This window comes from Ursus maritimus, unplaced genomic scaffold (assembly GCF_017311325.1).
Source record: "Ursus maritimus isolate PB19 unplaced genomic scaffold, ASM1731132v1 scaffold_14, whole genome shotgun sequence".
In the NCBI taxonomy this organism is placed as follows: Eukaryota; Metazoa; Chordata; class Mammalia; order Carnivora; family Ursidae; genus Ursus; species Ursus maritimus.
This window is the reverse complement of record NW_024423786.1, coordinates 32,555,908-32,627,996: the sequence shown is the minus strand read 5'-3', so window position 1 is coordinate 32,627,996 and position 72,089 is coordinate 32,555,908. Positions and strand designations below refer to the sequence as shown.

The 72,089-nt window shown below is 38.7% G+C and overlaps 3 protein-coding genes and 2 pseudogenes across 3 annotated transcripts in view; 2 read left to right on the top strand and 3 right to left on the bottom strand.

The window, feature by feature from the left end:
• The window catches only part of DNAH12 (dynein axonemal heavy chain 12), a 201,658-nt gene extending 191,091 nt beyond the window's left edge, over positions 1-10,567 (bottom strand). The window contains exons 1-2 of the mRNA XM_040628655.1: positions 10,326-10,567; positions 1,683-1,885 (exon numbers count right to left, since the gene is read on the bottom strand). Of these exons, the coding sequence (XP_040484589.1) occupies positions 1,683-1,852 (170 nt within the window). The 5' untranslated portion in view covers positions 1,853-1,885; positions 10,326-10,567. The remainder of the gene's footprint in view (positions 1-1,682; positions 1,886-10,325) is intronic.
• A 215-nt stretch (positions 10,568-10,782) lies between these two features.
• Positions 10,783-16,724, top strand: PDE12 (phosphodiesterase 12). The gene is made up of 3 exons (XM_040628654.1): positions 10,783-12,198; positions 13,547-13,625; positions 14,104-16,724. The coding sequence occupies exons 1-3, from the start codon at positions 10,891-10,893 to the stop codon at positions 14,544-14,546; spliced, it is 1,830 nt and encodes a 609-aa protein (XP_040484588.1). The 5' UTR covers positions 10,783-10,890; the 3' UTR covers positions 14,547-16,724.
• Positions 16,725-30,820: 14,096 nt separating this feature from the next.
• Positions 30,821-51,280, bottom strand: ARF4 (ADP ribosylation factor 4). Its single transcript, XM_008703067.2, has 6 exons — positions 50,992-51,280; positions 42,392-42,472; positions 41,822-41,931; positions 37,161-37,232; positions 33,749-33,874; positions 30,821-31,770 (listed from the first exon to the last, which is right to left on the bottom strand). Exons 1-6 carry the CDS (start codon positions 51,056-51,058, stop codon positions 31,684-31,686), a joined length of 543 nt encoding a protein of 180 aa, XP_008701289.1. The 5' UTR covers positions 51,059-51,280; the 3' UTR covers positions 30,821-31,683.
• A 14,227-nt stretch (positions 51,281-65,507) lies between these two features.
• Positions 65,508-68,153, bottom strand: LOC103674194 (annotated as a pseudogene).
• Positions 68,154-69,856: 1,703 nt separating this feature from the next.
• LOC121102490 lies at positions 69,857-71,225 on the top strand (annotated as a pseudogene).
• The last annotated feature ends 864 nt before the right edge of the window (positions 71,226-72,089 follow it).

The window sequence follows — 72,089 nt, the reverse complement described above, 5'->3', positions numbered from 1 at the left end:
AATAGCCAGACTGATTTTTTTTAATGTAAGTTGAATTTCATGTCACGTCCCAGTTTAAAACATTTCAATGGCTCCCATTGTACTTAAAGTGGAATCTGAATTCATTATCATGGCTTACAAAGCCTTTCACACTCTGCCCCCACCTTTCTCTCTACCTTCACCTGATACCACCACTCTCCCCCAAGTTCCTGATACTCTAGTGACACTGGCCTTTGTCAGCTCCCAAAACACATGAGATCATTCATATTCCAGGGCTTTCAACACTTGCTATCCCCTTTGCTAGAGTGCTATTCCCACGTTTATTTAAATGAAAAGCTGCTTTTTTTTTTTAATGAAAAGCTTCTTACTCTTTTTTTAAAGATTTTTTTTATTACCAGATAATGTATTTTTTGTTTCAGGGGTACAGGTCTGTGACTCATCAGTCTTAAACAATACACAGCGCTCACCAATACACATACCCTCCCCAGTGTCCATCACCCAGCCGCCCCATCCCTCCCACTCCCCTCCACTCCAGCAACCCTCAGTTTGTAAGATTTTATTTATTTGAGAGAGAGAGCACAAGCAGGGGGAGCGGCAGAGGGAGAGGGAGAAGCAGGCTCCCCGCTGAGCAGGGAGCCCAATCCCAGGGCTCAATCCCAGGGCTTCATCCCAGGGCTCTGAGATCACGACCTGAACCAAAGGCAAACACTTAATCGACTGAGCCACCCAGGCGCCCCAGCTCCTTACTCTTTAGATCTCTACTTAAATATCATCTCTACAGGACTTTCCTGTGATGTTCCTAGGGACACCTTCCCTATCACTCTCTATCCCACAATCTTATGTCTTCATAGTATCCATCACTACTTAAAAGGTTAACATACTCTTTTTGTTTGTTTTTACTTGTTTACTGTCTGTCTCCTCCCACTAGAATATAAAGACACTATCCCTTCTGTTGTAATCTCTTTGGTTTCCCTAGCGACCAACACAATGTCTGTGTAACAGTTGGTAGGTGATATCGCTAAATAAACCGATGTAAGAGAAATATGTAGAAAAAGTTAAAGCTGTGCAAAGAGGATTAGGAGAAGGCTTTTCAGAGGAGGTGATCCATAAACTCAGCCTTGAAGAACTAGTATAAATATTCAGGCAGACAAATAAATACTTCCCAGTGAAGGAAACTGCAGGGAGCAATGGTGAAATTTATTTTTCACTAAACTGTGAAAAATATAATATACTCATGGAACTGCAAAGAGTTCAACATAACAATGTGAGATGATGAAAGGTTTTGGAGTAAGAGCAATGTTTAAATCCTAAGGCGCCCTCTTCTTTAGTCTCTAGGTGTACTAAACATTGAGTAGGCCTACATTTATAAAACAGAGAAAAGAATACTACCCGTCATATGGGGTAGTTGTGGAAGTACACTGAAGTGCTAAAAACAACGCTTGGAGTAAGCAGTGATTAGCGTAAGCCCCATACTAACTATAGATATAGTGACATAGATATCTATACATTAAGTGACATATAACATGTATATAGTGATATATAACACTTAGCTATTGTGATTACTTTTTTGTTTCCCTAATTGAACTTGAAGATGACATTTTGCCCATGAACAGCTACACAGTTAAAGCTGTTTTATGAGAATATGAACACTAATCATTTCCCTTGAGCTCCAAAAAAGAATTATTTACCAATAGGCTACTTACACTAACTGATTAATTGTCTTCTGCTGCTCCTTAGATCTTCTGTAATTCAGCAATTTACTTTGTGCTGGTGTGTCAACGCCTATGTCTTCAGGAGGGCGCACAATGGGAGGTAACTTCAAGTTCAGAGCTTCCTTTTCTGCTGTGATTGTAGCTTTGTTCGGATCTGACATCTTGGTCTCCTGAAGATTAAAATACTTTATACTCTGAGGAGAAAAAAGCCCATAAAGCCATTATTATAAATGTTAGCCTCAATATACTCATACCATATCTTAGCTATCAATTCCAAAACTTCCAGAACTTTTGAGCTCTTCCTCCCAAGTATGGTATTAGTCTAAAGAGTGACAGTTGAGGTAAATGGGCCGGGATTCCTGTTACAGCTCCACATCCCACTTGCTATGAAGAAATGAAACCAGCCACTTCCCAGGTAGGGTTTCAGTTTTCCCATGGATGAAATTAAGGAACTGGATTGGATGCTCTCTAAATAACTCTACGGTTCTAAAATTCTGGCTTCAAATTTTTCCCTACAATGCAAACTACCGCCGCCACCACCACCACCACCACCACCACAAAATCCAGTGGTTGAGGTGTAATCGCTCTCCCAAAAAAGCTGATGTTTGACATCATTAATATCTTTAAACACCAATATTGTATCTTAGTCTTGCTACCTTTCCTAGGAAGTGATACAATGATCAAGCAAAACTAGGCATACTTTTTGCATAGAAAATCTAAAATGTCGGGTAAATGTTGAGCAACGAACTGTGATACCAACTGCATTTGCCACGCATGCTCACAGAATTTGGAGATTCCTGCCTTGAAAAAGAGAGTACTTCTGCCGGCACCCAGTTAGAGATCTCCGGCCATGGGAGAGGAGTGATGAGAAAAACTGAAGGCAAGGAAGTACCTATCTGATCGCTTCTCACTACTTCCCGGCTGCGCAGACGAGAGGGAAATGTTCAGTTAGCTTCTCCTCTGGCCAAAGGAAGAGGGGAAACGGAGGGGTGAAACCTCGGGAACCCCACCGCTCCCTACGAGCTGGGCGGTCCGCCTGCCGTGTACAAACAAAGTTGTCGCCATGGAAACTGTCGCGGTCGCGGCTGGAGAGACCGGGTAGAAGTTGCCCGGAGAGGCAGTTGCTGAGCTGCGACAGATTACGATGACCTGTCACAGTAATTCATTACTCAGTCCATTATTAATTCTTGACGAATGGAGGTTTGGAGAATTGAGTTTTTTGGGTTTTTTTTAACCTAACTGCCTTCCCTTGGAAGGGGTCCAGGAAATCAGGATCTGCAAGTCGTGGAAACCTGCAAGACTGGAAATTTGGATGTGTTGAAAAGTAGATTTATGTAAACACTCTCAGAGGAGGATGAAGTCTTCGAATGTTCGCATAGAGACTTCCCTGTAAATAATCGGGATTATAATTTATCTTGTTTCTACGTTGGGTATTTGCTTATACAGCACTTTTCCTTCAGGAAATCCTTGGCATAAAAGGTTAAGGTGTGTAAATTTTTCGAGTATGCTTTGGAGATAGAAATGTGAAACTTTGCTACCTGAGGCTGCGCCACGGGTACTCCATCTAAAGGATGCTAGCCTACACAGACATCATGTGTAAATAAATAAAATTGGGGGAGGAGTAAGTCCTGGTGCTGTACTGATGGCATGTTCATTCACCAAATATTTGACATAAAGTGCCAGTCACCATGTATTTTTTTTTTAGAGTACACCCTACGTGCCTATGTCTGGCACACAGTAGGTCCTCTAAATACATCATTTGGGTGAGTGCATGAACAAGTTAAACATCCTCGTTATTCATAAAAATAAACCATCTTTCTGTAGAAAACAAAATGCCGGTATAAGTATGTGATGGTTTTTTGGCATTTGCTAAGGCTAAACTGTAAGCTATGGACTTAGAGGAAGACGGCAGTCTTTAGTATGATACCCACAACCTCTCCCAGTTATTCAATCAGACACTAATCTGGTGCTGCAATGAAGAGATTTTGCAAATGCAATTCAAATCCCTAGTAAGAGGGTGTTAAACTAGGGAAAGTATCTGGGTGGGGCTGGCTCAATCAGTGGAAATCCTTTTAAAGAGAAGGTTTAGGCCTGCATGGAGTCAGACTCTGAACAAACAGCTAGGTTTGTAATTGCTCTCTCCTCCCTGGATCTTCCCTTTCTGACAGCCTGCCCTATAGATCTCAGACTTGCTTAAACAGTTCCCACAATTGCCTAAGCTAATTCCTTGTAATAAATCCACATATCCATACATATGTATGGATAAATATACGGGACATATGTAATCTGCCGGTTCTGCTTCCCCTATTAAACCCTAATACAAAGTTTTAACAGCTTTATGTAGGTATAATTTACATACTATAAAATTTACCATTTTAAAGTATATAATTCAATGATTTTTTTAGCAAGTGTAGAGAATTACACAACCATTACCAAGATCCAGATCTAAAACATTTCAATCACTGTAAAGAGTTCCCTTGGGCTCATGTGCAGTAAATCCCCACTCCCACCTCCAGCCCAAGCAACCACTGATTTGCTTTTGTCCTCTATTTCTGAATGAAATTTCAGAAAATTTCATATAAATGGAATTTAAAAAGTATGTAGTCTTTTGTGTTTGGCTTCTTCCACTTAATGAAAACATGTTTGAGGTCCACCCATGTGCAATATGTAACAGAAGTTCATTTTTATTGCTGAATAGTCTTCCATTTTACGGACATATCACATTTGGTTTATCCATCCACCAGTTGATGGATGCTTGGATTGCTTCCAGAATGGGCTATTATGAATAATCCTGACATGAACATTCATGTACAGATGTTAGGATGAACATACATTTTCATTTTTCATCAATAGAGACCTAGAGTAAATTACTGGGTTGAATGGGTAAGTCTAAGTTTTAAGAAACTGTCAACCTGTTTACCAAAGTGGCTGAAAGATTTTCTATTCCTACATGCAATGTGTAAGGGTTCCAATTTCTCCATGTCCTTGCCAACACTTGGTATTGTCCATCTTTTTTATTACAGCCATTATAGTGGGCATATAGTGGTATCTCATTGTGTTTTTAACTTGCATTTCCCTAAATACTAATGATGTTGAACACCTTTTTGTTACAGGATATTTTTCTCTGTTGGTGCCCGCAGTTCTTGGTCACACCACTTTGAAGAATGAAGAGGTAGACCAGATAGAGTGGTGGGCAACAAAGCAAGGTTTATTGAGTGATAGTGAAGCAAAGGTTATTGAGTGATAGCACAAAGCTTCCAAAGAGAGAAGGAACCCAAGAGTGTTGCCACGGGAGTTTCTAAGTTTAGGGGTTTTTTATGGGCTTGTTAGCCAGCTATTTTAATCTGATTAACCCTCCCTGGGCCTGTCATTGAATCAGGTTTTTGTTTTTCCTACCTATCACATAGGGCCTGTCATTGAATCAGGTTTTTGTTTTTCCTACCTATCACATAGGAAAGGGTGGAGGGTTCCTTTTAGGGTGCTGTAAAATCTTTTTAAGGGTGGTTTCCTCTTAGGGCCAGGAGGGGGGGGTGTTGTCCCTGCCTGCTTTCCACCTATCCTTCAGCATTTTCATGTGCTCATTATCCACTAACATACCTTGTTCTGATGAAATGTTTATTCAATCTTTCATCCATTTTTAAGTTGGATTACTTAACTTTTTGTCAGGTGTTAAGAGTTCTTTATATTCTGGATACAAGTCCTTTCAGATAATTTGCACACACATTCTCTTGGTATACAACTTATCTTTTCATTTTCTTAATGGTGCCTTTTGAAGAGCAAAAGTCTTCAATTTTTTTAAGATTTATTTATTTATTTGAGGGGGGGAGTGAAAGGAGTGGCAGAGAGAGAGGGAGAGAGAAAATCTCCAGCAGACTCCCTGCTGAGTGAAGAGCCCAATGTGGGGCTCAATCCCAGGACCCTAGGATCACGACCTGAGCTGAAATCAAGAGTCAGTCAGTTGCTTAAACGACTGAGCCACCCAAGTGCCACCAAAAGTCTTCAATTTTTATAAAATCAAACTTAAGATATTTTTTATGGGTCATGCTTTTGAGGCTATTATCTATGAAAAGTCAGGAAGATTTTCTCCTATGTTTTCTTCTAGTTTTCTGTTTTATATTTAGATCTACGGTCTATTTACAGTAAATTTCTATATTTGGTGAGAGTTACAGATCCAAGTTCATTTTTTTTTGTATATACATATATATTTGTTCCAGTATCATGTCTTGAAAAAGTTGTCCTTTCCCCCACTGAATTGCCTTGGGATCTTTGTTGAAAATCAATTGACCATAGTGTAAGGGTTCATTTCTGGACACTCAATTCTGTTCCATTGTTCTATATGTTTATCGTTATACCAATACTACACAGTCTTGATTACTGCAACTTTAGTAAGAAAGTTACAGTTTTAAAATTGGGTAGTGTCAGTCCTCCAACTTTGTTCTTTTTTTTTTCAAGCCATAAGAGACTTTTTTTTTAAGATTTTATTTATTTATTTATTTATTTATTTATTTATTTATTTATTTATTTGAGAGAGAGAGAAGTCGAGTGTGGTGAGAAGTCGACTCCCTGATGAGCAGGGACCCTGATGTGGGGCTCGATTCTGGGACTCCAGAATCATGACCTCAGCTGAAGTCAGACACTTTACCGACTGAGCCACCCAGGTGCCCAACTTTGTTCTTTTATAGAAAGTAGTGATTTTGACTCTTTTAGGTCCTTTGCATTTCCATAGAAATTTTAGGATCAGTTTGTCAATTTCTACAAAAGTGCCAGCTGGTATTTTAATAAATCTTTTGCTTTGAAAGAAAAAGTTAGCTATCTAAACATATAATTTACAGCTTAAAATCTACCCTTAAAAGCTCTTATTTCTTAGTCTAAGGGTTAGAAATATTATCTATGAGAGCAGAATTTGTTTTGATTATTTAAAAGCACTTATGGATATGACACTAAAATGTGATTCTCTAATACTATACAAAAATTTCTTCTACTTATTAAATGTGGAAGATGCTCAGAGAACTTATGAGACTTACTACACTTTATACTATGTATTGTTCATTTCAAAATTAAATATGGGAGGGCAGGGAAAAGAAATGAGTCCATATGCATAAGAGTTCTTTATGGAGTTAAATTGTGGTAGGTTTTATATAGGTTCTTTGATTTGAATTTCTTATCTTCTAACTAGTTTTTTATTGCTATTAAATTAACATTAATTATACCTTATATTAAATGATATAGCTATATCATATATTATTTATACTATGCTATATAGTATAAGTATATATAATAATATAACCATTATAAATCACAATAAATTTTAAAATAAAAGAAACAGCACTTCTGGTGGGAATATAAACTGGTACAGCCACTACAGAAAACAGTACTGAGATTCCTCAAAAAATTAGAAATAGAACTACCATATGATCCAGCAATTCCACTTCTGGGTATGTATCTAAAAGAAACAGAATCACTATCTGCATCCCTATGTTCACTGCAGCATTATTTACAAGAGCCAACACATGGAAACAACCTAAGTGTATGTGTCTATTGAAGGATAAATGGATAAGCAAAATGTGATATAGAGAGAAAGACAGATAAAGATATTGGTATATTATTCAGCCATAAGAAAGGAAATCATGCTACCTGTGACAACGACATTGAGGTCATTATGCTAAGTGAAATAAGTCATACAAAGACAAATACTGTATGATCTCACTTATATGTAGAATCTAAAGAAAAAATACTGAGCAGATTGGTGGTTGTCAGAGACGGGGAGGATGGAGGGCAGGGGAATGAAGGGAATGGGTGAAGATGGTCAAAAAGGTAAAAACTTCCAATTATAAGATGAAATTCTGGGGATATAAGGTACATCATGGTGACTATAGTGACCATACAAATTATATATTTGATAGTTGCTGAAAAAGTAGATCTTAAAAGTTCTCATCACAGGGGTGCCTGGGTGGCACAGCGGTTGGGCATCTGCCTTCGGCTCAGGGCGTGATCCCGGCGCTGCGGGATCGAGCCCCACATCAGGCTCCTCTGCTATGAGCCTGCTTCTTCCTCTCCCACTCCCCCTGCTTGTGTTCCTCTCTCGCTGGCTGTCTCTATCTCTGTCGAATAAATGGGTAAAATCTTTAAAAAAAAAAAAAAGTTCTCATCACAGAAAAAATATAACTATGTGAAGTGATGGATGTTAACTAAACTTTTGTGGTAATTTTATACATATATATATGTCATCATCATCGTTGTACACGTTGGACTACTACAATATGTAAATATCTCAATAAAACTGGAAAAAAATTTACAAATTTTAAAGAAACAAAGAGATTGGTCCCTAAATGAAAAGCAAATGAAGGGGCACCTGGGTGGCTCAGCCATTAACCGTCTGCCTTTGGCTCAGGGCTTGATCCCAGGGTCCTGGGATTGAGCCCCGCATCAGGCTCCCTGCTCCGCTGGGAGCCTGCTTCTTCCTCTCCTACTCCCCCTGCTTGTGTTCCCTCTCTCGCTGGCTGTCTCTCTCTCTCTCTCTCTCTCTCTCTCTCTCTCTGTGTCAAATAAATAAATAAAATCGTTAAAAAAAAAAGCAAATGAAAATTATCAAATTTATATATATAAGGAAGTAGCAGATTACCCTGAATATTACCAGGTACTACTTAAAATTTTGCTATCAATCAAAACTACAGTATCATGTTGACCTTAAGTAAAAAAAGATAACGGTATATTAGTAATCTCTTGTTAGCTACCAATGTTATTAACCAAGGTGAAGGTAATCACAAGAAACTAGTCTTCACAAGCTAATCTTATATCTGCAAGACTACTTTGATTAGTGAAAGTTAGGTTGTGTTTCTTGGTATGGACTGAGAATGGAGGAATAAAATGATTTTTATTAGCTGCTTCCCCTTTTGGTATCAAAGAAAGTGTAGTATTTGTTCAGTCTTCCCACCTCAAATTTTAATTATATAATGTATATAATTTATGTATATAATTATGCTATAATTTAGCTTCATAAAAATAGATCTTCAAACATACCATTTATTATGTATTATTTTCAAATCTGGAGTTCAAATCAAATTTTCTATGGGAAGTTGTGACACTTTCATTCACTTTTCTCTTGAAAGAATTAACAAAAGACAGTGAAAATGTAGGTGGGGCACAGGAGTGCAAGAGTAAGTGGCTCTGGGAGTCCCAAACAGACCAAGTTTGACCACTTACCCCAGACAAATGCCAAAGGCAGAGAGATGAGTGGTGGTGAGACAAGAAAGGGATTGATTTCACTGAAGACAACACCAGTGACCTCAAAGACGGTAGGTTTACATAAGACAAATGTAGGACAAAGGTCAGTGGGTACATGCAGGTGGACAGTAAAGGCCAGATGGATCATTGTCTAGGGGTGGGGTCTTGCTGCCTCAGGGCAATAGTTAGTGCTTGAGGGGGTAGTTTTGGTTCCCATCACAAGAGCACTACCTGCAGGGTCTTTTGCCTGTGTAAAGAGATAAGCTGGAAGGAAGAACTTAATCAATTAGAAAGTTTGAGGTCAAAATGGAGGTAGCTGAAGTCATATTTCAGAAAGAGGAAGGTACTGAACCATGGGTATACCATAATCCTAATTGTGTAAAGAAGTAAGAGGAAGGTATGTATTCATAATACATACTGTTTGTGTATGCACAGGTGTCAGTGGTGGAAAGATTACCTTTCTTCACTATGGGTGTTTTACTCTTTCAAAAATATTAAAATATACATATAAAAAAACTAAGAGAAGTATGACACTTAAAGGCATCTGTCTCAAAACTAGGATTAAGACTGCTAATTGTTAAATTACATAGTTTGCTTGAAGGAAACTCACATTTTCTAGTAGGGCTTCTATCTCTCTTTATATAGGCTGATTTAAAATTGAGTTCTGCAAAGTCGCATGTACGAAAATGCTGTGGATAAGAAAAATGCCATTTCAAAACTCATATTTGTTAAAAGGGGTACTATCAACTAGACTACCAAGATTTATTTTCTTTCTTCTTTATATTAGTTGATACGAAGTAATGACTTTTATACCCATACCATAGCCTCGAAGTGCATATATACTATCAGTACCCAGTCAGCTTATCAAATATTTGGTGGGTGGGAGGAGGGCAGGATAGGAATAGAATTTTCAAATAATTGCAAAATCTATCCTGCTTTTAGAACACAGTTCAAAAGCCTGTTTTCTTCATGGTAAGCCAGAGGGGAAGGTATGGCTTATTTGATGCCCAGTCAGTAAGAATTCTAGTTGTAGGATAAAGAAAAGTGGATACAATTAGATCATTTGTGAACAGAAGTGACTTCTCAATTTGCTCTTTCAAATCTGCAAGGTTTTTTTTTTCAGTTAATCACCGAATATGAATTATATTCAACACAAAATCACTTGAAATACTTTATGTGGTTTTCAGTGAAGGCTACACTTCTCATTTTCTCTTACTGGCTATTCTGTCTCCAGCCATTCATTCAGTAATGTCTGTGTGACCCTGAGCAGGAAACTCAAATCACTCTGGACCTCGTAACCATAAATGACGTTTTTAGCATAGTCATCTCTCCCTAAATGGTAATTCTTGTGTAACTTTCGTTGTTATTAACTACCACAAAGACAGCTCCCTGCGTCTACGCTGGCCCCACCTGATGCGAATACACCCACACCTCAGAAAAGGCGAGCGGCAATGAGAATGCTGTAGAGAGGAACTGGGCAACGCTTTCCACCGCCGGAGCCAGGCGGGCAATCCCGGCAGAGTTCTCCACGCCCTCGCGCAGCTAAGCCCCACGGAACTGGAGGACAAGGCAGGAGACTGGAATCCAGAAAAAGCACCTGCTTCCCTGAGGGAAGCGGAACCCATGACAACGCCCCAACGACTTCCGGCTTGGCGCACGTTTCCTTCAGCCCTAAAACTGCACTTTCGACAAAAACATGGAGTCCAATATTTCCCTCAGGCACCTCTATAGTTTCTTTATTTCCCCTCTTTATGCCTCGATTTGAAGATAAAGATTAAGTTGGGAGGGACTATAGATAGGCGTGGCTACGGAAAAAAGGGAGCATATAAACCGACTTGGCGAAAGTGCGGAGCGGAAATACCTGGTGCCCTCGCCTCTCCAGCCGGAAGTTGCGGGACTGAATGGATCCCGGAGCCGGCTGCTGTAGCTTCTCAATCTTCATCTGAGGCTTGGCGGCCGCTGGGCCACCAGGTTCATGTGGAGGCTCCCAGGTTGCCGCGCCGCGCTTCGTGGGGTCCGCACGGCGGTGGGGCGGCACACTCGGGCCGAGGCGGCGACTGAGACAGCGGCGGGCGCTATGGAGCGCGCTGTAGTGCGTTGTGTGCCCTCGGAACCTAAGCTAAGCCTGTCGTTCGCGCTGGCCGACGGCAGCCACAAGAACATGCAGCGCGACCAAAGCGAGCCGCTGGGTCGGGCCCTGAGCCGGATAGCAACCAATGCCCTCAAAGGCCACGCTAAGGCGGCCGCCGCCAAGAAGAGCAGGAAGAACCGGCCAAATGCAAGTGGCAGCGGGGCCTGTGCGGGGCCTGGGCCCGAGCCGGCTGCGGCCTGCGAGCCCGTGGTGAAGCTGTACTACCGGGAGGAGGCAGTGGCTGAAGACGTGCTCAACGTGGACGCCTGGCAGGACGGTGCGGTGCTGCAGATCGGCGACGTCAAGTACAAGGTGGAGCGCAACCCGCCCGCCTTCACCGAGCTGCAGTTGCCACGCTACATCATGGCCGGTTTCCCGGTGTGCCCCAAGCTCAGCCTCGAATTTGGGGATCCCGCCAGCTCCGTGTTCCGCTGGTACAAGGAAGCCAAACCCGGAGCGGCAGAGCCTGAGGGCGGGGGCCCCTCGTCATTGTCTCCCTCTTCACCCTCTCCTAGTTGGACGGAGACGGGTGTGAACGAGCGCGTCTACACGCCATCCAATGCCGACATCGGTCTCCGACTCAAGCTTCATTGCACCCCAGGCAATGGGCAGCGCTTCGGGCCAAGCCGGGAATTGGAAAGTGTGTGTCCCGTGGAGGCTGGGCCTGGCACCTGCACCTTTGACCACCGGCATCTCTACACCAAGAAGGTGACGGACGACTCTCTGATCCGCACGGTCTCTTACAACCTCCTGGCCGACACGTACGCCCAGACTGAGTTTTCGAGGAGTGTCCTGTACCCATACTGTGCGCCTTATGCTCTGGAACTCGACTACCGCCAGAACCTTATCCAGAAGGAGCTCACGGGCTACAACGCTGACCTCATCTGTTTGCAAGAGGTTGATCGCAGCGTGTTTACAGACAGCTTAGTGCCGGCCCTCGAGGCCTTTGGTTTGGAGGGCGTGTTTAGAATCAAGCAGCACGAAGGCTTGGCTACTTTCTACCGAAAGGCCAAATTCACTCTCCTTAGCCAGCATGACATTTCTTTCCATGAAGCCCTGGAGTCAGACCCACTTCATAAAGAACTGCTGGAGAAACTAGTTGTGTACCCGTCTGCGCAGGAGAGGGTGCTCCAGAGATCTTCCGTCCTCCAGGTAAAGTACCTCTGCCATTCTCTTTACATACTCGTCGATTTTTAGGGCCCTGGAAGATTTTTTTCATATTTTACTGAAGGGCGTTTGCTCTTGTATCTTCAGCACAAAGGTTAGCTTTCATTCATGCATTGAGCAAATACTTACTATTGAGCACCTTCAGTGTGCCAGGCACGTTTGAACAAGACAAACGGACTTTCGTAGTGCTTGCAATCTAGTGGGAAAGATACATGCTGAATACAAGGATATAGTAATTAATATTTTCTTGCTACTTGCCAAGCACTGTTCTAACATATTTTAAAGCACTTAAAATTTAATCACTAAATTCTATTCCTATGTTAACTGGCATTTAAATAAAAACTTGAAATAAAGTCCTTAAGTGTCTAGCATGTTTAATGAAGTATTCCACAAATATTAATATTTTAATTTTGGTCGTAGTAATCCTGCTATTTTTACAGATGTTATTCTTCCCATTTTATAAATGGGGAAATAGTCACGTTTACTTATCCAGGTTCACACAAGTGTGGAGCCAGGATTCTTACCCAGCTACTTATATATTACATCATCATGGGGCAGGGTGTTAAGCTGCTTCAGGTTTTAAAAACATGTTATTTGTGTATTTGTCCAGAGTTTTTAGGTAACTGGTTTTGTCCATAGTAAGATTTTGGAGTAGCTACCTTCTTTTTTTTTTTTTTTTTGTAAAGCACCCAGTGTGTTTCATGCACTTCTGTGTAAGCTCATTCCCTTGAATCCATACAATAGTCCCCCTTGAGGTGGACGATAGTGTGGTTTTTTTTTAAGATTTTATTTATTTATAGACAGCGAGAGAGGGAACACAAGCAGGGGGAGTGGGAGAGGAAGAAGCAGGCTCCCAGCAGAGCAGGGGGTCCGATGCGGGGCTCGGAATCGTATCCCGAGCCGAAGGCAGATGCTTAACGACTGAGCCACCCAGGCGCCCCGATAGTGTCTTTAACCAGTGACCAGGCTGACTTAGGAAACAAGTGTCTCTCTCCAGGTCACACTGCTATAAATGGTGAGAGTGGGTATTCTATCTAGGTGGGCCTGACTCCGAAGCCTGCCTTTACTCACTTAAAAACAACAACCTTAACGTTGTTCTCGAAAATATATTCTTTTCTTGCTCCCTGTATATGTTGGACTGTTAAGACATGTTATACCGAATCCTTTTCATGTGTATCCTGAAACTTGTAGCAAAAGTTAAATTTCATAATTGCAATCATACTTTTCAGTCAGGGAAGGTTATGAAATGTCAGTTCATCATATAGTCTTGGATTAAAAAAAAACATTCAGGAGATTGACAGCAACTGAACTCTTGGCCCTTTGTTTATTTTAGGTTTCTGTTCTTCAGTCTACAAAGGACTCTTCTAAAAGAATCTGTGTTGCTAATACCCATCTCTACTGGCACCCAAAAGGTAGGTTTTAGTGGTTTTCACAAGTGATGTGAACATGGTAACTAAGGCCAGTAATGCTGGTCTTCACACATCTTTATTTCTTTCAGTTTTATTGAGCTATAATTGTCATAACAGCCTCATGTAGGTTTAAAGTGTACAGCACAGTGACTTACGTATATTGCAAAATGATTGCCATAATAAGTTTAGTTAACATCCATCACCTCATAGATCAGGAAACATTTTTTTTGTTGTGATGAGAACTTTTAGGACCTACTCTTCAAGCAGCTTTTAAATATACCACATATCATTGTTAAGTGTGGTCATTATGTTGTACCTTACATCCATAGTACTTATGTATCTCATAACTGGATGTTTCTTTTTTACCTCTAGGTCACCTTCATCCAGTTCCCCTCCTCCAAATGTATATTTTGAATGTCACCCTTTTTTTCTTCTTAAAGGCAACTTTTAAAAGTACTTACATTGTTTTTTATATTCACAGGTGGGTACATTCGTCTCATTCAAATGGCAGTAGCGTTGGCTCACATTAGACATGTGTCATGTGACCTGTATCCTGGCATACCGGTTGTATTTTGTGGAGACTTTAATAGTACCCCATCAACGGGAATGTATCATTTTGTGGTCAACGGCAGCATCCCAGAGGATCATGAAGACTGGGCTTCCAATGGGGAAGAAGAACGGTGCAACATGTCGCTTACCCACTTCTTCAAACTGAAAAGTGCTTGTGGTGAACCCGCTTACACAAATTACGTTGGTGGCTTTCACGGATGTCTGGATTACATTTTCATTGACTTAAATGCTCTAGAGGTTGAACAGGTGATTCCATTACCTAGTCATGAAGAAGTTACCACCCACCAGGCCTTACCTAGTGTTTCCCATCCCTCTGACCACATAGCACTTGTATGTGATTTAAAATGGAAATAGACTTGTGTTTAATGGAATTTAAGTCTGCTTTGGTAGGAAATTTCATATGAATCAAAGCTTATGTGTAACCTTCAAAGAGGAAAACTAGACAGATACAAAGGCAAAATGTTGTTACTCTACTAGTTACGTTCCAGTGTCTTCATTACACAACTGTTCATAATATTTGCAGTTTCTCCACTTTTCTTTTTTTCCTATGGTTGAAGGAAAAACAAATATATTTATGACTCCCAGGAAGAACATTGAATTATTATGTACATTTTTATAAGTACCTTTTTTTTTAGCTAGGAATTAAGAATTTTGTAAAAAAAAAAAAAAAAATTTTTTTTAAATGATCCTTTAATTTTTCTATCATAACACATTTCAGATTGAATCATGTTTATATAAGTAGGGAAAAACGCATACAGGTTAAAGTGAGCGGCCAAGTCGGACACATGAAAGGAGTAACATTAGAGTCTACCTCGACCTCAGTTTGGCTAGCAATTTAGTACAACTTCAGAGCTTTAACAGAAGATTAAAATATGCCATCACCAATTGTTATTGCTTCTCATCTTTAATTTTTCAATTAACATAAGGTATTACCATTCTATTTTTAGGATTTTACTTTTTAGTATATGGTACAAATGGACATTTATATTCTTATTACTGCAGCTCATTTGAACTTTTAGGATGCAAGCACAACATAATATTCAAAGTGAATAACAACATATTCAACTTGATCCCGTTTTCTTTAATTATTTCTTGCCCGTGAAAAATGTTTGTAAATCAATAGAGTCTTTGACCGTATGATATTACAGAATGCAGCGTAATAGATTATGAGAAACTGCCTGCTGATATGGGCTTGACGTTTTGGGTGAACCACTGAGCATTTCTGTGCTGAAAGTTTGTTTGAAATTGTTGGTTTTTATAAATATAAAGGGGAGTAGAGGGGCTTTTGAGCAGTTCTGAAATAAACTGTTCTTTTTATAGACTTGAGCATTATAGTTTGAGTTATAGGAAAACACTGTATATATAATTTATATACTGTAAAAATTTTAAATATGAAACCAAACTTTTTAAAATTAGAAATTACAGTTTTAGTGATTAGTTTCTAGCCTAGAGTGGTAACTGAGTTCTTCTCAGTAATTACTATACCTTATTTGTAATGCTTTAGCTGTTAACTTTTTAATGTTGAGGATAGCCATAATGTTATCTCATATTTCTGCACTTAGTTTCTTTAGCTTAGTTATTAAAAGCCCACTCGCTTCAAGAATTCTAATTTTCCACAGTCATGAGAGCTTTTGTCCCAAATTCGTTACTAATCTCTAAACCCAATACCATAAGAACTTTTCTCTTGATAAAAGTAGGCTGTATGTTCATAGTCTGCTCACTAATGTATTATTAACTCTTAGTAAGTTTCAGAATGAATTTTACTTACAGTTCAGTTTGAACCTTGAAGCACTTAAAATACTGGAAGGGGAAAATTGAAGTGGCAGTTTCTTGAGATCTTGTTTAGAAAAAGCTATAAAAAGTTGATGCTACCAAATTGTGCCTTCCTAAATAACGTTTTTGAGAGCATGTTAACATCAGTTTACAAATACCTGAATATATTAAAGCCAGAATCTGATTCTTTTGCAAAATACATATTTTTTCTTCCTAAAATGTGTTTCTGGTCTGCTTTCAGACACGTTGACAGGACCCTCAACTTGAGAGAAAACAAAGTTTCTAAACTAAAAGTTGAGAATCATTTTGAAAGAAGAAATTGTAACATGACATGCTCACTAATGCCCATGAGGAAAACATTCAGATTCTGTATTAACACCATGGCTAGCTAGATTGAACTCTGGTTGGAAGAACTAATCACTTGTCAGACATTCCACATCCTGATCTTTAAATTTGATATTTACTCAGTGTGTGATCAGGTTATACCGGCATTTCAGAATAGTGGACCGTAGAATATTATGGTGAAGTGCCGTATACTCTGGTCAGATCTGCAGTATACAGACATATTTGTATGACTGGAGTCCAAGGATAGGGAACACTGAGAAACTTGTATAAATAGGATACCAAAATTACCTTGTATTCATGAGTTAGAATAAAGTGTTATTCAGAAATGTTTATTTGCTTAAAGCCATCTTTGTGATTGAATTTTTCTATTACATTTAGATTTTTTAGTACATTTAATAAAGTATGAAAAGTATAGCACCTCTTTCTATGGTGAACCCATTTTATGATGTCACAAGTTCTTGCTGTAGACATTAACATTCCAAAATTTTATGTTGTTTATTATAAAAGACTAAGAAAATTATAGAACACTGTCCCGTTAATGAACTCTTGCAGAGTTGCCATTGCAGACTTACACACTAGTAGTTCATAATAGCAAAAAAATCATTTCTGGCTATAATGTGATCTTTAAAATTCTGAATACCAAAATCAGTTTCAGATTTCCAAGTATTTCACTGGGTGGTGACTCTTCTGAGAGAACTAAAGCCCGATACCAGAATGTGGCATGGTGGTGCAGTCTGGACGTGTGCCTGAGCACAGCACAAGGGAGGGGGTCCACAGAACACCGTTGTAGGAAGCTCTTCCTCGAGGAAGTTGGCACCATTATATCTCCTGTTCTCCAACTGTGGAATAAAGGCAGAGGTCCCCTACAACCTGGTTTGAGGGAAAACTAAAATCCATATTAATGAAAATTAAAGGTCTGCATTACTAGTGTATCATAAAATCCAAATGACAACATGATAGGGAAAATCCAAAGTATAACCAATAACTAATTCTCTAATCAAAATTCAAAAACATTGAAATGTTTTGAAGGTTTTAATATTTTAATCTAGTACTAGAAGGAAACACCTAGATTTTATTTAAGGAGAGGAAAGAAACGATTTAAGATTTTTAACTGATTTGGGCAATCAAATTCTGTGGTCCCACTTAATGAGGAAGTACATGCTTTAGCGTGGAAGGTACTAGAGCTGTGTTGGGTGATTTTTTTTTTTTTTTTTTTTTAGTACTAACTTGAGAACAATAAGACTATATTTTGTGATGATAATACCAAAGCATTTTTTTAACCGAAGTGAAATTCACGTAAGATTAACCATTTTAAAATGTACGATTCCACTGCATTTAGTACATTCACAGTGTTGTGCAACCATTATCCCCAACTAGTTCCAAAACATTTTCATCACTCCAGTAGGAAACACTGACCCATTAAGTAGTGTCACACCATTTCCTCCTCCTCCTCCAGACACTGGCAACTACTAATCTGCTTTCTGTCTCACTGGATTTCTCTATTTTGGATATTTCATATAAATGGAATCATACAATAGATGACCTTTTGTGTCTGGCTTTCCTTTACTTACCTTAATGTTTTTAAAGTTCCTCCATGTTTTATGTTTCAGTACTTCATTCCTTTGTATGGCAGTTATACATTCCATTCTATTGCATGGTTATACCACGTTTTGTTGATGCAAATGGATGTTTGGGTTGTTTCCATATTCTGGCTAATGCTCCTATGAACATTCATGTGTAAGTTTTTGTTTGAGCACCTGTTTCCAATTCCTTTGGATATATACCTTTTGAGAAACAGCCAAAATGTTTTCCACACTGGCTACACCATTTGACATTCCCACCGGTGCTGTATGAGAGTTCGTTGCTCCACATCCTCCCTAACTTATGTATTTTTGATTACAGTCCCCCAAGTGGGTGTGAAGTGCTACCTCTACCAATGCATTTTTATCTTGTTTAGTCTAATTATGTTGTTGCGGTCATGAACAAGGTCATTCCTAGTGGATTACCCAGCCTCCTTTCAGAGAGCTCATCTTCAGCAGTTCCTACTTAATCTTACAAGCTTGTGTCAAGTTGCAAAGGTCAGTCTCATGCTTCTTTGGTAGAGATTTGGGGAGAAAAACATTATAAAAAATACGAAAGTCCTGGAGTGTAAATTAGAAAGATTAAGCGGACTGAGAAAACAAACCAAAACAAAGACCACTTTAAAACTGGGGGTCTACTTCAGTGATTTGTTTCAGAGAAGGCACTTGCTTACTAACATTGGTTCTTAAATGGTTTAGCCATGCTCCACTATTACCTAACACTTTTTAAATCCCATTTTAGGTACAGAGCAGCAGATAGCAAGAATGCCTAAATAGGAATTCCTGAGAAGCTGAGATGGCGGAGATGAATGTAGCTCACCAAGTTATGATGCCTAATCATCAAGAAGACAAAACTCTGCTTATTAAAAAGCTTAGGTTTTGAAAAGAAAACCTTAAATTCAAGATAAGCTTTAATAATACGTTTTTTAAACCATCAAGCTAATACATTAAAAATTATAATATGGAACAAAATTATTTTGCAAGTTGGCCATCTTTACAGTCTGAAGCCACATGCTAAAGTTAACACTTTACATATAAATTATAAAGTAATCTTAAACTGTAGACCTTAAAAATACTAAATCTTTTAGTTCGACTGGCTGATGCCACCTTCAAAAGAAGTAGAACCTACCAGCTGGATTCATGCTTCTCTAACAAACTCTCAGCTGTTAAAACCCATGTTCGTATTGTCAGTGTTAGGTTTTTACTCATAATCTTAATTTCCTTGAGAAACTTCACTAAAAACAAACTAACATTCATCTCCATCTTCTGTCCATTTTGTGTTGATTGTATGTCAAAGGGTTTATGTAAGACAATCCATTTTGCCCAGTAACTCACTTTAATGGTCTTATCCTAGATTGTTGCTGATGTTCTTACTGTATTTGAATACTCCTAGTTTACATTTTTAGTTTCATCTCATTTATGTTCTTGAGATTTAAAATGGTTCAGTAGGGAATTGGATAGGCTTCATTTGGCATTCTTATATTGGACGAGCAATATACACACTTTTAAAAGAGTATTACATATAATCTTTATTTACCCTATGGAATAGTTCGGAGAGATGGTACATCCAGGGATAAAAGCATTTAGAAATAAAGCTGGTCTTTCTGAGAAAAGCTAGGTTAAGTATAGCGTTTTGAATATCTTAAACCAAAGAAAAATATTTCTGCTGAAGCTGTAGAATTTTTAAGTATCCTAAATAATTGAATTATATTATCTCTTTCATGTCCTTTTATTACATACCTTAAAAAAATCTGCCTTTCTTCAGCCTGGCTTGTGTCATTGTTCTTCATCCTAAAGGAAAGAATCCCACAGTGCTTTGGTTCTTCAATCCAAAATTGATGTTTATTTTTTCTCTTTGAGGGTTTCTGTTACTGCATGTGAAATCAATTGTCAAAGACTGGCATCAGAAATAAACTCCATATGGCAAAAATTGACAAGGCAAGAAACAACAATTGTTGGAGAGGATGTGGAGAAAGGGGATCCCTCCTACATTGTTAGTGGGAATGCAAGTTGGTACAGCCACTCTGGAAAACAGTGTGGAGGTCCCTTAAAAAGTTAAAAATAGAGCTACCCTATGATCCAGCTGTTGCACTACTGGGTATCTACTCCAAAGATACAGACGTAGTGAAGAGAAGGGCCATATGCACCCCAATGTTCATAGCAGAATTGTCCACAATAGCTAAATCGTGGAAGGAGCCGAGATGCCCTTCAACAGATGACTGGATTAAGAAGTTGTGGTCCATATATACAATGGAATATTACTCAGCTATCAAAAAGAGCGATTTCTCAACATTTGCTGCAACATGGATGGCACTGGAGGAGATAATGCTAAGTGAAATAAGTCAAGCAGAGAAAGACAATTATATGGTTTCTCTCATCTATGGAACATAAGAACTAGGAAGATCAGTAGAAGAAAGGGATAAAGAAAGGGGGGTAATCAGAAGGGGGAATGAAGCATGAGAGACTATGGACTCTGAGAAACAAACAGGGCTTCAGAGGGGACGGGGGTGGGGGAATGAGATAGACCGGTGATGGGTAGTAAGGAGGGCACGTATTGCATGGTGCACTGGGTGTTATAAGCAACTAATGAATCATGGAACTTTACATCAAAAGCAGGGATGTACTGTATGGTGACTAACATAATAAAAAATATTATTATAAAAAAATTTTTTTTAATTCTTTTTATAAAAAAAAAAAAAAGAAACTCCATGCTCATTACCAGTCACTCCATTCCCCCTTCCTCTCAGCTCTTCGAAACCACTTACCTACTTTTTGCCTCTGGATTTGCCTATTCTGGACATTTCATACAAATGCAATCATATAATTATGTAGCCTTTCTGACCAGCTTATTTCACTTAGTATATTTCTAAGGTTCTTCCATGTTGTAGTATGTATCAGTACTTCATTCAGTTTAATGATAATATTCCACTGTATGGACATATTCATCCATTTATCGGTTGATAGACACTTGGATTACTTCCACTTTTGGTGTCTCTGGATAATGCTGTACATTTGTGTACACGTTTTTGATGTTTTCATTTCTCTCGATGATGTATCTAGGAACGGAATTGCTGGATCATATGGAAAATATTTAACCTGTTGAGGACCTGCCAGCCTGTTACCCAAAGTAGTTGCACAATTTTGCACTCCCACCAGCAATGTATAGGGGTTTCTCCAATCTCTCCATCCTAACACCTGTTATTATCTTTTTTAATACAACCATCCTAGTGTGAAGTGGCATCTCATTGTGGTTTTGATTCGCATTTACCTGATGGCTACCCATCTTTTTTTTTTTTAAACAGATTTTATTTATTTATTTGAGACAGACAGAGATAGCGAGAGAGACCACGAGTGGGGAGGAGAGGGAGAAGCAGGCTCCCTACTGAGCAGGGAGCCTGACGCGGGGCTGGATCCTAGGACTCTGGGATCACGACCCGAGCCAAAGGCAAACACTTAACAGACTGAGCCACCCGGGCACTATGTTGAGCATCTTTTTATGTGGTTATTGCCATTTGTTATCTTTGGAGCCCATTTTAAAAACTGCATTGCCTTTTTGTTGGGCAGCCTTTCCCCCTGCCCCCTTTTAAAAATCATCATTCCTTACCTCTTCAAGATTAGGCAGGAGACAAACCTTGCCCAGTCTGTGCTATATACATCTCTATTACTTGAATGGCACTCAACCCAGCCTAGAAAAAAGAGCCACTGCCACCAACAAATTGGTCAGTTCCTGAAAGCCAACTCCCTGCCTGCAGATGGCAGTGCTAAGCCCCCAAACTGAATATTTATTTAAATGCCCAATATAATTGAAAGTATACCATAAGAACAATGCGGAAATCCTGACAAGGTCAGGAAGACACCTGATGCCACTGTCCTTTAAAACACAAAGGACCTCCAAGCTTCTACTCACTAATTAGTACAGCTGCCTTATTCTTTTTTTTTTTTTTTAAGAGAGGGAGAGGTGGAGGAGGGATAGAGGGAGAGGGGGAGAGAGAGAATCTTAAGCAGGGTCCGGGCCCAGCATGGAGCCCAGCACGGGACTCAGTCTCACAACCCTCAGATCATGACCTGAGACAAAATCAAGTCGGACATTTAACTGACTGAGCCACCCAGGCTACCCTGCCTTAATTATTCTTTATCTGAGTCCAGATTATTACTTTTGCTATTGATTTCTCAGAATTTTTGTTGCTAGAATATAGCCACTTAAATTTTTTACGTGGTTTGTGGAAACAGGGATAAAGGGATATTTGTAAGATAGTAAGAAACAAAAGCAGCCAAGTAACCTGCCGGTAGTGGTCACTTCCTTTAAGTTTGGCACAATGAATACAATGTCATGACGTTTTTGCTAGAAGAAGAAATTTACCAAGAATATGCTGGGCTTAAGCAATTCTCAGGAGTAAATTTTAGAACCAAGTCCTGATCAAACCCATGTTTAATTAATGTTGCCTTTAACATAAAATACCTAGATTGCCTTAATGAGATTACAGATTAAGACTATTATTTCATTCCTACCATTTTCCTAAAAATAAAGCTGGTAATATAAATAAATGTCATTTGGAAAGAGTTTTTGGTGTGTCAATACTATCCCAACAGTTAACTCTACTGATCCTTGGGAAAAGGCTGGTAGTAGATTATTTCTAGTCACTTTCTCAGAATTCAACCATCTGAATAGGTAATCAGACTCCAGAACTTTCATTTCATTAATTTTCCCCTACACCAGATCTTCAGATAATGTACTTGGAAGATATACCAACTACTTGCTCTTCATAACTCAACCTAAGTTCTCATATAAATTCCACCAAAGTTGGTAAATATTAGTTAATATTTACACTATTGAAACACTTTACACTTTCACCTCCATACCAAGAATGAGAACTTCTGTACTTAAGGAAGTTTGATCCAGGACATCTGGTTTCTGGTCCAGCATGCTTGTAAGAAGCTTGGAAGTTGCCACTCTGTCCTAAGGAGAAGTCAATAACTGAACACACTGAAAAATCAACGATTCTTAGGTCCCTAAGAGACATGTCACAGGGCAAACTGGTGCCCCCCAAATCGGAGCTCAACAGGTGAATACAGAGAATCACAACCTGCAGGAATAGAAATCTCTGTGGGAACCAGTGCCAGGGTAGGGACACTTGAACTGTAATTGAGGAATTGCTAGAGGCTCAGTATGGACAACCCAGGTAAAAACTCCAACGGCCCCCACACTTTTGTGAGTTTCACCTCCTTCTACCAGCGTCTCACAGTGAATATTGGAGAAAAATCTTACACTTCCGGTGGAGGAAGGGGGAAAGAAACCACTTTGAAATATGCCAGAGCACCCTGTTTTTAGCAAGGTCTGCTCTCAAAAAAGTAACCAGAACCTAACTTACAGAACGGTTTTATCAGAGCCTAACTGACCAGCAGGCAGACCACTTTGGCCATTCTTTCCCACCTAAGGGGGAGAAAAATTTGAGAAGCACATGTGAAGTTTACAGTCCAGAGGCCTAAGTCTCACTAAAAGACCGAGACTTAATCATAAGACTATAAAATGCTTCCCCTACTCCCACAGCTTACCGTGACATTACTGAAGGCCTATTTGTAGCAGTGATGTACAGGTCCAGCAATCCAAAAAAAAAAAAAGAAAAAGAAAAAAAGACAAGACATACTAGAAGGCAAAAAACAGGGGCGTCTGGCTGGCTCGGTCAGTAGAGCATGCAACTCTTGATCCCAGGGTCATGAGTTTAAGCCCCATTTTGCGCTTAGAGCCAACTTAATAAAGATAAATATTTAGGTAAACAGATAAATTGACAAATAAATAAAAAATACATACATACCTACATGGCAAAAACCAGTTTGTTGACAGAGCAAGCAACCAGACTCAGATATGGCAGGGACGATAGAATTACTGGACTGGGAATGTAAAACAACTGTAGTATGTTAAGGGCTCTAATGGATAGAGAAGACAATAAAAGGGCAGACAGGCAATGTTAGCAGAGATGAATTCTAAGAAAATCAAAAGGAAATGCTAGAGATTAAAAAAAATTGCAACAAATGAAGAATGCCTCTGGCAGGCTAATTAATAGACTGGACATGACTAAGGAAAGACTCTCTTGAGTGTGAGGCTATCGCAACACCAACCTCCAAAACTTAAGAAGCAAACGAGGAAAAAAAAAAAAAAAAGACTGGGGGAGGGAGAGACAAAAACCAAAACAGAAAAACAACATCCAAGGGGCGCCTGGGTGGCTCAGTTGTTAAGCGTCTGCCTTTGGCTCAGGGCGTGATCCCTGCATTCTGGGATCAAGCCCCACATCAGGCTTCTCCACTGGGAGCCTGCTTCTTCCTCTCCCACTCCCTCTGCTTGTGTTCCCTCTCTCGCTGGCTGTCTCTCTCTCTGTCAAGTGAATAAAATCTTGAAAAAGAAAGAAGAAAGAAAGAAAGAAAGAAAGAAAGAAAGAAAGAAAGAAAGAAAGAAAGAAAGAAAGAAAGAAAGAAAGGCAATATCCAAGAACTGTGGGACAACAAAGAAAGATGTAACATAGGCATAATGGGAATAACAAAGAAGAGAAACAGAAATATTTAAAACGGTTAGGACTGAGAACTTCCTCAACTTAATGGCAGATACCAAATCACATACCCAGGAAATGCAGGTAACACCAAGCAGGATAAATGCCCTCAACCCTGTATCTATACCTATCATTTTCAAACTACAGAAAATCAAAGATGAAAAAATCCTGAAAGAAGCCAGAGGAAAAAGAAACACCTTACCTACAGAGGACCAAAGATAAGAGTTACATCCGACCTCTCAGAAACCATGTAAGCAAAGAGTGGAGTAAAATACTTAAAATGTTGAGGGAGAAAAAACCCGCCAACCTAAAATTCTGCACTCTACAAAATTATCTTTCAAAAGTGAGGGAGAAATAGACTCTTAAACAAAAATTGAGGGCATTTGTTGCCAGTAAAACTGTCCTTGCAAAAAATGTTAAGTTCTTTAGGTAAGAGAAGGAAAATGATACAAGTCAGAAACTTAATTTACATAGAGAAACAGTATCAAAGGAGTAAGTGAAGGTATTTAAAAAACTCATTAACTGATCTAACAGACAAGTTTGTTCAAAAGAACAAAAGCAACACTGTGTTTGCCTATGTATGTTTATTCATATGCTTATGTATAAGTGAAATGAATGAATGCAATGATATGAGGATCTGGAGGGAAGAATGAAGATTATTTTGTTATTATAAGGTACTCAACACTACCCACTGAAGGACATAGCGTTATTTGAAAGTGCACTTGGAATAGTAGTAAATATGCATCACAAACACTAGGGCAACCACTAAAAAAAGTTTTGGTTTTTTAAAGTGTAACTGATATGCTAAGAAAGGAGAAAATATAATCATATACAATGCTCAATTAAAAACCAATGAAAGGCAGAAAAAAAGTGGAAGACAAAATTGTGAACAAAGAACAAGGGCAACAATTAGAAAAATTACAAATATGGTAGATATTAATGCAGCTATGTCAATAATCACTGTAAATGCCAATTGTCTAAATGTACCAATTATCACACAGACTGTCAGATGGATCAAAAACCAAGACCCAACTATATGATGTCTACAAGAAGCCCACTTTAAGTGTAAATATAAAGACATACAGAGACTAAAAGTAAAGTTATCAAGAGAATGAGAACACAGGGGTGCCTGGGTGGCACAGCGGTTAAGCGTCTGCCTTCGGCTCAGGGTGTGATCCCGGCGTTCTGGGATCGAGCCCCACATCGGGCTCCTCTGCTATGAGCCTGCTTCTTCCTCTCCCACTCCCCCTGCTTGTGTTCCCTCTCTCGCTGGCTGTCTCTATCTCTGTCAAATAAATAAATAAAATCTTAAAAAAAAAAAAAAAAGAATGAGAACACAAACCAGAGTGGAATACTTGCAAAAGACACATCTGATAAAGGACTATATTCAAAATATATCAAGAACTCTTAATATCCAATGAGCAAACCCAACCAAAGAAATGGCCCATAGACCTAAACCTCACCAAAGATATACAGATGGCAAATAAGCAAATGAAAAGATGTGCCATATCGTTATGTCATCAAGGAAACCCAAATTAAAATGAGATACTACTACACATCTGTGAGAATGGCCCATTCTGGAACACTGACACCAAATGCTGGTCAGGATGGAACTGGAGCAACAGGAACTCTCACACATTACTAGTGGGTAGAGCCACTTGGGAAGACAGTCTGATGGCTTCTTGAAAGACTAAACATACTTGTACATACAATCCACCAATGATCCACAATGTTTACCCCAAGGAGTTAAATACTTATGCCTGTGCAAAAATCTGCACACAGTGTTTGTAGCAGCTTTACTCATAATTGCCAAATTTGGGGCTCAACCTACTGAGTCCTACAGTAGATAAATGGATAGACCATGGTATAGGAACTATCAAGCCATGAAAAGACCTGGAAGAAACTTAAATGCATATTAAATGAAAGAAGCCAATCTGAAAAGGCTACATCTTGTATTCCAACCATATAATATTCTGAAAAAGGAAAAACTATAGAGGCTGTGCGAAGATCAGTGGTTGCCAGGGTTGGGGGTGAGGGAGGGATGAACAGGTGGCACACAGAGGATTTCTAAGTGAAAATACTCTATATACTGTAACAAGGGATACATACCATATTTGTCCAACCCCCAAAAAAGTGCACTGCCAAGAGTGAACCCTGATGTAAACTTGGATTTGGGGTGATTATGTGTCAATAGAGGATCATCAGATGAAATGAATGTACCACTCTGGTGGGGAATGTTAATAATGCGAGATGCATGCGTGGAGGCGGAGGCTATACTCCTTCAACTTTTCTATAAATCTAAAACTGCTCTAAAACAAAGTCTCAAAAAAAAAAAGTAAACGGAGAAAGATACACCATGCTAATACTCATCAAAAGAATGCAGGAGTAGCTATATTAATTTCAGAGAGAGTAGACTTCAAAACCAGGAAAATTATCAGGGATAAAGATAAATGATAAAGGGGTCAGTTTTACAAGACAACTGTTCACACGTATACACGTAACAGACAGTCAAACTACATGAGGTGAAACACAAAGAGAAATATATGAGTCCAACACCTCTCTGTGACTGACCCAGCAGGCAGAAAACCAGTAAGAAAAGAGCTGAAACCAAGACCAACAATCAACTGGATTTAAATGACGTCTACCCAATCAGAGCAGAACACACATACTTTTCAAGCTCACATGGAACATTCACCAAGACATTCTTGGCTATAAAATACACCTGAACAAATTTGAAAGAACAGAAATCCTACAGTATCTACATTCAGACCACAATGGAATTATACGAGAAATTAAAACAAAAACCAAAAAAACAAAAAACCCCACAGATGGAGAATCTCCACTTAACACACTTCTAAATAATACATGAGTCAAAGAAGAAATCTTAGAGGATTTAAAATATATTTTGAATTACATGAAAATAAAAACTTAGCAAAATTTGTGGGTTGTAAAGAAGTGCTTAGAAGAAAATTTACAGCATTTAATTCATACATTGGAAAAAACCTAAAAAATCAATCATCTAAGCTTCCACCTTAGGAAACTAGAAACAAAGGAGCAAATTAAATCAACAGTAAGCAGAAGAAATAAAAATCAGCAGATATCAATGAAAACAAGAAATCAATGGAAAAAACCGATTAAACCAAAAACTGATTCTCTAAAAAGGTAAAACGGATAAGCCTCTAGCCAGACTAAGAAAAAAAGGACGCAAATTACTAATATCAGAAAGAGGGGACATCACTATAGATCTCATGGACTTTAACATAAAGTCTGACCCCAGTGGTGCCTGACTGGCTCAGCAGGTAGAGCATGTGACTCTTGATCTCAGGGCTATGAGTTCAAGCCCCACGTTGGGTGTAGAGATTACTTAAAAATAAAATATTTTTATTTTTTAAAAGGTTTTATTTATTTGAGAGAGAGAGAACGCAGGAGAGGAGGGGAAGGGGCAGAGGAAGAGAGAAACCCAAGCACACTCCATGCTGAGCGCAGAGTCCCACTTAGGGTTCAATCTCACGACCCTGAGATCATGAACTGAGCTGAAACCAAGAGTCAGACGCTCAACTGACTGCAACACTCAGACACCCCTAAAACTAAGATCTTTAAAAAGAAATGTCTGACCTCAATGAATGATCTGAAAGTGATTGTTACTACATGAGATGATTTTGTACATATGCTAAAGAAAACTGGAAGTTTCAGTGAATGGGACATGAATACTCTGAAAAATTAAAATAACATTTCACTTGTATTTTCAATAGAGAATACATAAGGCGAAGAGGGAAATTCTTGTAAACAGAAACGTGTAACAAAATACCAAGATAGTCCATCACAGGAAAGCAACTCAATCAGTTAGACAAAGGACAATGGGTAATATTATGCCCGCCCCCCCCCAAAAAAAGCTTATTGGTCAGAGGGATAGAAAACAGATAATGGTTCCATCCTCCACTCCAACGCTGCTGCTCATCAGCCTTTAAGAGAACCACAATTCCTCTTCAGTTTCTCTATTAACATAACAATTATTTGACAGAATACTTTTAAACATAGTCAACTGTTCTGTATAATAGGGGAGGTCACAGACACCTCTTATTGATTGACGAACACTAAGGTTAATATTTATGTGAACAGTAAGCATTGAATCTTGATGGTGTCAAGTATTTCCTAAGAGTACTGAGCATGTCAGTAAGTCAGAACAGTGATAGTAACTTTCTAAGTTCACATCATTTGCAAAGGATGTTAAAACACAGGGAAAGGCATTATGTGGGTTATCTCTTAATTTATACTTCTCCCCAAAGAATTTACTCACTTCTATTTGGGGAGGGAAAAAAAGGACTTCTCAATTGACTTAAAAAACTACCACCACTAGGACTGAAGAAAAATTAAGTTTTAAAAAATAATTTACTTGAAAGTGTGTGCCAATGAGAGAGAGAGAGAGAGAGAGCGCATGCACAAAGAGAGGGGTGAGGCAGAGGGAGAAGCAGAGTCCCTGCCGGAGCAGGGAGCTTGCCATGGGGCCTGATCCCAGGACCCTGGTATCATGACCTGAGCTGAAGGCAGATGCTTAACCGACTGAGCCACGTGGGCACCCCGAAAAAATAATTTCTTGGGATAAAAAACATGCCAAGTTTTGCCAAGTTACCAAGTTAATGTTTTCTTTAAAAAAAAAAATAATCGGGGGCGCCTGGGTGGCACAGCGGTTAAGCGTCTGCCTTCGGCTCAGGGCGTGATCCCGGCGTTATGGGATCGAGCCCCACATCAGGCTCTTCCGCTATGAGCCTGCTTCTTCCTCTCCCACTCCCCCTGCTTGTGTTCCCTCTCTCGCTGGCTGTCTCTATCTCTATCGAATAAATAAATAAATAAAATCTTTAAAAAAAAAATAATCTTGCAAATCTAACCCATTTGGTGAAAATTAGGCAATTTTATAGTTTCTTCATGTAGTCATTTCCAACAAGGACAGTAAGAGCTGCTTTACATCACAAATAAGATTATATGGATTCTTTACTCCTTTTTCAGAGTCTGTGAAAGCATTCTGAATTTACTTCAGTTTTTAAAATTAATACAGTGGTAATTTAATTATGATCATTAACAGTCAACCCACTGAAGTTTAATACCAGCTAGCTGAACCCTGTAAAACTACACATACTACATCATACCTTAGTTTTATCCAACAAGGATACCTTTCTTATTCAGACAGAAGGGAGAATTCATCTGGTGGGCTAGGAAGCTGCACTTACATCAAGAGACCCACGGTAAACACACACTTTACCCCAGTAACCTGCATGACTGTCATCAACTACTTAATTCCAATTTCTTTTTACTTGAACCAGCATTTTTTTTATGATTCAAAAATATATATTATTTTACTAGCATATATTTGGTTTGGAAGTAAAATTTTAATCCAGAAATCTAAGTGAAATAAGTCAAGCAGAGAAAGACAATTATCATATGGTTTCACTCATTTATGGAACATAAGAAATAGGAAGATCGGTAGAAGGAAGGGAAGAATGAAAGGGGGGTAAACAGAAGGGGGAATGAACCACGAGAGACTATGGACTCCAGGAAACAAACTGAGGGCTTCAGAGGGGAGGGGGGTGGGGGATTGGGATAGGCCGGTGATGGGTATTAAGGAGGGCACATATTGCATGGTGCACTGGGTGTTATACGCAAATAATAAATCATGGAACATTGCATCAAAAACTGGGGATGTACTGTATGGTGACTAATGTAACAAAATAAAAATTATTAATAAATCAAAATAAAAAAAAGAAATTTATGTGCAGCTATACAAGCCACTAAGTATTTGAAAGATTTGTAATATACATAAAACATTATAGACAAAAACTAAGTTAGTTACTCATAAGGTTATCAAGATGAGTCCTCAGTAACCTCATAAATGTAGTTAATGAAGTATATACACCTATATTGCCTTATTAACAAAGAATTCGTTACATGCAGCTCTCCGCAGAAGTTCTAAGGATGTGGAGCTAAACCGAAAGCGCTTGTGAACTCCCTGACGTCGGAGAGCAGCATCACCAACAGCCCGCATTCTGCCGCACAACCAGCACTTGCATTTCTTTAACTAACATTAGTTGTGAAACAAACACATGCATACATGCTTTCTGGGCAGTTCATTTTATTACAGCTTTTTACTCTTGATCTGAGTTTAGAAATGTACAGTCAGATTCTATTTTACTATAGAAAACTAAAATTTTGAAGTTACTCCCCACTCTGTTATATACATGACAGTGACCCATACCTTATTTCCGATTTAAACAATCAGTAAACTCAGAGACCTGTATTACTGTTCACAAAATGTAATATATGCAAATTAACTTTGCTAAATAAGAAAACCCATTTCAAATATCTTCAAGACTCAAAAAGAACACACACAATTACATATTTTTATCATTTTATTAGGAATAATTCCAAATGGGTTATGAAGAAAACTTATTGAGTTTGATGAGTTTTCCAAAAACTCTTAATGAAGATATGTTCACCAATAAACAATAAAACATCAGCAGAACTATCATATACTGGGCAAAGAGTCAGGCTGATACCAAAAAGCAACATGCAACATAAAAAAGATACAATATAAAGGAAGACAATCTGCTGGGTATTAAAAATCATCTCAATATGAACTCTTTGCAACCAGCACAGAACTAATTAGCTATCAAATCCAAACCACACTAAGGTAAGCTTGGCTGATGAAGCCAGGATTCAATAAGGGGGGAAAATATAAGTTCCTCAGTGCAAGAGATCTGAATAGTGTTTTGGAGCATTTCCCTGGCTGGTACAAGCAGTATTAGAAAATCTTTTTGGCAAGGGAGAAAAATAAATACAAATGGAATGCTACATTTTTTAAATCAGCAGACTGTCCCAGGAATGATAAAGGTATCAGTAAAGTAGCAAGGGGATAACTTTAAAACATTATTTCTTGTGGGCTCAAAAAACATTCAAAATGGATTTATTTAAAGGTGTCACCATAGCTATGTCCAGGCATTTAGGCTTAAGGGAATTAAAATTAAAAGAGGATACTTTTTTCCCAAGTTAAGGAGAATTTCTTTAAAACCAAGCATATTGCTAAATAGCAATATTATACTTGGTAAACAATAATTGGCAACAAAATAAGTTTAAACGCTGTAATATTCTGCCCAAACCAGTCCCAGATACTGTTTAATAACCAAGATGCAAACTAATTTTGTTGTAACAAGCCTAGACCAATTCTATCAAATATGTCCTTGGTTAGATATCCAGTTTCGTTTAACGTTTTGAAAGCTCATTTGACAGCCAGTCAAGTCCCTCATACAGACCAGTTCCTTGTGTAGCACAAGTGGCTTGAACATACCACTGTAAAGAAAGAACAAGAAAATACTTGATTAACAGAAGACTACATATAACCAGTCTTGAAAATATCTTAATCAGCAAATTAAGTATTTCCCCCCAACTGCCCAAGGATAATATTCAGTCAGCAGTTAATAAGGAAACAAAAAATTAATATATAGGAAAAAGGAGTAAAATCGGTTTACATCTCACTATTACTGTTATATTTAATAATCTCAGTAACTGTATAGATTGGAAGTGTTCTCTTACACGCTTCTCACAAAACTCCTGTCACATTTAAAGCTACTCCTACCCATTCATTAGATTTAATCAACAATCTACTCCTTAATCTGAAAAGAACATTCATAGGAAGATTAGTAACTAATTAAGTATCCACCAGGTCCTTATAACCCTCTTTTGTTTCCCATAAAACTAAGTTCAGAATACAGGAGGCAAAATTTTGAAGAGTAGAAGCTGTTGATATTGGAGGCAAGCTTTTCAGATAATTTCACTATCTTTAGTTTCATGCATTCCAAAAAGTTTCACTTTTTAAAATTGTAACAGGAACTGTATGAAATGCCATGAAATGTTAAGAGCAAGAAAAGGATCTAGAAAGCAATTTAGTTACCTTTAAGGGATAGTTTATCATTTTTCTTTACTGATCCGTTTTATTTTGCCTTACAATAAAGAACTTGCTTTAATATTACAAGGTTAATGCAAGTATACCACACTGCCAATTACTATTTGAATACCAAACACCCCAGTAACCTAGAAGGCTGGTTAAAGGTAGAGATTCTTACCTTCACAGCACTGGAAACTGGTATCATTTACAGTTTAACTTGTTTAAATCAGCCTAGGACATCTCAAACGGCCTATACAGTTATTGCCCAGCACAATATCTGCCTTACTGACAACTTCGTGAAAAACCATTGTAAAGCACAAGTCACACTAAAGTTTGTGATATCATCTTTATATATAAAACAGTATATTGTGTTTTGCCAGTATTTAAACCACTGATCTAAAACAAGCTACTGGAGAACAAGTGTAATATTTCTTTTAATTTTAAACTCAAAACTTGTTTAATGTCGTAAGGATAGTTCACAAGCTTTGGATGTTAGAAGGCAAACAGTATAAAACAAGAATATTTAAAATATGGCTGCAAAAATATTGCAATTTTAATAAGAAAACCAAATTATAAAATACTTGCTACAGAGCTATTTAAAAGATACAAAATTAAAATTAACATCAATAATCCTTAGATTATACAATTCTCATAAAGTACATCTTTATTGATCCTAAATGTTTTGAGGACAAAGTTAACAAAAATCAAATGAAATAAAGGTATCTAAACATTTGGATCCTTAAGGGATAAATACTAAAAGTTAAAAAAAGGAGGGGCTCCTGGGTGGCCCAGTCAATTAAATCAGACTCCTGATTTTGGCTCAGGTCATGATCTCAGGGTCCTGAGACTGAGCCCCATGTCGGGCTCTGCACTGGCTGTGGAGCCTGCCTGGGATTCTCTCTCTCCCTCTACTCCCTCTTTAAAAAAAAAAGAAAAAAAAAAGGAGAAGATATAACATAGTTTAAAACTTGAACACACATTTGTAAAAGCCTGAAAGGGCTCATGTCTGTAAACAGAGTATATTATTGTATTTTTTTAATGACGTGCTCATTATCTGTTCAAAAAGGACAATTCCTTAATATGTACTTAAAGTGAATACTTCCTTTTTTTTTTTTTAAGATTTTTTATTTCTTCATTTGAAAGAGAGAGACAGCCAGTGAGAGAGGGAACACAAGCAGGGGGAGTGGGAGAGGAAGAAGCAGGCTCCCAGTAGAGCAGGGAGCCTGATGTGGGGCTCGATCCCAGAACACCGGGATCACGCCCTGAGCTGAAGGCAGCCGCTTAACGACTGAGCCACCTAGGTGCCCCTAAAGTGAATACTTCCTTAAACAATTACATTAATTCTAATAGTCAGGAGGTTAAAAAGAACCTCCAAATACTTACTGTTCTGTTACGAAGAGACTGAAGACCTAATTTATCTGTCATTTCACTGATGGCCATAGCATTTGGCAAATCCTGTTTGTTTGCAAAAAGCAGCAACACTGCATCTCGCAACTCATCTTCCTGAAGCTGAAAATAAAAGCTACGATGTTAACAATAAACCGGAACTCAATCACTGAGACAAACTAGGTAAAACAGTCTTCCTGTATATACCACTTATTCAACATTAAATATGTTATTAAACACCAACCTAATTTCACTACATAAAGTTCAGGCACACTTAAATCTCATATCCTTCAATTTTTAAATCCCAAGCAAATAATTAATATGCTTTTCAAGTAATGCAAACTATTTTTCAAGCCAATCACCCCACACTCCATTAAGGTAAATCATTCTCCATTTCAGCTTTCATGATCATCTATTAAGAGTCAGGATTGGCAAGGACAAGAAACACACGTGGAAATAAATATTTATGGCAGAATCTTATGGTACTCAGTAGTAGAGGATTCTTTTCGGACTTTTACTCCTTTTCAGCCAGCAGGACTAGACAACAGTAAGACGACAATACAATAATTAGGGCACTGGCAGTATCGTGAAAAAATACAAGAATAACATAAGAGTATGATAATAAATTATATAAGAGTAAATAATAAGTAATAATACAATAACAAATAAAAGTAAATACAAGAGTAGATGCTGGCAGGAACGAGTACTGACACATGCTACAACACGGATGAGTGTTAAAAATTTATGCTAAGTGAAAAGTAACAAAAAGTTTAAAAAGACCACATATTGTATGATTCTATTTACATGAATGCCTAAAATAGGCATATACATATAAAGTAAATTAGTGGTCAGAAGGGCTGGGGGTTTGGGGTGGACTGGGGGAAGAAATGGGGAATAAATACTAATAGTTCTAGAGAATTTCTTTATGTGTCAATAAAAATGTTCTAAAATTAGATTGTGGTGATGTTTGCACAATACTGTATACTAAAAACCAATGACTTACAATTTTAAACGAGTGAAGTTTATGGTATGTAAATTATACCTCAATAAAGCTGTTTACAAAAAGAGTAGAAGGGGTGTTCTTTAACTCCTCGGACAAACTACCAGTGACTTGGTTACACATACACTGGCACAATAGTTTTACAAACTGCAATATAGTCTTAGAAGCAATGCATGAGAATTAAGATTTCATTTCAGTAAATATTTTATGGCTATCCAAGTTTGAAACCATGATAAGGTACCTCTAGCAAGGTTCCTCAACAAATTTTTACAATATAAATACAGCTGACCCTTGAACACATGGGTATGAACTATGTGGGTCAACTTAAACATGGACGTTTTGCTGTACATTACTGTAAATGCATTTTCTCTTCCTTATAATTTTCTTAGTAACATTTTTTCTCTAGTTTACGTTATTGTAAGGATACAATATGTAATACATATAACATTCAAAATTATATGTTAATCAAGTGTTATTGGTAAGGGCAAGAGTTAAGCTATCAGCAGTTTTTTTGTGTGAGAGGAAGTCTAAAATGAGATTTATTTCAGTAATATACAACTGATGGTTGGAAAAAAAAAATCAAGATGTGGATATCCTTTTCCAATTTTTCTAATATTTTAGTTGACTGACAAATGCATAGAAGTATTCCAAATGAGAGAAGGGACCGCCAGGAATGTTGCATAAAAAATGTCCACCTTCAGTGGAAAGCTGGATTAGATGTCTTTTGGAACCCTTCCAAGACTAAGATTTTCAGATTCTTTTCAAGTATGCCAGTCACGTTAATTATCATATTTAAAACAACAGATTCCATGTTAAAGCGTTAAGCCACAAAAAAAAAACTAGTGTTAGAACAATTCCAAAAACACTAAAAAGAATTTTATTTGAAATTTGCTATTTAAATGACATATCAAAGATCGAAACAAAAAATGACAAAATAGAATTCTTATTAGATCACGGTGAGATTGGTTTCATTAAAGGCAAAATCCTCTGCCCAATTGCCTTTACTCCCTAAAATGAGGTTCTGGAACACATATTGAATAACTTTAGTAATCTGTATCTCCATTTGTAGGTTTTGTGGTATGGTCTTTATCTCATCTGAATTTTCCATATTGTCCGAATTCATCTTTCTGTTTGCTCTTTTCAGTCTATATTCCTAAAACCTTTTCTAAACATTTGTTCTAAACATTTGTTCTAAATCATTTCTAAAGCTTGTCTTAATTGTAATCTCTTCTCTCCAACTTGTCAAGCAGTTTTTCCTCCAAATTCCAAGATTCCTGGTGTGATTTCACTATTAATTTAGCTTTAATACATGTTACATTTTACCCATGAGCACACTTGGGGTTAATTTTCTCCAGGTTTTTTTAAGGGCAGTTGAAAGTTGCAAACCTTCTAATGCAAGCTGTTTCATTTCAAAAGCTATTTTTAATCCTTCAATTTCATTTTCCAGTTCTTCAATTTGCTTATCTTGCATGATTTGTTCTGGAGTTTTTCCTCCATTTACATCAACCACCGATTTACATTCCAAGAGTTACCGTTTTGTCTGTGCTCTCAGCCTGAGCAGCAGGGTCAAGCGGTCCTTAGGATGCACCACCTGGGCACCAGGGACCTGTGCTGGCCCAGCCTCCCTGTCTCCCACTCCAGAGCTGGAGGGCTTGGTGGCTGCTTGCTCTTTGGGTTGCAATTATGACTAGCACAAAGAACTGCCACCTAGGACGGGAAGGCACGGCCTCAGGAGGCAATATTCCTGCCACTAAACCATGGCCAGCAAAAGCGGTAGTTAGGTTTTTGAGGACTCAAGTTATACGTGGATTTTCAACTGTACACATTGTGGGTGGGCCATGAGTCGGCACTCCTAATCCTCACGCTGCTCAAGAGTCAACTGTACATGAAAACAATGATACATGGCAAAGCCAAAATACCATCATCAATCAAAATTCTATTACCTTCAGGTGGAATTCTTTATCATGGCTGCCATTATGAAACATTTCAAAGTATATATTACATAGGTACAGAATAGAGAAAACCAAACCCAATGACCTTGGGAACAAGGGATCTGAACCAAGATTCCTAGATCACAAAAGTTCCAAAACTATAGACCTTTTACCTATTAACTAAAAGGACTAATGGAGACATCCTCAACCAGAGACATGTCAGCCCTGGAGCACGCTAAAAACAAGCTGAGCCTTCCTCCCAACTTAATGATGTAGCTACTCTTCTGTGTGTTTTTTAAAATGCTCTATAGATTTTATATGCATTCTTAAGAACCTGAGATGACAGTTCCTCAAGGTTCTTTCTAACTCTGAAACAATTCATTTGTGTAATCTAATCACAGTAAGATGTACCAACCACTAACACCACCACTGTCACCTTGAAAAACATATCTTGGAAATAATTAATAAACATTCTTACCATTTTCTGCAGCTCTTCAGCTCCTTCCTGAATTCTTTCACGGTCATTACTATCTACCACAAAAATAAGACCCTGGGGAAAAATTATTTAAATAAATTGCAACAGTTAACCTTAAATGAGACACTAAATATCAAACATAAGTACAGGAAGAAGAACCATGTTGAGTTAAACGTTAGGAAGACAAGGTCTCCTTATTAAAACAAAAAAGGAAAAGAACAGGGCCCTAAGTACTAAAAATAGAATTGAACACTATTTGTGATTTTTAACTTATGTTATTTGAAAAAAAATGTAGAGGCACCTGGCTGGCTCAGTTGGTTGAGCATCCAACTCTTGATACCGGCTCGGGTCATGATCTCAGGGTCATGGGATCAAGCTCACATGGGGCTCTACACTCAGCACAGAATCTGCTAGCGATTCTTCTCCTCCCTCTCTCTCTTGCCCCTCTCCCACTCACATGCACATGTCTCTAAATAAATAAATAAATAAATAAATTTTTAAAAAAAAATCTTACTCTTAACCAACTGATCACTTTTCTCAACTACACCATGAATAAATCTTATCCCTCTTCCCTCTACGTTAAGTGCAGATAAGTGCAAGTAACAAAATGGTCACTAAGTGGGAACAAAAGGAAAAAGAATCAACCAAAGATCCTAAAGATGCATGAATTTACTTACTGAATTAGCATATTCAGTTAAAGGCATGCACAAAGTATTTAAAAAAAGGGGAGGGGCACACAAAATAGTTTTTGTAGGTTCTTATGGAAAAGTCAGCCCGGCTCCACAATGTTGTTGACTTGATCAAATAAGAAATTCTTTTATTTTTATTTTTTTAAGTAAACTATAGGCCCAATGTGGGGCTTTAACTCATGATCCCGAGATCAAGAGTCACACACACTACAGACTGAGTCAGCAAGGTTAAAGTGCCCCCAAATATGAAATTCTTAACAAAAAGAAAAGTAGTAAACCGTTCTTAGAGATATTCACAAACATTAGAATTCTACTGTAGAAAAGAAATGGAATTAAGGAAACAATTAGTTAAGACTTCTAAAAACTTCCAAATAAGTATAAAATTTTCAACTGGAGAGAGAGGGCAGATTACCTTGATAGCTTTGTTAAAATCTATTCCTATTAATACTAAAGTGATTACTTTAAATATTATTTTCCCCACAACCCTGACCACTGAAGTATTTTTTGATCATGTGTCACTTAATCATAACCTGTCTTGTGCTTATTTATATAAATAACTAGATTAAGTCCACCAAAGGCATAAAATCCACTTAGGGCAAGGAGCTACTTCATTTTGTACTTGCCCCTCAGTACCATCACAGTACTGAGCCTGCCCCGGTACCTAGTATTTATTTTAAGCTATGGTTATTAAATGACAATTTCCTTTGGTCTAGCAAATTTCAAACCCATTTCCTTTCTCTTCTGGAAACCATCATTTTAAACATCCTAACCTTTTGAAAATACTTTTGGTGCTATGACAGCCAGTATGACAGAAAGATACCCAAATTCGAATCTCAAGACTACTTATTACATAAATGACCTAATCCCAGAACATGCCTCCTCTTCTATAAAAATAAAACCATGCCAGCCAACTTTATAAGCCTGTTAAATGTAATCATACGGGTATAAAAGCATCTAGTATTGCACATGGTTTATCACAGGCATTTAGTAAATGTTGTCCCCTCCTTTCCCTCCTATTCCAAAAGCTATTCCTTTTTAAAATCTATCCCTCTAGAAGAGGCAATGCCTCCAAAAGAGATCTAATTTTATCTGGACTACTAACAATCCATTTTTATTATTTAAAATGTAAATAATGCTATCAGTTCCAAAGTAACCCTATTGAGAGAAAGAAGTATTTCAGTAATAGATTCAAAGTTATTCATTTCCTGGGACAACCGAGAATCAAGAATGTAGAAAAGCTAGGATTCTAAACGTAAGTTTGGCTACCTTAAGAAAAGACTGCTTAGAAGGCCAATTATTTACTTATTTAGAACAGCAAAATAATTGGAATTATCTAATGAGGGAAGAGGAATTTACTACAATAAACATTCTGTCCTGGCTTGTTAAGTTAGAAGCATGGTTAAATAATATTCATTTTTTTTCAATCTTATAGCTAATAGAACTAATTAGGAATGCTAGAAAAGCTGGTGTAAGAGCTTAGCTGAGATTACATCAGATAACACGTAAAACTTTCCCCTGCAGACATGAGTTCTCTAGGAAGGAGTACTTGGGACTTTTGATTATAAGGTGATCCAAAGAGGACAGGAAACCGGTCTAATCTCAATTAAGAATTCAAAAGTAAATGGGGCACCTGACTGGCTCAGTTAGTTAAGTGTCCAACACTTGATCTGGGCTCAGATCATGATCTCAGGGTTCTGAGACTGGGCCTCGTGCTGGGCTCCATGGTGGTCATGGAGTCTGCTTAAGATTCTCTCTGTCCCGACTATGGACTATGAGAAACAAACTGAGGGCTACAGAGGGGAGCGGGGTGGGGGAATGGGATAGACCGGTGATGGGTAGTAAGGAGGGCACATATTGCATGGTGCACTGGGTGTTATACACAACTAATGAATCATCGAAAAAAAAAAAAAAAGATTCTCTCTGTCCCTCTCACCCTTTACCCTTTTCCCGCCACAGGCACCCGCTCTCTACTCCCCTCCTTCCCCCCAAAAAAACCTCAAAAGTTCATTACAAAGCATTCTAAACAAATCTAGGATAAGACTAAGGTTACTCTTAGTCAAGAATTACAAATTGAGGATTAGCGAAGTTTTACTTTGTCCCTAATTTTACTTCAAAAACATGTTCCCTAAATGAAATGACTATGACTTACTTTAAAATAATCCAAAAGGTGAAGTACATTAGAAAGAAACATCAATTAAACAATATTGGCCATATCCTAATCATTGAAGCTGGGTAACAGATATGCAGAAGTTTATATGCTATTCTCTCTACTTTTGTGTACATTTGACAATTTCCAAAATAAAGTTTTTTAGAGCATGTGACTCATATGAAAATAGCTTTTCTAACCACAGCTAATGCACAGAAATATTCTAATTTTTAATAAAAAAAAAAAAGCATGCCATTTATTTAACAGGGCACACTACTTAAATCTGGTAGTTCCAGCCAACTCACCTAGGGTATTCACTGCCACCTGGTGGCAATATACCTCACCTGCATACTATGTTTTAAGAGGTGAAGAACAAGAATGGCATCTGCAGATCTTAAACATATGAAGTGCTTGTAACATCACACAGTACTTAAAAAATGTATTTATCAACTCCAGTAGTAAACAAAAACTGATGAGAAACCTCTCCTGTGGTAGAAAACACAACTGAGTTGGAATGAGGTTCAAGAGAAATCTAGAACAAGAATCACCTCTCCAGTCCTAGTAAGTCATTCCAAGCTTCAGCTTGCTCCTATATAAGAATTAGATGAGAGCAATGGTTCTCAAGGGGGTGAAATTTTGTCCCCAAAAGATATTTTCCAGTATGTGGAGATATTTTTTGTTACCGCAGCTGGATTGGGGTAGGGTTTCCCACTGGCACATAGTGGGTAGAGGCCAGGGATGCTGCTAAACATCCTACAATGCAGAGGACCTTCCCTCGCCAACAATAGTTATTCAGCCCAAAATGTCCACAGTGCTGCTGTTGACAAACATTATACCAGAGCCTTGCTCTTCAAAGTAAGGTCCTAAACCAGCACCACCACCACCACCACCACCTGAAAACCTACTAGAAATGCAGAATCTCAGGCCCTACGAAATTGATCCGTATTTTAACAAATACCCAGGTGATTCATATGCACATCAAAGTTTGAGAAGACTTACTGATAACTAGTTTATATCCCTAGAGGTTCTAATTCAATTGGTATGGAGCTAATGATCAACGCTTTGGGATTTTTAATTTTTTTAAAGCTCCCCAGCTGATTCTAATATGCAGCCAAATTCAAGAACTCCTGCTCACAGGATTACTAAGGTCTCTCTCATCCCTCTATTATATATACTACATAATATAACAACACCTTACAAATCAATAAGTGGATCTACATTAATGATATATATATTTTTTAAAGATTTATTTATTTATTTTAGAAAGAGAAAGAGAGAGAGAATGAGCGGGAGGGGGCAGAGGGAGAGGGGAAAGAATCTTAAGCAGACTCCACACCGAGCGCAGAGCCCAATACGGGGCTCCATCTCATGACCCTGAGATCACAACCTGAGCTGAAACCAAGAGTTGGATGTGTAACTGACAACACCACCCAGGCACCCTAATATATTTTTTTTCTTAATGTATTTTAATAAGGTAAACACTTAACTGGGCTAAATGAACCACTATTAATTGCTTTTTATTCTTTAAAAATTTAAATGACAGAAAGTTCTACATACCTTACTTTCTAGACTAAGAACGAAACAAACAGAACTACTGATGAGACACCTAATTCAATCTTGAGAACCACCTCCACCTAATCTTCCAAAACACTGTCATGATGGCTATGTAACTCTTCCACCCTGGGTAATTTAGCCTTCAAAGGCATGAGTGAGAGAGCTCACTGAAGAACAAGTCAGTCGGGATAAGAATGCCAACACTCAGTTAAATAGTAGATATCAAAAGAAAAACATATAAAGAAAAGTTATACAAACTGTATAGCACTCCTTACCTGGGTATTTTGGAAGTAATGCCTCCAGAGAGGCCTAATTTTATCTTGACCACCAACATCCCATACTGTGAAACAAATGTTCTTATATTCTACCGTTTCCACATTAAAGCCTACAAAGAAAAAAAAAGACACTTGGGCAAAATGGTATTAATAAAATCCCTTACTGTGGAGTTCTCTCAGAACTGCTTTTTAAGAACCTACTAGATAATCAACAAACTGAAAAAACCTAAGCCAGTTATAATGATAGATATATGCCATAGTACACTTGTCCAAACCCCCAGAATGCACACCAAGAGTGAACCCTAAGGTAAACTATGGACTTTGGATGATTATGTCAATGAGGTTCACCATCATAACGAATTTACCACTCGAGTGAGTGACGCTGATAAAGGGGGAAGCTATATATACATGGGGGTATGGAGTTTATGGGCAATCTCTGTACCTTCCTCTCAATTTTTAAAAGCTCTCTAAAACAATAAAGCGTTAAAAAACTGTTTCAAAATTAAACTATATTCTGTTTTATAATATATTATTATGATATAAATTAAAGTCATCTGTAAACTTTCTTACCAATGGTAGGAATGGTGGTGACTATCTCCCCTAACTTCAGTTTATACAGAATGGTCGTCTTGCCAGCAGCATCCAATCCAACTAGAAAAAGACATTATAGATTTTAAATCTAGACCAAAAGCACAAACTAAGAATTAATTTTACAACAAACTTATAGTTTAAAAGCAAAACTCAACTGGTCAAAGCACAAACGAGTTAGAAATGAAATTACTTCATTCCTGATCCCCAAGGGCAATACTTGCTACAGAAAGCCTTTCCATTTTTCTTTCTAGACCTAGAGAGACAGCATGTAGTAGTGAAAAGAAAGGAGTATCTGGCTGACTCAGGCTCTAGTCTGTAGATTTGCTTTGCCACAAATTAGTTAATAAGTGTCTTTAAACAAGTCACTCTAGGAAACTAAGACCAGAGAAATTAGCTGTAAAACTAGGAGATCAAATAATTTCATCTAAGATATTTTCAATTCAAGATCTTATTAATTCTATGAACAACTGTCATTTTTAAAAACCCAAGTTACAAATTGAATCAGAGAACACATAAAAACAAGTGAATAAAAATTATCTTAAAAAAATGTTAACTATGCACTAGTATCCTTAAATGGTAATAAAGGAAGATGAAGCCAGTATTACCCCTAGCTAAATCCATTCCTATTATCAAATGCACAGAAATGAGAACAAAAGATTGGTTAATTTGGATTGTAAAAAATGGCCTTATCATATTCATCTCCAATGTAACTAATGTCTAAATTCTTAAAACAATTCCTTTGAGGCAGATACAAGTAGGGAAGAATGTGCTTGTTTCTGAAGGAAAAAAAATCCAACCTGGAACAAGAAGATATACTTCTTCATTACAGTGACAGTGATGAGCAAATTAAATGCTTATTTTAAGTATGAATCTTTCAAAATCTGCGTATTCCACATTGTCAAACCCTGCTAAATGGAAGGTCAATATCTAGCAACCTCACTGAATGTATCACTGTTCCAACGACATCACATATGGCCATCTAGATTTACGCTATCACAGATTTTGAAATGAATTCAACTTCATTCATGATTTAAGCAAGGATGCTTTTTAAATATTTAAATCAAAGCATGACTTAGCACATGAAACAAATGTTAGTAAGTTAAAAAAAGCACACAGAAATCACCCCACTTACCTAATTTACATTAGGTGCAATGTAAAGTTTAACTTTTATCAGTTCAAAACAGAACTAAAGGCTAGAGGCAATTTCAGACCCCTTCTACCCATGTAACAACCTTTTCTGCTCTGTACCCTGCAAAGGTAGCTTTAAGATCTCTCTGTACACTCAGGCAATGTATGTCTTCATATCCTGTGTCTTCTAATCAAACTGTGTCCCCTACTCCTTCATACCGAGATTCTTTCCAAAATACTATGACACTTACTAGACAGAGTGAACTAAGCCCTCACTCATGGTCACAAGAAAAACCAACTGGCACCAGGAGGTGTTTTGTTTTCTGAGTATGGGACAGTATTCCAAAAAAATATATTTTTCAGAAAATCTAATTCTAAAATATACACAAAGAAACAAAAGTAACAAAAGTTTGACATCTTCAGTAAAAATACAGAAAACGATGCGGAAAACAATATGATTGTTTCATTGAAAAACCTGTCTCTACGTAACAGAGCACTGGGTGTTATAAGCAACTGACAAATCACTGAACTCAACCTCTGAAAAAAATAATATGCTATATGTTAATTAATTGAATTTAAATACAACAAAATTTTTTAAAAAGCAGCTGTCTCTTGAGAGAATAAGTCCTTCTTGGGTGATTTTCATCAAATTTTAAAATAAAGCAAAATTCAACCTTAAGTAACAAAGTTAAAAGGTGCACCTGGGTGACTCAGTCAGTCAAGCATCATGGGATTGAGATGAGTTGGTCTCTGTGTTGGATGTGGAGCCTGCTTAAGATTCTCTTTCTCTGGGGCACATGGGTGGTGCAGTTGGTTAAGGAGCTGACTCTTGGTTTTGGCTCAGGTCATCATCTCAGGGCCCTGAGATCGAGCCCTGCATCCAGCTCCGCACTTAGCACGGAGTCCTTAAGATTCTCTATCCCTCAACCCCACCCCCTGCTTGTGTGTGTGTGTGTGTGTGTGTGTGTGTGTGTGTCTACACATGCATGCACACTCTTTCTCCCTCTCTCTCACAAAAAAAATCTTTAAAAAGAGGATTCTCAGGGCGCCTGAGTGGCTCAGTCAGGTAAGTGTCTGCCTTCAGCTCAGGGCATGATACCAGAGTCCTGGGATCAAGCCCCGCATCCAGCTCCCTTCTCCTCAGTAAGTCTGCTTCTCCCTCTGCCCCTCACCCCACTCGTGCTTGTGCTCTCTCTCTCCAAATAAATAAAATCTTAAAAAAAAAAAAAAGATTCTCTCCCATTTCATGCCCCTCCCCCGCTTGCAAGAGCTCTTTCAAAAACAAAAAATAAATCAATAAAAAAGTAACTAAGTCAAAATATGATTAAGCCCAAGTCAGAAGAAGTGAACTAAGATGCTGATTAGAAAAACATGAGTTAGGTTTTTGGGTTTTTTTTTTTTAAAGATTTTATTTATTTATTTGACAGAGGGCAAGAGAGCACAAGCAGGGCGAGCAGCAGAGGGAAAGGGAGAAGCAGGCTCCCTGCTGAGCAAGGAGCCTGTTGCGGCACTGGATCCCAGGATCTTGGGATCATGCCCTGAGCCGAAGGCAGACACTTAACCAACTGAGCCACCCAGGCGCCCCACATGAGTCAGATTTTGAGAACTATGGCACATGCCAGTCCTCACTGGAAGTACAACTGAAACTTAAACCATCACTAAAACAATTTAAATCCAAAAATACTGACAGACAATGAAAGAAACCCAAGACAAATTATTATATAACTATTTTAAGTTATAGAAAAGCATAGAGGTAACCCAATTTTTAATGAAATTGTTAACACAGCTTGTGTGCATAACTAATATTCCACTTCTAAATTTGAATTTTCTTCACACAATAAACATGTGTTACTCTCACTAAAAAAAAAAAAAAAATCCAAAGTAGATTTCTTTTATTAATATGTTGGCTTGGTTACATTTCCTGATGTATCTATTAGGAAGATGACTCCTTAAGAGCCTTGAATATATTTTACATATTTATTTTTAATGAAAAATGGGGGGAGAAAGTGTTTACAAACTAATGCAATCATAAGGCTTTCTAAGCAAGTTATTTTTAAAATAAAAATTGTAAGGTAATAGTTAAATAGCTAACAGCCACATACAAGATTCTAAAATCATGAAGGTATCTTCTGAGTTGCACAAAAAAATAACAGTGCTATATAAATGCAAACCAGAATTTTTAAAAAAGAAATTTCTACTGTGAGATTAAAGATACACAAATTAATGTATACCATCACTTAAAACTCATTATATAGTTCTTTACTTAAAAATATGTTGGTCTAACAATTTTGTGCTACTCCAGTCATTTCTTAAGTACGTATTTCCTTAATGTTGCAATATTTGGCAAGTGAGTTTTCTCCACAAAATGAAACTATAACCAATTCTCACCTAGCCAAGATAAGACTAATCTGTACATTCCAGTAATGCCCTCCCCTCCCTTCCACCCCCATAAACAAGTCACTGTATTCAAAGATATACTGGAATTACTTGTTCTTCTTAACTGGACCTGCACTTTGACCAAAGTATTAACAGCAACAAAACTACCCCAAAACTCTTAGCCAATCATTAAAAAGTATGTCTACTAAAGTGTGGCAGCAAGAAATATTTATATTTTAAGTTAAAGACACTAGACTCCGTGATCTCAAATTGTAAAAAAATACAGAAAGGAGACTGGGATGAAAAAAGTGTATTTTTAGGTGGATAAAATTTCATATAGATTATTTTTCTTTTTCACGTTTTCCTTTATCTTTCAATTTTCTATGAGGAAGTTTAAATTCCAACTTCATAATCATTTAAAAATAATTTAAATTGAATGCTTACTGTGTTCTGAGCACCTCACTAGGTGATTCCATACATATTTGTAATATAAACCTTACAACTACCCTCCATTTTTCAAACGCAGCATCTGAGGTTCAGAAATGTCCCCAGAGGCGCCTGGGTGGCACAGTGGTTAAGCGTCTGCCTTCGGCTCAGGGCGTGATCCCGGCGTTATGGGATCGAGCCCCACATCAGGCTCCTCCGCTATGAGCCTGCTTCTTCCTCTCCCACTCCCCCTGCTTGTGTTCCCTCTCTCGCTGGCTGTCTCTATCTCTGTCAAATAAATAAATAAAATCTTAAAAAAAAAAAAAAAAAGATGTCCCCAGAATCACTGGATTAGAAGAGGTATGCAAAATCCCAGGTCTTATGGAGAAATTAGATCCCTCAGACACAGCTGATGGGAATGTAAAGTGGTGTAGCTGCTTTGGAAAACAGTTTTGTCAGTTCTTTAAAATGTTAAATACAGTTAACACAGAACCCAACAATTCCACTCCAAGGTATTTATTTACTCAAAACAATTAAAATTATATGTCTGTACAAAAACTTGTTTTCAAATGTGCACAGCAGCAGTACTCATAACAGTCAAAGAGTGGAAGCAATCAGACTTCCATCAAACGATGAACGGATAAACAAAATGTGGTATATCCACAGAAAGGAATTAGTTTTCAGCCTTAAAAAGGAATGAAGTACTGACACATAATATGAACCTTTAAAACATGCTAAGTGAAAGAAGCTAGGCACTAAAGGGCACATTGTATGATTACATTATGTGAACTATCCTGAATAGATAAACCCACAGAAACTAGAAGCCAATGAGTGGTTGCAGAAGAACTGGGGAAGAAGGGGAACAGTAACCGCTAACAGGTATAGAGTTTCTTTCTGGGCTGATGAAAATGTTCTAGAATTAAGACAGTGGTGATGGTGAGGCGCCTGGGTGACTCAGTCAGTTAAGCGTCCCAACTCTTTAATTCACCTCAGATCTTGATCTCAGGGTGGTGGACTGAGCCACGCTGGGCTCTGCACTGGGCATGGAGCCTGCTTAAGATTCTCTCTCCTTCTGCCCTTCCCCACAAACACGTACCCGCTTTCATGCCATCTTAAAAAAAAAAGAAAAAGGACTGGCAATGGTGACACAAGTTTGTGAATATAGTAAAACCAATGAACTGTACACTTTAAAGGGATAAATTTTATGTTACATGAATTATATCTCAATTTTTTAAAATTAAAAACAAAAACCAAAAAACCCCTAAGTCTATACCAGAGCCATCTTGCCTTTAGGTTTTTCTGGTGGACACACAGTATCTTAGTATTATATCTAATTCCTCAGAAGTATGACCATCAAAACTGAAAGTGTGGCTACCAGGTGTACAGAAAAATTATTGTAAGCTTAGGTTTTACTTCTACCCAATAGATCAGAAATATTGCACTTTAACCAATGTGTTAATAAGCAGCGAATTATCAAAGTCTGAAAGCCATTTGCAATAATGCCAGAGGGTATATCTAAAAATGGCTGCATCAACTTCTCGTAGCATCAAACTAAAGATTTTTGCCTTTTCTATTGTTTCCTTATACCATATAACTAATCAGAAGGGCTTTTTTTTTTTAAAGGCTGCCAACTGTTTTCAACTAATGACCTGAGAAAATGCTTATAATAAGCTCAGTCAAAAAGAGAGAACATCAATTTCTTCTTAAAAACCTGACAATAAATATAATAAATGGTAACAACAGTGAAATGGTGGAATTATAGTTAATTAGTACTTTATTCTTTTTCATATTTTTTAAAAAGGACATATTTTTAGGACAAAAAATTAAAAATCACATAATAAATGTATTTACAAAATGCTAGGGAAAAAGCATGAAATGCCACTCTTTAGCTTGAAGGCTCACTTAAATTATTAGTAATATTTTTCAAGTTGGCAAACAGAGGAACCTCTCCGGTCCCCACAAAACCACAGTCACATATAAGACAATACAGAATTACACTGTTATTAGCAATCTTTTAAAAAGCAAAATTTCTTCCAGTAGGCAAAAACTTACAAGTTCAAAGAGCTTAGAATTAATAATTCCTCTACAGAACACATTAATGTTTCCCAATGTAAACATTTCCCAAAATTACATCTTAATCACAGATCAAGACACTGAAGATCAGTGTAAAAATAAGGTAATGCAGAGCTACATGAGAAATCTAAGATAGAAACTGACCATCTTTGAATTTAAGCTCAATAATATCATTACATGAGTGATTCCTCAAAACAAAACAAAGAAACTAGACAATTTCTGTCAAGTTGTACTTTAAGTGATATTACATTTAAAACACTGCACTGGTTTTTAATTAGGTAACTACAAACAATAACTTCAAACACCTTTTAAAATTATTTGAACTTCTGGGAGAACAGGTGTAGGAATAAAATTGTAAACTTCACAGTAATTCGGCAAACCAACCTCATGAGCTAAGTGCTATCTTTCAGTAACACTTTAAAATGATAAAGCCTGAAAAAGTCACTGACTCAAGAAGGTATGAATTTTATGTAAGTCTCACAAAGGAAAAGGAAGCGCAAATATTTGCCAGAGAACATTACTATGAAAAAAGCAATCGTTAACTCAATTCTAAACTTGAATAGGGGCAGAGACCTTAAGAGTGATTGTTTATGCAGTCACTTCATAAAGCTAGACCAAAAAAAATGAACTATCAAACTTCCAAATCACCTCTTTCCCTACCCACGCAATATCCTCCTAAGGTTATGCTTCATTTGATGAGTTACTATAAAACTTGACCTTGTGATTTTAGTGTTTTTAATCAAGGAAACCTGATTATTCCAAAATTAAAGAGCAAAACAAGAATAGGAAACTGGAGTAATAAAACATTTAACATAAAAAAAGTTAATTCCAAATCATGACTTCTATCTCTTGCACAAATGCACAAAGTTAAATACTTTTCCATTTTCTTTCAATTGTTATTTTTTGGGGGTAGGGAGGAATGCTCCCCTAATATAGTAAATTTAGGGAAGTGCTTATAGCATAACTCTACCTTTCTTCTCCCTCTGAAACTTTAAGCCACCACAAAAGACTTAGGGTACTTAGGGTACGAACACAGCAATTCATTTACAATAAATCTTAAGTAAAAGAACCAACATAGTACATTTCCTGGAACACAACTAGGTAGTAGTTACTTTCTTTAAGGAACAGCCTGGAAATTCATTTACCACAGTCCAAAGTCCTTCTAATGACTTCAGATCCTTTTTTGACTGTCAATTTTCAGCCACCTTAAAAACTTAATATGCTTGCCCTCCTTTCAAAATTGTCTCTATAAATGAAGTCTAAAAATCTTTTATAGAGAAAACATGTTGACTTTATGAATGAATTATTAACAACTATTCCATGAATTGTGAAGAAGCTAGAAATAACAGTTAAGAAAAAAAAAGAATTAAATGCGTAATCTTCATACACCTCGAATTACTACTGAATCTTGCTTTGGAAAACTTTCAACGGTAGTAGAACTAGAAAATATAACTTTTCCTCCCCACTCTAAAAAACAAGCTTCTAATGAACCAACAAGTTTCAACGTTTAAATTAGAGGAGCTCCTTTTTGCATTACTGAGGTCCACAGAGCTTAGCTGTGATGCAGAGACTACTCACAGTATTATGGGGGAGGGGTTGCTTACGTCTACCAAGTGACAAGCCCCTTCCTTCTCACTCAGCTGAATAAAAAACAAAACTGGCGCTGAAGTTTTTTTTAAAACCTATTTTCCAAAAGAATTTTTTTAAAAAACCCTTTGTAATTATTATTTAGCAAGGCTACCCCAAAATTAAGGGTCACAATGTTCAATTCCTGGAAATTTGTTATCGGCTTAAAAAATTAGCTTTAGAAGTTTTTTCATTAAACCATAACCAGGTAGATAAAAATTAGTTTGAAAACCAAAGACAGTAAACCAAACATATTTCGTTTTTGAGAGTGGCCAAAAGGTGATTCACGATAAACTCAGTTTTCAGGGACATTAATAAGGAAAAGAATATAAAGTGGAATCCAGCGCGAAGTTTGGCGAAGAGAGCGCTGAGGACTCCGGACTCTTCCGAAACCAAGGGTGCTCTCTTGCCACCGCTCTGGGCCTGGTCACTTCCTGCCCCGGGCGGCTCCGGGCTCCCGGCGACCGCTCGCTCCACATACCAGTGGAGTGTGCAGAGTGTGTACACGGAGCAGAAAGGGGGAGGAGGAAGGCTGGAGTAGTTCTGCCTCCGTCCTGAACGCTACCCGCACCGGAGAAGAGGGAGCCAGACCGCACTCTCAGAAGGGGCCTCGCCAGTGTCTTCCGGGCTTAGCGAGATCAGAAGAGTTCGCTTCCCCCACATCTCCGCCCAATCTTGTCTGGTTTTCAGTAAGATCAAGGAGAGAAAACCAAAGCCAGAAGGAAGAAACCCTGTCCCGCGGCCCGTCCGGCCTCTTAGATCTGGGGCGACCGCCCACCTTTCTCCCCATTGTTCCCCCTTAAGAATTCCTCCTGACCCCGAGCCCGTCGCCCCTCCCCCACCACAGCGGCATGAGGGACAAACAGGCCCGGAGGCCGTCCCAAGCATTAAGACCCGACTCTCCCCGATCGCCACTGGAGCCTGCCCTCGGTTGTCGGGCCCTCACTCACCCATCAAAATACGCATCTGCTTCTTGCCGAAGAGGCGGGAGAAAAGGGAGGAGATGGTGAGGCCCATGGCAGTAGTGGTACTTGCGATGGGCAGGAGCAGAAGGGGTTCTGGGGCGTCCCCGGGCCTTCTCCTTTCACGCTCCCAACAAACTAAGCGAAGGAAGAGGAGCTGAGGAAGAAAGAGGGCGGCAGAGACGGCTCGCTAGCCGGCGTGTCGGACGAAGCTCCGAAACAAGAACTAACGGGGTGAGGACCTGCTCGACGAGTGGCGCGGCAGCTCCGGGTCTGGCGTTTTAGGCTTCTGCTATGCCACGTCACGCGGTAGCCGCGGCGACTCCAGCTGCGGCCCGGCCCCTCCAACGCGGACAGAATCGCGTCACCGTCGCCCCAACCCCCTGCGCTTCCGGTGCTGGCCGAACCACTGCGCCTGCGCACGAAAGGGATTGGCCAGTTTCGCCGACGTGATTCTCTGGCCGCCGTCATCTCCCGGACGTGGACCAGCGGGGCGAAGCCAATTAGCACATGCGTACTGGGAGACGGACAAAGTCCCACAATGCTTCAGTTGGTCACTTCCAATCAGATTCTAAGCGAAACGCTTCAGCCCGGGTAAATACATCCAGGAGGTTGTAGTTCTTACTTCCGGAAAGGCCCTCTGTGCATTGTGGGTTAGGAAGTGAAGCTGGGTTCTTCCTGCCCTTTGAGCGTCCTACTCTTAAACACTGTGAGCGCTGGGGATTCCCCGGTCCAGGACGGTACACGTTTCGTGTGCCGGATCACACACTTGCCCTAGAGGAGAGGTGAAGAAGGGCCTTGCTTACCCAGGAGATAAGTGGTTAAAAGTTGTGCAGACGTAGAGGCTGTGGCCTAGACATATGGACCCCTCCACTCCAGGTCGTAATATCCCTAATCCTGTGTCAAGACTAGAGAGCTCCGAGATGTGTTCATCGAGTAGTGCAGCTTTTTAAGAGAAGCCAACGAGGAAGGGTTGCTTTTCTTGTGTCATTTCTCTTCCTGAAGCATGGAAAACTAAATTCCTTATGTTAAGAAAGTGGAAAGCCTTCTCATTCTAAAAATATGATCTTAATGTTTTTCTGATTACAAAATGAGGTATACATCTTGTAAAAAAATTTTTAAAGCACATTCCCCATAATTTTTGCCATATCCCCATATTTCCTGTATACCGTTGGTGCAGTTCAGGATTAGTAGGTCCCCCTACCTACACTCCTACCTTAGTTAAGTCATTATCACCCACCCTTCAGATCTGATTAAAAGTTTAATTGCCTTGGAAAATACTTTCTTGATCTCACGAGATGAATTACTCAGGCTCAAAGAATCATAACCACTCTTAACAGTTTTGATTTCACATATAATATTATTGACAATCTTCCTCCCTACCCCACTTGTCTGAAAGCACTGAGAATGCGGGACTCAAATCTGTTTTCCTATGCCATTGTAGTCCCTGGGGTTGGCACACCATGACTTTCAAATATGGTTGAGTGATAGAGGAATGGCTGAATAAATTATATCCATACAATGTAATACTATTGGAAGTTAGAATAATGTAGAATTATAAATTCTAATGAAAAGGTCTCCAAGATACTGTTAGCGGAAAATGTCAAATAATGACTAAGTATTGTAAAACAATATAACAATGTAGATTTCCTGTGTGGTGTGTGTGTGTGTGTGTGTGTGTGTGTGTGTGTAAATGCAGAACAAGAATTTTGAAGTAGAATCTGCAGTAGTGATGGTGGTTACCTGTTTAACCTATCTGAAGGGAGGAGGAGGTCTTCCCAGGAAGTAAAGGAACCTGGTTTTGGTGTAGTAGTGAAAAGAGCTTAATCAGTACTTTAAAATTTTTGCTTTATTGAAATATAAAATGTAAATGCAATAAAATTCACCAATTTTAACTGTACAATTATATGAATATAAACAAATGTATACAGTAGCATAGCCAACACCATAATCATGATATCAGTCATTTCTATTACCCCCAAAAGTTCCCTCATACTCCTTTGTACTCATCCTCTTCCCTCACCTCCAGCCCTTGGCCAAACACTGATCTGTCACAATAGCTTTGCCCTTTCCAAAATTTCATGTAAATGAAATCATACAATATGTAGTCTTTTATGTATGGCTTTTTTCTCCTAGCATAATGATTTTGAGATTCATTTATGTTATAGCGTGTATCAATAGTTTGTTCTTTTTCACTGCTGAGTAGTATCCCACTATATGGATATACCACAAATTCTTTATCCATTCACCAATTGATAGACTTTGGGTTGTTTCAAATATTGAGCTTTTATGAATAAGACTGTTTGAACATTTGAGTACAAGTGTTTGTGTATCTATGTTAATTTATTTTTACAAGAAATATTTATCCGTGCATTACTTATATAATTTAAAAAGTAATCTTTGAATTTGATAAATGAATCAACCACTGTTTGACATATATTCTTCCATATTTTCCTCCCTGAAATACTAACATCTCTATATAAATGTTAATGGGATTTTATACTGCTAAGCAACTCCTTTTCAATTTAATAATATACTATGGATTTAAAAATATCAGTATTTATAGATTTAACCCATTCTTTTTAAGAGCTCCATTCCATTGTAGCTATGTAAAATACCTTATTTAACTGATCTATGAAATTGTAAAACATGCATATCCTTTGATCTAAAAATTCCACTTCCAGGAATTTATGGTAATGAAAATTTTCCTCAAGTTTGTTATGTTCAGGGGCATCTGGGTGGCTCAGTCGGTTAAACGTCTGACTCCTGATTTCAGCAGGGGCCCTGATCTCAGGGTGGTGAGATGGAGCCCCAGGTTGGGCTCAACACTCACTGGGGAGTCTGCTAGAGATTCTGTCCCTCACCCACTGCCCCTGCCCCCCCACGTGCCTGCTCTCTAAATAAATGAGTATATAAATAAATAAAATCTTTTTTAAAAAATTTGTCCCATTCAAATAATGTTCATTACAGCATTGCTTATAATGGAGAAACTGGAAACATTAATTTTTTTTAAAAAAGAACTATTTAAATCACCCTTGTTTCTTTCCCTTGCTGATCACTAATCCAGATATTCCAATTTTGCTTTTGCTACAATTTTATAAATTCACAATGATAAGTTAAGACAGTAATGAGACCCATTGCTGGATAATTATTTAATTTCTTTCTAACAGTGCTATCCCAGGAGGTTCTGTAGTTGCTTATTTCAACTGGTGCATTCTGCAGGATAGGGTTGAATAAGAAAAATCTGAAAAGTTTGAAAAAGAGTAAGATATTTTGTATTGTTGAAGGCCTTCTGAGTAAAGCTCCATTTGGTAAAACTACACTTCAGAAACTCATTTCTCAGAATGACCCTGAGCAGTCGAAAGCAAAAACTTTACTCTGGTAGATAATAAGGTAAAGCAATTTTGTACACTACAATGGGTTTATTCTGCCCTCTTTAAAAGTTTCCAGATATTCCAGCAATAACAAGCAAGGTGAAATTAAATGTAATCAAATATACAACATTTAAAGAGCACCAGGAACATGCAAAGGGAAAGCAATTATTTTTTGCACTTAGATTTTAAACTCTTTGAGCAATTTGATAGAAATGTTTATTAATTTCTGGTGTGAAGCAAAATATTATTTAATTTTATAATAACTAAAAGTCTATACAATTACCTGAGAGATCCACACATTTTCCTAGAATTTAACTTAAATGGAATTAAAGACTATATCTTCCTTAGAAAGAACCTTCCTTTGCATTGGAAATACATGTAATGAGTTGCTTAGCAGTTGAGTAACTTAAAATTGCATTTTGGAAGCTTGTTAGATAAAAAACATCCTTGGATCCTTTAAGTAGCCTTTATGTCTGTTTTGAATTTTATATAGAATTCCTTAAAACAATGTTCAACTGATTATTATTGTCTTTCCAAATTGACTAAATTTCTCAAGATAAATGAAAATGGTCTCCTTCCTCATAACTTCTTCCAAATATGTTTAATTAAGCAAAACAGATGGAAGGAATTCTGCTGTCCATCTCTAACGTCCAAAACCTAAACCAAAAAACAAACAACAAAAACACAAATAAAACAACAAATGAAGATGTCAGAGTAGATTTTTCAGATTTCCTTTTAAGATACGCTATACATCAAGTAGCTAATAGAGGTTACAAAACAGGATGTTAATGGCCTACTGAAATGTCTCTTTTGTAAAGATAAGGATAAGTAGGGTGAGAGAGGTTAAGTAACCTGCCAAAGGCCCCCACAGGTAATAAGCGGTAGAACTGGGATAGAACCCATTTCTTCTGATATCAACACTCTTAACCAATATACTCACTGCCTTCTTTTTAAAAATGAGAAAATGAAGTCCCAAAGGGAAAAATTGCTGTCATTTATTGATCATTTATCATGTAGCAAGTCCTATATTTCATTTAACCTAACAACTATGAGAAAAGTGTTACGAGGTTGCCCCAACTCATAAATGACACACTACATTAGGTATGTTATCCTCATCTCTGATTTTTTTTTGAAGATTTTATTTTTTAATAAAATCCCCCAACGTGGGGCTTAAACTCACCATCCCAAGATCTAGAGTCACAGGCTCTACCAACTGAGCCAATCAGGTGCCCTGTCTGGTTTTGGGTTTTTTGCTTTTTGCTTTTTGAGTAGAGTCCATGCCCAATGTGGGCCTTGAACTCACAACTCTGAGACTGAGAATCACATGCTCTACTGCCTGAGCCAGCCAGGTGCCCCTGATTTTTTAAAAATATGTTCCAATTCCATGGGTTTAATAATGTAATTCCTTTTGCTGATTGTGTATGTTACATTAGATTGCAAGCTTCTTAAGGAAACCATATTACTTCCTTCAAAATTTTCAAAGCACTTGAGAGTATGTATTCTATAAATAGTGCTAATATTTAATAGCAATAACATGTTATTGAGCACTTACCATATGCCAAACATGCTTAATATACATTATCCCTTTATTCTTCTCAATAATTTAATCCATGCCCAACACTTTGCGCTCTGCAAGAATGACTCAGCTTCGTTTCTGGTCAACCTGTTAGTTGTACAATAGTATAATTTGTTTTTACCCCATTTCCTCCCAATCTCTCATAAACTCCATTTTTATATCGTTCTCTAACTGTAATTCATCACTGATCTTGTTTAAAGTTTTTGTTCTCTGAACATTGTTATTTATCTGCCATAGTGGAAGAGTAACTGTGCTTCTACAAAGAATCTTGTCTACCCATTTTCTCTTTTGCAGAGGAGGGGAGTGGTGTGTGAATTCCCAGAGTCTTCGGATAGTTTGGCCCAACCTGTTACATCTCAACAACTCAAAGCCTCTGCCATGTAGGTAAGAACGTTCCTGAGTTTCAATGCCTTTTATTAAGTCTTCTTTTAAAAAGCAGTTTTATTTATTCCCTTTGATTTTGTGGGAAGGCTTGTATATCTGGATGTATGCCGTCATCTTTCCTAAGAGTCAGGGTTTCGTTTGTTTTTTAATAATTTGGGTAAAGTTTATTAAAGTGAACACTTACCTACTTCCCCAATTTAAATTTACTTCTGCTTTAGCTGTTTAATAAAGGTGGCATAAATTTTATAAATATCTTAAACTATTTTAAAGTTTCTTGCAGGAAACTTTAAAAATAAAGAATGCAACAACTTGATTAGTTTCCTTCAAAGTATTTACAGCAGTTACATTCCTGACTCCCGGAAGAACTGGTATTCTGGTTTTCTGTCTGCTTTAAAGCAGAGCAATTTTATGGTAGGTACATAGCCTGAGGCTACTAATTCTACTCAAGTTTGTATTTACCATTTAACATAAAAATTTCACAGTTAAGGAAATTATTAGGTAGCTTAAAGCTAAATGTCAGACTACTGTGTACCATAGCAAATTAATGAAATAAGATTATTTCACAAAATCTTCCTCTCCTTGCCCAAATCTCCATCTATCCAGACTGTATAAATATTTCAAATATCTCACAATTACTGATGGATCGTTCATGCTGCCAAGCATAGAAATGAATGAATTTCCTTAAAAAAATCTTTTCCTTCAAATATCAGATTTACTGACTCATGTAATCCTGTCTTCATGGTATATGGTTATTGAGAGTGTTAGTGAAATAATCACCTAATGTTCAATACATAGATCTATCTAGTCCTCAAACTTCAGCATGCACCAGAATTCCTTGGAGGGCTGTTAAAAGAAAATTGCTCAGACCCTTGCTTCTAGTCAAGATCAAGTAACAAGGATTTACCCTCTCACCTAAAATAACAAAAAACAAAAACTAGGCAAAATATACAAAACAATGGTTTTCAAGACACTAGACACCAGGCAATGAAGGACAATGATTCTTGAGAGACAGAAAACAAATGCAGTGAGCCCTGAACCTGAGATTGCTCCAGTTGACAGCCTTGAGGGTATTTTTAGGCCACATCATAGAAAGGGGAACACTGGGTAGCCTGGTGAACTATTTGAGCTGAAAGTCTGGGGAAACGAAACTTTAGGACAGAATTCCAGAGAAGAAGGAGCAGCACAGAAAGAAAAAACCCTTATACAAAAACCCTGTACAGATCTGCAGAAAGTTCAGTAGAGTATTCAGCAGAGCACTGATTAGCACATGCATATGAGGAACTACTCAAAGCCACGGAAAGAACCACCAGAAAGGATTAAAGAGAATAGTGCCCGGGTTGGTTGGCAACAATGCCTGTTCCTATGAGCCAGGTTGGAAAAACTCGTTATTCATAAGATAGTGGCTAGACAGTTCAAGAAGGTCTTGCCTCAGTAGTGAAGAATAATTTTTGCTAAGCTGAACACTGGTAGTTGGAATGCAAAATGATGCAGCCACTCTGGAAAACAGTATGGAATTTCCTTAAAAAGTTAAAAATAAAACTACCCTATGATCCAGCAATTGCACTACTAGGTATTTACCCAAAGAATACAAAAATAGTAATTTGAAGAGATACATCACCCTGATGTTTATAGCAGCATTATTAACAATAGCCAAATTATGGAAAGAGCCCAAATGTCCATTGACTGATGAATGGATAAAGAAGATGTGGTATCTGTATGCAATGGAATATTACTCAGCCATAAAAAAGAATGAAAACTTGCCGTTTGCAATGACATGAATGGAGCTAGAGAGTATTATGCTAAGTGAAAAAAGTTAGTCAGAGAAAGAGAAATACCACATTATTTTGCTCATATGTGGAATTTAAGAAACAAAACTAATGTTCATGGGGGAAAAAAGACAGAGGCAAACCAAGAAACAGATTCTTGACTATACAGATCAAACTGATGGTTACCAGAGGGGAGGTGGGTGGGGGGACGGGTTAAATAAATGATGGGGTTTAAGGAGGGCACTTGTGATGAGCATCAGGTGATGTATGGAAGTGTTAAATCACCTGTACACCTGAAACAAATATTACATTGTATGTTCACTAACTGGAATTTAAATAAAAACTTTAAATAAAATGAGCACTGCTTTGGACCTACCTAACAAATCATAAAAGACCTGAAAGGACCAAATAATTTCCAAGTAACTTAACTGATTTCTAGAACAAAGCTCAAGAAGATTTATAAGAATACAAAAATATCCAACACCCAACAAGGTAAAATTCTGGCATCTAATCTAAAATTATCAGGTATGCAAAGAATCAGGACACATGACCCATAATAATGAGATAACCAGTTGAAACCAACTCAGAACTGACACAACATTATCTTAAATATAAGTGGAGACACGGAAGACATAACAAAGACATACATCAAGTTTTGTAGAAATAAAAACTACAATGTCTGAGATGAAAAATAGACTAGATGGAATTAAACAGGAGATTAGACAATACAGAAGACTAATGAACTTAAAGGCATAGCACCAGAAACTATCCAAAATGAAATGCAGAGAGATAGAAGAGTAACAAAATAAGACAAAAACATGAAGAGTATCCGTGAGCTGTAGGACAACCTCACGCAACCTAATACATGAGTAATTGAAGTCCCTGAAAAAAGGGAAAGGGAACAGAAAAAATAGTTCAAGAAATATGCCCCCAAATTTTCCAAATTTAATGACAGCTATAAATTCACATATACAAAGTCAACTAACCCCAAGCACAAGAAACATGAATAAAACTACATCACAGGGTATCATTATCAAATAACACAAAACCAGTAATAAAATCTCAAAAGCAGCCAGAGAAAGAGACTTATTAACTACATAAGAACAAAGATAAAAATGATTATCATATCTCTCACTGGAAATAATGCAAATAAAAGACAGTGGAGTAACATTTTGAAATAGTGAATGAAAAAAGGGACAAGTTACAAATCTATACATAGTAAAAACATCTTTATTATTATTATTATTAAGATTTTAAGTAATCTCTGTGCACCCAGGTGGCTCAGCCAGTTGAGCATCAGATTCTTGGTTTTGGCGTCATGGTCTGAGGGTTGTGGGATCGAGCCCTGTGTCGGGCTCCACACTCAGTGCAGAGTCCGCTTGAGATTTTCTCTCCCTCTCTCTCCCCTTTTGATCCCCTGCCCTGGCTCATGCTCTCTCCCTCTTTCTCTAAAATAGATAAATAAAATCTTTTTTAAAAAAAAAAGATTTTAAGTAATCTGTACAACCCAATGTGGGGCTCAAACTCACAACCCTGAGATCAAGAGTTCCATGGTCTAGTGACTGAGCCAGCCAGGCACCCTCACAGTAAAAACATCTTTGGCAGGGGCTGCTAGGAAGATGGTGGAGTAGGAGGACCTAGGGCTAACCTCTTGCAGCGTGGCTACCTAGAAAACGCCCACGTTGGCATAAATAACCCAGAAAGTGACCCAAAGACTGGCAGAACAGACTCTCCACAGCCAGACGTAGACAAGAGGGCACAACAAAGCAAGTCCACCCACTCTGATACACTCTTGGCAAGATCCCATCAAAGCAGTACCACGAGCCTGGCAGTGTGCAGGCAGCCCAGACAAGGGCCAACACTACTCTAAAATGAGTTGTGCTTCAGGGAGCGGGGAAGATAACCACACACCATTCTGACCGATCCCAGCAGTGGGCTGGGGGCAAGCAGCTAGTCTGACTAGGCCCCAGCCACCAATAAATGCTTCTCAGGGGACAACATAGAGAAAGTGCCCTGCAGTTTGGTGCTACTTCATCTCTGGCAAACACCTGGTCTTACTCAACTCAAGCCCTAGGCAGCCCTGGACTGGCCCACTAACACCACAGGCACCAGACTCTGCCCACAACAGGCAGAGAGCCATTGGAGGCTGGACTGAAGGCAAATACAGCTCCACCACAACAGTAGGACAGCCCTGTAGCAACACACATAGGAGATGCCCTGATGCACCATTTTCTGGTGAAAAGGAGACATTGCCCTGTGGGGCACTACAGGACCTCTTATTCATAAAGCCACTACTTTCAAGTGCAGGAGACATAACTGACTTCCCTAACACATAGAAACAGACACAGCAATAAACAAAATGAGGAGACAGAGGAATATGTCCCAAATGAAAGAGTGGAAAAAATCATAGCAAGAGACCTAAACAAAATTGAGATAAGTAATATGTCTGATAGTGAATTTAAAGTAATGCTCATAAAGATATTTGCTAGAATTGAGAAGGGAGTGCAGGACCTCCATCTCATGGAGGTGAGACGCTCCACAAAGAGATAGGAGACCTAAAAAAGAACCAGTTAGAGAACATCAACTCACTAAATGAAAATAAAAATAGACCACCCAGAATAAATAGCAAACAAGAGGAAATAGAAGAACAGATCAGCAACCTGGAGGACAAATTACAGAAAGTAATCAAGCTGAGCAGATGAGAGGGGAAATAATACCCAAAATGAGAATAGACCCAGGGAACTCAGCGACACTGTCAAGCATAACAGTTGCATGATAGGGATCCCAGAAGAAGAGTGAGAAAAGGGGGCAGAAGATTTATTTGAAGAAATAGTAGCTGAAAACTTCCTAAATCTGGGGAAGGAAAGAGAAATCCAGATCCAGGAAGCACAGAGAGCCCCCAACAAAACCAACCCAAAGAGCTCTGCACCAAGACACAAAGTAAATAAGATGGCCAAAAGTAATGATAAAGAGAGAATTTTAAAAGCAGCAAGAGAAAGGAAAGCAGTTATATAAAAGGGAAACCTCATAAGGCTACCAGTGGATTTTTCAGCAGAAACTTTGCAGGCCAGAGAGGAGTGGAAAAAATCTACAGCCAAGAATATTCTATCCAGCAAGACTTTCATTCAGAATAGAAGGAGAGCTAGAGTTTCCCAGAAAAACAAAAGTTAGAGGAATTCATGACCAGGAGCAAAACCAGCCATCTCCCTGTCACACATGATGCCATCAGCCTGTGGGTCCCAAATTCACAGTCCACCTGCCCTCCTGCCTGATCAGCATGCACGGCCTGCCACCTGCTCAATGCCAAATCAACACGCCTTCACTTCAGATCAACAAGGACAGAGACTGACACTCTTTCTCTCAAATTCCAGCCCCTGTGCTCAAGTTTGTGCACAAAAGTGGGCTTAATTATAACAGTAGAATGAAGCAACCCAAAAAGTGACACTAATTCTGTGGAATATATAATGGATAAAAGGACTGTGCTAGGCTGTGAACATCTCCAACAAGCACATCAAAGGACAATACATACAGCATGATTCTGGTTCCTAAAAGAAACAAACCCGGGAAAAATAAAAACGAAAGCAGAGAGGGAGACAAACCATAAGAGACTCTTAATCATAGGAAACAAACTGAAGGTTGCTGGAGGGGAGGGGCATGGGGGGATGGGGTAACTGGATGATGGGCATTAAGGAGGGCACGTAATGTAATGAGCGCTAGGTGTTATATAAGACTGATGCATCACTAAACTCTACCTCTGAAATGAATAATAAAGTATATGTTAATTAATTGAATTTAAATAAAAAAAAAGTTTTTTCCTGCTTGATAATCTGGATTTAGGGGACTTCCAACCTCAAAGGGATGGCAGAGACACAAGACTGAAGGAACCTGGGATCCTGAGTGACCACATGGGGGAGAGCTGCCAGCCAATGAGGATCATCAACATCCTAAATTCAACTGCGCCAGAGCTCGGCAGTTGACACTGAATTAAATACAAAATATGTGCTTGATGAATAAATAAGTGAAGAAAGGAAAGCCACAATTAACTAACTTCTTGGAGTTTGGGGACCTGACTTCTAGTCCAGCCTCTGCTGTCATGACTGTGAGACCACCCAGAAGTCACTTACCATTTCTGGATCTGAGTGCCTCCCTTGTCTCATGGGGAAGTGGTCTCAAATGGTCTCTTTGACCTCCTCTAATTAGGGATCGATTCTTACATTATTTAATTTGGAACCAATAAAACCTGAGTTTATTCCCTGAAAAAAGAAAGAAATAAAGAGGGAGGGAGGGAGGGAGGAAGGGACATAAGGAAGGAAGGAAGGAAGGAAGGAAGGAAGGAAGGAAGGAAGGAAGGAAGGAAAAGAAAGAAACTCTCCCAAAAATCTTTAAAAATAATTCAAAATAAAGATATTCTCAGACATACAAAAGTTGAATGAATTCATCAACAGCAAACCTGCACTATAAGAAATGTTTTAAAGGAAGTTCTTCAGGCAAAAAAAAATTATTGTTTTATCACAATATAGATCTATATAAAGGAATAAAGAACACTGGCAAAGGTTAAGTATAAGAGTATAAGAATTTTTGGGGTGCCTGGGTGGCTCAGTTGTTGAGCGTCTGCCTTCCGCCCAGGACATGATCCCAGGGTTCTGGGATCAAGCCCCACATCAGGCTCCCTGCGCCACTGGGAGCCTGCTTCTTCCTCTCCCACTCCCCCTGCTTGTGTTCCCTCTCTCGCTGGCTGTGTCTCTCTCTGTCAAATAAATAAATAAAATCTTAAAAAAAAAAAAAGGGAAATACCATTTCTATAAAAAAAAAAGTATAAGAATTTTTTCTTACTATTTAAATATTTTTTAAAGGATTTTATTTATTTATTTATTTATTTATTTATTTGAGAGCACACAAACAGGGGGAGGGGCAGAGGGAGAGAGAGAAGCAGACTCCTCACTGAGCAGGAAGTCTGACATGGGGCTCAATCCCAGAACCCTGGGATCATGACCTGAACCGAAGGCAGATGCTTAACCAACTGAGCCACCCAGGCACCCCTATTTAAATATTTTTATAAGATAATTGGCTAGTTGGGGCACCTGGCTGGCTAAGTTGGTGGAGCATGCAACTCTTGATCTCGAGGTCATGAGTTTAAGCCCCACATCGGGCATGTAGCTTACATACATACATACATACATACATACATACATAAAATACTTGACTATTTAAACAAAAATAACAACAATGTATTATGCAAAATTAAAATTCATGAATGAGAATATAAAGGCTGGAAGCAGAGAGACAGAAATACATTACTGTAACATTCTTATTTTATACATGCAGTGACATAATATCACTTGATGGTAGACCAGTAAGTTAAAAATGTATACTGTAAACCGTAAAGTAACTACACTAAAATAATAAAACAAAGAGTTATAGCCAGTAATCCCACAAAGGAGATAAAATGAGATCATAAAAAATATTCCATTAATTCAAAAGAACTCAGATAAAAAGGAAAAGGGGAATAAAGAGGAGATTTTAAAAATAGAAAACAAAGAGCAAGATAATAAATTCAAATCTAACCATATCAATAATCACATTAATTGTCAGTGGTAGAAGCACACCAATTAAAAGGCAAAATTTGTCAAGTTGGATTTAAAAAAAAGTGGCAACAGACTATATGCTATCTACAAAACAAGTATTTAAAAATATAAAGATAACAAATAGGTTAATGGTAAAACTCTGGAAAAGATACACCATGCTAACACTAGTCAAAAGAAAGCTGAAGTTCCATGAATATCAAACAAAGTGGATTTCAGAGCAAAGTATATGCAAAACTTATAATTATCATCAAGAGACTTCAGTAGACCTTTCTTAATAATTGATAGAATGAGTAGGCAGAAAATCAGCAAGGACATGAACAACACTATCAACAAACTTGACATTTATAAAACACTCCATTCAACAACAGCAAAATACACATTGTTCTCAAGTGTACCTGGAACATTTACCAAGATAAAGCATATTCTGGGCCATAAAACAAATCTTAATAAATTTAAAAGGATTCAACACATACCAAGTATGTTCTTGGACTATACTGAAATGAAATTAAAAACTGATAAAAAGATTTCTGGAAAACCTACAAATGTTTGGAAAGTAACACTTCTGATTAACCCATGGATCCATCTAAGAAATCAAAAAGGAAATTATGAGGTATTTTGAACTGAATGAAAATAAATATAGAATGTATCATAATTTATGGAATGTTACTAAAGCAGAACTTAGGGGGAAATGTAAGCACTAAGAAGCTACATTAGAGAAGAAGAAAGATCTCAGACCAATGATGTCAGCTTCTACCTTGAGAAACCAAAAAAAAAAAAAAAAAAAAAAAAAAAAAAATTAAAACCAAAGTAAGCTGAAGAAAGGAAAGACAACAGTAGGAATCAATGAAACGGAAAACAGAAAAAATAGAGAAAATATAACCAAAATCCAATTCTTTGAGAAGATTAATGAAATTCATAAGCCTCCAGTATCAGAAATGAGAAACGTTCTCATCCCTACAGTTTCTACGGATAGTGAAACAACAATGAAAGAATATTATGAACAATTTTATGCCCATAAATGCAACAGTTTAGATGAAACTGGTAAATTTCTGGGGCACTTGGGTGGCTCAGTTGGTCAAGTGTCTGCCTTGGGCTCAGGTCATAATCTCAGGGTCCTGGGATCAAGCCCCACATTGGGCTCCCTGCTCAGCGGGGAGTATGTTTCTCCCTCTCCCTTTGCCGCTCCCCCTGTTCCTGCTCTCTCCCTCATGCTCTCTCTCAAATAAATAAATAAATAAAATCTTTAAAAAAAATAGCAACTGGAAAATTTCTTGAAAGACACAAACTACCAAAGCTCATTCAAGAAGGAACAAATAAACTTAACAACCTTGTATCTATTTTTTAAATTGAGTGTAAGCACCTTTCCACAAAGAAAATAATGGCTCACTGGTGAGTATTACCAAACATTTAAGAAATACACAATACCATCTTGACACTACTCTTGTAACTCACTCTGTGAGGCCTAATACCTAAACCAAAGACATTACAAAGAAACTACAAACCAATACCCATCAATACCCAGCACAAAAGCAAAAATTCTTTTGGTGGGAGGTTGGATTTTATTAATCCAACCATACAAGAGACCCCCACCACCACATCTCTGCCACCCCTACTTTCTTCCAAGAAGTAGTAGAGTGAGAGGGAGAGAAGGATTGAGCAGAAGACTCCCTCCCCCAGGAGGTACTTACAAAAGGCGGAGATGGGGCCAGGGGAAGACATCACAAAAATAGCAACAGATAAAAGAGGGGCAACAGAACGACATACACAGCACAAAGCTGGGCAGGGGGAGGGGGTGTGGGGGGGAGGGGAATACAGGGGAGACAGGACACTGGAAGAGAGAAGCCCAGAGGCCTCTCCCTTCTCTCTCACAGCCTCAAAAGCTGCTGGCTCCACCTGAACAGGCCAATGAGTTCTGCAGTATATTCGTGTGTCCTCTCTTCACATGCTAGCATCCCGAGAGAAGGGGGCAGGGACCACCAGCTCCTCTCAGGACCACACCCGTGCCTGCCTTTCCCACCCCACTGAGAAATGTGTGCATGAGGTACAAGAGAGATACAGCAGCAGTGCCAGGCTCCTACCAGGCCCCAGGCCCATCTCTGGCAGGCAGAGCCTAAAAAATAAAATATTAATACATAAAGCCCAGTGCAGGACTGGTTGAGAAGAATTACTGCTAGATCACCGGGCCCAAGAAGACAGACAGAAAGGTAGGGAAAGAGAAGCAAAACATTCGAACTCTGGAGTGCATTTCAGGACCATGGCAATGACAGTCCCACTGCCTCCCTCACCCACAGGCTGGTACAGAGATCCTTGTAAAAGGAGATGAGCTATAAGGGCTCTGTGCCTTTTCAAGCTTTCCTGCAATCAAGCCAGGAAGGCAGAGAAATACAGGTGCCAAAAGCTCTAGACCAGCGCTGACGCTACTGTGCAGGACATGGGCAAGCTGGAGGAGGGTGGTACAACCAGAGTCCAGGTTCCAGGACACTCTGAACTTCAAATATTCTGGTCTGTCAGACCACAGATCCCAATTTTTGGCAAAAATATGGTCCTTAGGAGAAAAGCCCAAGAGAGGCTGAGAAAGGGCCACTGGCTTTGGTATGAAGGACATGTGTCTGGACAGCATCTCTTACCTATATTCTTGAAGCCCCAAATCACCAAGAAACTGCCCCAGCCAAGAGCTCTCATGCTTCTTCAAGCTATTTGGTTCTTTAAGGGAGTAGGACTTGGGTAGGTCTTGGAGGAGTCAAGGGATGGGTAAGAAAAGGGAAAATTCCCCATTTATTCCCTAAAGCTGTCTCCTAAAGCCTGTGAAAGGTATACTACAGGGATGGGATCCCAACTCCTCCAGCCAGAAACCTTTAACATTTCACTCCAAAGACTAAGGCTGCAGCTAGCCTAAGGGGCTAGATAAGAGTGTTAGGCATGGGGGATGGGGTATCCGTCATCTGCACAGAGGAGACCCTTGCCTTCCAGATCTTCCTCTAGCCTCTTTTCCTTGCAGTCACACCCCTAGGCCTTCAGAGACTGAAGCCACCACAGTGATTGGCAGGGCTTTGGTTTCCTGGATCTCTGTAGATCTCAACATGTATGAATAAGTTTCTGGAAAAGTTAGCAATCCGGGCTCTTTTGCCTGCCCACCTCAATTCTTTCTCTATACCCAGGAGCCACTGTGTTTCTGCCCCACAGGGACGGGAAGCCAGTGGAGACAAGGACCAAGAACCAGACTTGGAAACCATCGCCCTTGCCAGTGTCACCCATCATTAGCAGCTATCAGCTGCCTCATACCATCATGGATGTACAGACTGGATCTCCTTGGTCTTGAGGCAGAGATCACAAGCCCAGACGGCAGAGGTCTCAGTGGTCAGCAGCCCATATGTGCTCTGTCATGCCTGTGAGGTAATGGTGGAACCACTTCTGGCAGGAGGCCTCATACAGAATGGCATGCTGGTTATGGTTCACCTCACTACAACAGGCACCACATGGGTACACCAGGCCTGGGGGAAGCCAAGGCCCTGAGCCCCCACCTACCTTGCTGGGGGGTGCCAGGCTGTTAGCATCCGGAGTTCCTGCACCCCACCCACTGCTGTTTAGGGGGAAACTGGACTGATTCCCATTGACAGCAGCAGGTGGGAAGCCTGAGTGAGGCTCCTGGGGAAAAGCACTGGGGGCAGGAGGATTCAAGGGCTTTCCCCCATCCTCACCGCCAGGGCCAGGAAAGCCAGGGTCTGGACGAGGGAAGGGACTTGTGTTGGGGGGCAGGCTGGGGATCCCTTGACAAGGTCTCTGGAGGAGAATGGCCAAAAAGTGCTCCTGGCTGCACAAAGCGCTGGGGGAGAGAAGTGGGGGGAACTCCACTCTGGGAGGTTGTCCCATCGTGGGTGAGATTATGGGGCCAAATCCCCCCAGTGGGCCTGGCATCATCTGCCCACCAGGGAGGCTGAAGTTTTGACCCAGAAGCTGGTTCAAGGGTTGGCTAGAAAGTTCATGTTGCCTAGGGGTGAGTAGCCAGAGCCCTGGGGGGGGGGGGGGTTCATGTTGAAAGCAGGGCCCATAGGGGTGGGAGGGAAAAGTCAGGTTGCTAATGAAGAGGCTGGGGACCGCCTTCACCCCCAATGCCATAGCCTGGGGGTACCTCACCTGCCACGTCCCCCTGTACACAGAAGCCTCCAAAGGGGACGGACTGCCAAGGAATGGGGGGGTTGCGCCCCCCACCTTAGGGGCTCCAAAGTCATCCTCAAAAGTGTTGGATGCAACCAGGTGATCCATCATGGGAGTCAGGCATGGTGCAAACTCCATGAAATGTGAGTATGCAGGGTCCTGAGTATTTGACTTCCTTCACTTCTTTTCTGGGCTCTTCATCTGCAGATCTGCCTTGTCCTGCTTCCTCACAGTGCTAGGCGGAGCAGGGGTGGTGTGGGGCAGTCACCTTCCTTCAGCTTGTCAGGTGGGGTGGTGCTGAGGTGGCCATGGGGGCCAGGGGCCAGGGGCCAGGGTCAGTGTGGTGGGGGACAGACTCGTCCTCAGGGGCACCATCCCTGGGAGGGGGATCAGGGTGCCCTTGAGGAGTGCCCAGGCCACATGGTGAGGCCAGGCGCCCAGCAGAGTGCCAGCTGCCCACCCCCAGGAGCAAAAATTCTAAGTAAAATTTTAGCGAGTCAAATCCAAAATTGTATTAAAAGCATAGCACATCAAGACCAAGTGGGGTTAATCCTAGGAATACAGTTGGGCTAACATTCAAAAGTCAATCAATGTTAACGTACCAATCATATCCACAAACTCAAAAAGGAAAACCATATGATCATCTCAATAGACTCAGGAAAAGCATTTAACAAAATCCAAAGCCCATTCCTGATTTAAAAACAACAACAACAACAACTCTCAGCAAACTAGGAATAGAAGAGGACATCATCAACTTGATAAGGACATCTATAAAAAAACCCTACAGCTAATATCATACTTAATTATAAAAGGCTGAATGCTTTAAGATCAGGAGACAGAGATGTCCACTCTCACCAATGCTATTCAACATTGTATTGGAGATTCTAGCCGGTGCAATCAGGCAAGAAATATAAATAAAAGCCATCTATTGGAAAGAAGTAAGCAGTCTTTATTCAGAGATGGTATAATCTTCTAGATTAAAAAATATGATGGAATCTACAAAAAAAGCTACTAGAACTAGTAAATAAGTTTTTTAAGGTTGAGGGATACAATATCAGTCTACAAAAGTCAACTACATATTGGTATTTTGAACTAAACTTTTGAATGAAAAACTGAAAATCGAATTTTAAAAATGATATCATTTATAACATCAAACATAAGACAGGCTTAGGGATAAATCTGACAGAAGATGTTAAATATTTGTACCCTGAAAACCACAAAATATTGCTGAAAGAAATTAAAGAAGATATAAATAATGGAGAGATACATTTTGTTCATGGATCAGGGGGCGATATAATTAAGATGTCACTTCTCCTCCAATTTATCTATAAATTTACAATCCCAATCAAAATCCCAGGAAGAATTTGCATAGAAATTCATAAATTTCTGCTTCTTCAAAAGATGCTGTTATGAAAATGGAAGACAAGTCACAAACTAGGGGGAAAATGTTTGCAAACCATATACCTGAAAAAGAACTTGTATTAAGAATATATGGAAAGGGGACACCTGGATGACTCAGTCAGTTAAATGCCCGATTCTTGGTTTCAGCTCAGGTCATGATCTCACAGGTCCTGAGATCAAGCTCTGCAGTGGGCTCCACACTCAGCAGAGAGTCGGCTTGAAGATTCTCTCCCTCTGCCCCTCCCCCTGCTTATGGTCTCTCTCTCTCTCTCTCTCTCAAATAAATCTTTTTAAAAAAGGATATATAGAGAACTCTCAAAACTCAACCATTAGAAATTAAACAACTCAATTTTTTAAAAGATTTTATTTATTTGAGAGAAAGAGAGAGAATCTCAAGCAAATTTCCCGCTGAGTGCAGAGCTGGACACAGGACTCGATCCCAGGCCCCTGAGATCATGACCTGAGCTGAAGTTAGATGCTTAACCAACTGAGCCACGCAGGCACCCCTTAAATAACTCTATTTTTTAAATAAGCAAAAAATTTTACCACTTTACCAAGCCCCCCCAAAAGCCATATACATAAATAATAAACATAAGATGTTCAATGTCACAGGTCATTAGGGAAATGCAAATTAAAATCCCAATGAGATAATAATACAAACCTATTAGAATGGCTAAATTAAAAAGGCTGACCATACCAAGTGCTGGGAAGGATGTGCAGACAATGGAACTCATACACAGCTGGTGGAAACAAATTAGTACAACCACTTTAGAAAAGTTTGTCAGTTTCTTAAAAGGTTAAACATTCACCTACCATATGATCCAGCAATCCTATTCATATAATTCCTAGGTATTTACCCCACAGGAAAGGATATATATGTCTATACAAATCATGAGCGTTCATAAAAGCTTTATTTGGAATAGCCAAAAACTAGAAAATGTCCATCAACAGGTGAGTGGATAAGACATTTTTGTTATAGCCATGTAATAGAATACCACTCAGCAATAAAAGTAATGAACTATTGATACGCACAACATGAATGAATCTTGAAACAATCATGCTGTATGAAAGAAGTTAGACCCCTCTCTACACTGGGAGCAGCTCTCCTGCTGGAGCCCCTCACTCCCTGAAAAGGTACATGTGTACCAAATTTGTCTCCATGCCCTCGCTAGTCAGGAGCACTTCTCAGCTGCTGAGTTGGCCACTTTTTGCAGCAGTGCTCAAACAACCAGAGACACTGCCAATGAGAGCCTCAGGAGCTGGGCAGCCTCCCTTACCCCTAGCCCTAACCTCCAAACAAGTGCCATTTCAAACAGTAGCTAAATTCATTAGGGCTGCGGCTGTCACAGTGGGATGACTGGCTCTGGGGCTGGGCGTGGGACTGTGTTTGGGGTCCTCATCACTGGTTACGCCAGGAACTTTTCTTTGAAGCAACAGCTCTTCTCCTATGCCATTCTGGGCTTTTCCATCTCAGAGGCCATGGGGCTCTTTTACCTGACGGTAGCCTTTTCCATCCTCTTCACCATGTTCAGGAGCCCTCTCCACTGCTCATGGTTCTTTCTCCCATGTCTCATCTGCTCTGTAAATTTTTTCCTATATATCACCAGGCAGGCTGGGGAAAGCGGTTGGCTCAGGGTTTGGCAGAGGGAAGACAAATAAATACTATATTAATAAGAAGTTAAGAAAAATCAGATCAAAAAAAGAAGTACATTCTATATAATTCCACTTACGTAAACTCTAGAAAATACAAACTAATCAACGGTGACAGAACACAGATTGTGGTTGTTTGAGAAGGGAGGCAGGAAGGAGTGCAGAAGAACATGAGGGAAGTTTGAAGGGTGATGTATATGTTCCTATCTTGACTGTGGTGATGGCTTTATGGGTGTATTCATTTTTTTAAACATTTTTAAAGATTTAATTTTTATTTATTTGAGAGAGAGCAAGTGAGACAGAGAAAGAGAGAGAGAGCATGAGCGGGGTGAGGGGCAGTGGGAGAAGCAGACTCCCCGCTGAGCAGGGTGCCCGATGTGCGGCTCAATCCCGGGACTCTGGGATCATGACCTAAGTGGAAGGCAGACACTTAACGGACTGAGCCATCCAGGAGCCCCTTATGGGTATATTCAAATCTTAAAATTTATCAAATTGTACGTTTTGTCTTCAGTTAATTGTGTGTCAATTATATTTCAATAAAGCTGTTTTTTTTAAGAACATAAATTGCTGGGTTCCACCACCAGAGCCTCTGGCTATAAAAATATTTACGCATTTCATTAGATCACAATCAATCATTTTAATAGTTTCCTCCTGAAGTCTAAAAATCTATTCACTTAATGGCAAGTATTAGAATTCTGGAATATAAAGTTACTATTTTTTGAAAGTATCTCATTCATTCTGCAAGTAATTTATGTTACAATGTATTCATACTGGTTAGTACAGAAAAACATGAACAGGAAAAAAAATGAAGGATCCATGAAGTTTAACTTTCTAATTGGCTAAACAGAAATGATGACATGATGACAAAGAGAACAGGGAGACAAAAAGAAGCAGAGGAACCTAAGCCTAGTGGTGACACTAGTAAAACGGAATGAGACCTATGATTATTAGACAACAGTAATCTTTTTATTTTTATTATTTTTTTAAAGTAGGCTCCATGCCCAGCACCCAATGCGGGGCTTGAACTCACAATCCTTAGAGCAAGACCTGAGCTGAGATCAAGAGTCAGACACCTGACTGACTGTACCACCCAGGCGCCCCTGACAATAATAATCTTAATTTAAAGAAAGGCACAGCATAGCATTCAAGTAGTGGGTAACAGAGAAAGGCTGGTATTCAAAAGTGCAGAAGTAAC

What these genes read in the sequence shown, in the direction of transcription:
- PDE12 (XM_040628654.1), top strand. Translation starts at nt 10,891, where the DNA reads ATGTGGAGGCTCCCAGGTTGCCGCGCCGCGCTTCGTGGGGTCCGCACG. An exon ending in AGAGATCTTCCGTCCTCCAG is followed by an intron (nt 12,199 to 13,546) that starts GTAAAGTACCTC and finishes TGTTTATTTTAG; the next exon opens with GTTTCTGTTCTTCAGTCTAC. An exon ending in TCTCTACTGGCACCCAAAAG is followed by an intron (nt 13,626 to 14,103) that starts GTAGGTTTTAGT and finishes TTATATTCACAG; the next exon opens with GTGGGTACATTCGTCTCATT.
- ARF4 (XM_008703067.2), bottom strand. Translation starts at nt 51,058, where the DNA reads ATGGGCCTCACCATCTCCTCCCTTTTCTCCCGCCTCTTCGGCAAGAAG. An exon ending in CTGAAGAGCTGCAGAAAATG is followed by an intron (nt 33,875 to 37,160) that starts GTAAGAATGTTT and finishes TTTTATTTTCAG; the next exon opens with CTTCAGGAAGATGAGTTGCG. An exon ending in AGTCTCTTCGTAACAGAACA is followed by an intron (nt 31,771 to 33,748) that starts GTAAGTATTTGG and finishes CTTTCTTTACAG; the next exon opens with TGGTATGTTCAAGCCACTTG.